At 40.0% G+C, this 72,089-nt stretch overlaps 1 protein-coding gene and 2 long non-coding RNA genes across 14 annotated transcripts in view; 1 reads left to right on the top strand and 2 right to left on the bottom strand.

The window, feature by feature from the left end:
- The window catches only part of NR2F1 (nuclear receptor subfamily 2 group F member 1), a 9,438-nt gene extending 6,106 nt beyond the window's left edge, over positions 1 to 3,332 (bottom strand). Inside the window, exons 1-2 of one of the 4 annotated variants that reach the window (XM_038403029.2) lie at positions 2,637 to 3,332; positions 1 to 347 (exon numbers count right to left, since the gene is read on the bottom strand). The exon at positions 1 to 347 is cut by the window's left edge and continues 181 nt beyond it. In XM_038403029.2, coding sequence (XP_038258957.1) covers positions 1 to 347; positions 2,637 to 3,084 — 795 coding nt within the window. In that variant the 5' untranslated portion in view covers positions 3,085 to 3,332. Of the gene's footprint in view, positions 348 to 533; positions 1,954 to 2,636 lie in introns of those variants that run through there. The other 3 variants (XM_038403030.2, XM_043514579.1, XM_043514578.1) reach the window with 3 other exon arrangements.
- A 28,160-nt stretch (positions 3,333 to 31,492) lies between these two features.
- LOC122460210 lies at positions 31,493 to 65,736 on the bottom strand. The gene is made up of 3 exons (XR_006281357.1): positions 65,639 to 65,736; positions 53,851 to 53,973; positions 31,493 to 31,883 (listed from the first exon to the last, which is right to left on the bottom strand). It is a non-coding gene; the product is annotated as an uncharacterized LOC122460210 (long non-coding RNA).
- LOC119856350 lies at positions 35,199 to 70,334 on the top strand. 9 transcript variants are annotated; one of them, XR_006281353.1, is made up of 6 exons: positions 35,199 to 35,287; positions 39,183 to 39,321; positions 61,987 to 62,039; positions 63,945 to 64,067; positions 64,361 to 64,388; positions 66,932 to 70,334. It is a non-coding gene; the product is annotated as an uncharacterized LOC119856350 (long non-coding RNA). The 9 variants fall into 9 exon arrangements; XR_006281352.1 differs by having other exon boundaries at positions 63,945 to 64,072; XR_006281351.1 differs by having other exon boundaries at positions 63,945 to 64,072; positions 64,361 to 67,148; positions 68,097 to 70,334.
- Positions 70,335 to 72,089: the final 1,755 nt, after the last annotated feature.

Here is a 72,089-nt window from a genome sequence, read left to right as displayed (position 1 = left end):
GGGCATGGAGCACTGCGCCGCGTTGAGCACAAACAGCTCGCTCCAAGTGAGCCGCAGCAGGGCCACCTGGTCGGTGATCTGCAGGTCGGGGAAGAAGGGGATGTTGCGGGCCCACTCGACGGCGCTGAAGAGCAGGCGGGCGGCCAGCTCGCAGATGTTCTCGATGCCCATGATGTTGTTGGGCTGCATGCACTGGCTGCCGTAGCGCGAGGTGGGGTAGGGCTCGGCCCGCAGCAGCAGCGAGATGTATCCCGACAGATAGCAGTGGCCGTTCAGGGGGTCCCCGTTGGTCAGCGCGTACTGGCCTGGGTTCGGCTGGGTTGGAGGCATTCTTCCTCGCTGAACCGCTGACAAAAAGAAAGAGAAAAGGAGAGGAAATGTGCATCCAGGAGGCTTGCAAACATCGCCTAACACGTTACAGCCGATCCGGAGACAATGCAGGGCTTATTCCCACACACACACACACGTACAGAGAGCTATAGACAGCATATACACATGGAGCAGTGTATACATAACAGGCTGCATCTCCTTACCCTCAGCCCCTGTACAGCCATCCCGGCCCATCACCAGCCCAGCCAAAAAAAATAAATAAATAAAATAAAATACAAAGTAAAAATAAAAAAATCCCAGCCACAACAACGAGACAATCCATTCCCTTCCCCCCCCCCCACTTGCAGCAAAAGGAAAGCAACCAGCAAAACACAAATAAAAGAAAGCCTCCGGATTGCAGCGTGCTGTCTGGGGTAAAAATCCCAGCAATCTGGTAAAAATATAGGTACCATAGTTTTTTCTTATTTCCCAGTCCATTGTCCGAGGAGCATGTAGATTTACAAGCAAATTGTTTTTTAAAAAAATAAATGTGTCCATATTCTTCAAAAATACCATCCAATTATCCTTTAAACTGGATCAGGTCACAGCCCCCCAGCTAACCACTTCTAACTTTTTATTACACGGAGCAAGCATCCGATACGTGCCCAGCAAAGTTCTCACTGAGAGAAGGAAGAGAAAGATTAAATATTCGAGGGGGGGGAAGGGTCTGAACTTACAGTAGCCAAACATTAGTGAAAAAATGCGATGGTTTAATTAATATCTTTGCTGCGCTGTTGCAACTGCAAAAGCCTGTAGACAGCTTTGCACCCTGAATGCACAAGCTTGCAACTGCAAAAACACTGGATTCATTAACCATCTCAATAGAAAACGTAAGCATGCTTTGAGTTCCTAAAGCCGACCAAAGTTTTTTTTTAGTGTGTGTATGTTTTACTTCATCAGTGTCAGTGTTCTAAACTGCATGCAATGTAAACAAAGGCAATTCAAGGAGAAGATACGGCTACAGTGGTTTATTACGAACATGCACCTATATATAATTTATCTTTTCCAGTTTAGAGCGTGCAACATATTCGTAACTTTATCCTTTATTATAGAATCGATGAAAACCTAAATTCCAGTTGAGCCCTCAAAATCTAAGTGGCTGGACTCCTTCCCCCCCCCCCCCACACCTAATTATAGTTTTAAACTTGGCAGTTATTTTTCAATTAAATGAAAACACAATTCTAAGTTTGCTTTTTTCCCCAGACGCCTACAAACAGCTCCCTGAAGCTACAAATGAAGTCGTCATATGTGCGAGCTCTTTCATATCTGAAGGAACTCACTTTCTTTTCTAGTGGCGTATAAAATATAATTTTAAAGCTAATTAAAGTAGCAATCCCCACTCCACAAAATTGACTGTTTCGCTTCTTTGCCTATAAGACATCTTTAACGATAGTCACAAGATGAACTTTAACTGTAAACTGTTAAATATATTTAGAAAATATAGTGCAGCAAGTCTTGCTACAGGAAAATGAGACATATTGCAAGCAAACATCAAGAACTACTCTGAAAAAATAGCATTTGAAATGGTGAGGAGCTCATGCCAGAAACAGACTATGTATAATGCTAAAATCAGAAGGATCAGTAAATATGCTGTAAATTGTAATTTGTATGCAGTATTTAAACAGAGGGTGGAGTTTGATGGAGAAATAAAATGAGCAGCATGCTAAAAAATGACAGGACTATAAAAACACACTTCAGTCACAAACTTTCCTTTAAGAGCATGGAGTGAAAAGAAGGCCAGATCTTGCAAGAGACAGACTCTACCATACTGGCAAGCACAAGGAAGCTGAGATACAGTAGCATATTTCTCCCCCTTCCTTTCTCTCCCCCTTCTTCCCCCCACTTACATGTCTTTCATCTTTCTTTCAGGAAAGATGCTGGTGGAAATTGATCTACTGCGAAGTGTTGTGGGGTTTTTAAATGTTATATATGGAGGGAAGGGGAATAGAAGGAAACCCATCTTGTAAAGAATGATGTCCCCCCAGCCTCATGCCAACAATAGACAAAACCACATACACACAGAGAGATTATCCTAGTGATACCGGAGAAATAATAAATATTTAGTGACTGATCATCATAATAAATTCCCATCCCAGTGAGCAGGGAAGGGAAGTGTGTGGTGGTGGTGGTGATGGAGGGGGGAGTAAAGGAAGAGGAGGAGGGCATCAGCGCAACCCCAAAGCCTGGGTGCAAAGCTGTAGATGGATTGCAGACATACACCCCGAGCTACAGAGAGAGGGAGAGTAGAATAGGGAAGAAATATTCACCTTCCCGCCTCATGCCCACTTTGAGGCACTTCTTGAGGCGGCAGTACTGGCACTGGTTGCGGTGGTGCTGGTCGATGGGACAGTTCCTGTTGGCACGACATGTGTAAGTTAAGTTCCTGCGGACGCTCCTCTTGAAGAAACTTTTGCAGCCCTCGCAGGTGAATTGGCCGTAGTGTTTGCCGCTGGATTTGTCCCCGCAAACCACGCACTCGATGTGCTGCTGGCTCTGGCCCGAGCCCTGCTGGCTCTGGCCCTTGTCCCCGGCCGTGCCCGGGGTGGAAGGGGGTCCCGGCTGGCTAGGGGTCTGCGGGGTGTGCGGGGCCGCCGAGGCCGCTTGCTGCTGCTGCTGCTGATCCCGGGCCGGCTGAGCGGCTGGGTTGGGGCCGCTCGGGTTGCCCCCGGCCACGTCTTCCTGCGGATCTCGCCAGCTGCTAACTACCATTGCCATATCTCGGGCCCAAAAAGTGCTGGGGAGCTGAGCTTCTGGCGGAGGGCTGCCGGGGAGCGGAGGGGGGCGGGGGGGAGTGGGTGGCTCGGATCTGGGGGAGAGAGGAGAGAGAAGGACTCTTGCCTGCCTCTGCTTCGGCGGCGGCGGCGGCTGCCCTTGCGTTGCGGCTGCTTCTTGTAGCTGTTTCTGCCGTTTTCTTTCTCTTTATTTTTGCAACCCCCTCCTCTCTCTCTCTCTCTCTCTCTCTCGGGGGGGGGGAAGGGAGGGAAGAAGGCTTTTTTTTTTTTTGGTTGGTCCCCCCCCTCTTTTTTTTTTTTTTTTTAAATATGTGTTTTCCCCTCAAGTTGCGAAATGAGCCGCGGCCGGCCGGGCTGCGGGGAGAGGCATGCAGGAGAGTCGCACGGGGGCAGGCGATCGGCGGACACACACACACACACACCCCCCCCCCACACCCCCACACCCCGCGCGCGCCCGCCACACAGTCCGAGCGCTAGGAGTGCAAAGGATGTGCGGGCATAGAGGACGCTGGAGGAGGAGGTCGGTGCCGCCGCCGCCGCCGCCGCCCGCCGCCGCCGCTCGCTGCCGGGGCCCGGCCGGTGCTGGTGCCGCTGCCGGTCCCCAGTTGCCGCCGCCGGCGCTCTGGGCTCTTTTGGGGGCGCAGGCCTGGGCGAGGATGGTGGAGAGAGAGAGAGAGAAAAAAAGGCTGCCGATGATCAGGGGATAAAAGTGTCCGGGGGCCAGGTCCAGGGCAAAACGCAGTCAGCCATTCAGGAAACCAGTCTTGGGAAACGCGATCGAGGAGGGATTGAAGATTAGACAGTTTGATGTTGTTGTTGCTGTTGGTTGTTGTTTCTCTCTCTCTCTCTCTCTCCCAAAGAAATACCAAAGCAATTGGATGGGACTAATTCGCAGAGGAGACGAATTCACGGCGAAGTGTAAAAAAATAGAATATGAATAATAATGGCACACGCCGAAAACGAGAGATCCAAAGTAGGTCGAATAAATAAATCCTCTTCTTTCCCTCTTTCTTGCCCCTTCCTTCTTCTTCGGTTATAATACACGATGCTGGTTACAAAAAAACCACTGGCGATCGCCTGGAAAAGGTTCTCTCTTTTTGTGCTCAGAAAAAGTATTTCAGCTAAAAACTCGTCAGCCAGGACCAAAAGCCTCCCCCAAAATTAAAAAAAAATAGACAATAATGGAAAAAAATAATGACGGTATTAAGATATGAAAGCGTCCTCTCTCTCCCTCTCTCTCTCTCGCTGGGCTGCTGCTGCTGCTTCTTTTTTCCCTTCCCCCCCCCCTTTTTTTTCCTTTTCTTTCTTTTTTTTTAAGTTTCACCTCTCTCTTCTCCTGCAGGAATGAAGCGAAAGACCCTAGGAGGAAGGGTAGAGAAAAAGAAGAAAAGGAAGGAGAAGAGGGAGCTGAAGGAAAAAAAAAACTAATAGAATATGCAAGAAAGGGGGGAGAGAGAGAGAGAGAAAGGAAGAGAGAGAGAGGGAGAGAGAGAGAGAGAGAGAGAGAGAGAGAGAGAGACCCAAAAATGAATGCGTTTAAACGGGAAGACTAGCAGAGCAATGTTTCCGAAAGGGGGATCTGCGCGAATGTCTGTATATAGTGAACTTTGACACTACTATTGAAACTGACACGTTTCTATGGAGATCGCTGCCTTATATGGAGCTCATGTCAAGGAGCCAAGAGAGGGGCTGCTGGCAACTGATAATCAAAGGCGACTGACTGGTCAGAGCCCTGAATTGGGGGGAGAGAAAATGGGAGGCTAAGGTTAGCCAAGCCTCCTTCACTCCATTGGTTAAGAGGCCCCCCCTCTTGTTTTTTAATTCTCTGCTACCTACTGACTGGGCTGGGGAATGGGGGGGGGGGGAAGGGGATTCTTCTGACAAGCGCAATTTACATTGAGATCGCCCTGCGCTGCAATTTACTTTGAGACCTGATTAGTATGGGTCGTCTATGGTCATACACACTCACACACGCACACACATCAAAAGGACTGGGGGTGGGGGGGGATGCATTGCGATAGGGGGAAAGGGGAATTAAAAGGAAATTATTTTTGCTCACGCTGAAAAGTTTTTTTGGGGGGGGGTTTATTAATTAGATTTCTGTATGTTTCCAATTGAAAAACCTTATTAGGAATTTTAATTACTGAAAGTAAAAAAAAATTGTGCTTTGTGTAACATATATATATATCCACTTACATTGCTTACTATATATATATATATATATATATAAACTTCAACTTTGCTTTTTTTTGCTATACCACCGTTGCTGGCTCCCATTTATTACCTAAAATATTCTCCTTCCTTTGATATTTTTAATTACGATCAATGACACTGGTGGAATTCTCGGTGTCGTAAAATGAGATCAGAACTCAACACTTTCCCCTGGAAGGGTTACTAGTAATTATGATGATGATTTACACTTTCCAATAGTGTCCCTTTCCAAGGCTGTTTAAACAGCCAGCAATGCTTCAATAATTATTAATAAAACAAAAGTAAGCTCTCGTTTTGTTATCTGGGAAGATCAACGCTTGTAAACGAAAGTCCCAGGAAGAGAGAGAAAGAAAGGGAGAGACAGTGAAGGTTGGAGTATGTGCGGGGTGGGGGTATGTGTGTGGGGGGGTGTTCTCTCTCTCTCTCTCTCTCTCTCTCTCTCTCTCTCTCTCTCTCTCTCTCTCTCTCCCAACTGTCTAGTAATGGAATAGCTGGATCCGGCTGCCATCTAGCGGACAGGAAGCGAGCCTAGGCGCTGCAGTCCAGCAAAGTCCCCAGCTCCCGGCTTCCTCCTCAGTGCACAAAGCCCGTGCCTTTTCTAAAGCAGCAGGACGCCACAAAATCTTTTCATTACTTTTTTCAAAATAAAGAAGCAGCTTTGGGGCAATAAACCTTTTTAATTGTATACTTCTTCTCGCCTCCTGTCTCCCATCCCTTCTTCCCTGCAACGTCCCCTAACGTGCTAGGTTTTAAATGCGCTTTGGGTCGAGTGTCTGTGTGTGACAAAGAAGAAAGAAACTGCATGAACTCCCCTTAGCTCATATCAAAGTTTTAAATCAGTTTGGAAACCAAGCAAAACCTCCAAGGAAAAAGGGAATGTAAAATATTGCAGAAGCTTTTTTTAAAAAGGTGTTCCATTTATTTTTTTTAAAACAGCCTTAGATGTGCCTTGATAATGATTTTATTTTTCTGTCAAGTCCACAAATGTAAGATTTTGAGCCAGTTTGAGAGGATGATTTCTAAAATCAGAATAAACGGTTTGTTTTGTCCTGAAATAATGAAGAGATTTTCAATGAGTCCCCTGGCCAAGCCGCCCCTATTGTATATTGCATTGATAAAAAGGATGTTATTGACTAGGCAACAGTGGGCTTCTTTCCTCTCTCTCCCTCTTACCAAATAAACTCTCGCTCCTTGCTCCTGGTCAGTGAAAAGGTGAAACGAATAAGATTAAATCAGACAAAAAAAGCAAGCTCTGTATGTATATCATCTAGATTTTACTCCCCAGACTGTGAAAAGACAGGGCGTAAAAGAGGCAGAGCAAGGCACACACAGAGAGAGAGAGAGAGAGAGAGAGAGAGAGAGAGAGAGAGAAGGTGGACGGACCCAGCAGCTTGTTCCCTGCTCCTTCTTGAAAAGGTTTTCTCGGAACCTGGATCGCTTCAGCTGGCACCCAGAACCCCGGCCAAACCAGGCTTCATCAGGCAAGTACTGCTTTTTCTATTCGGTGTTTCTAATGGGGTTAACATGGGAAGCAGCGTCTACCTACATTTCATTGGAAACCCACTGTGATGGAGTTACAGTATAGCAGCACTTTGCAAGGATAACTTTTGCTTCTAGCATCGAGGCTGCTTTCCCGAGACTTGTCAAGCAACCCAACTTGAGAACATGGCCCGTTATTTGTATATGTCAGGCATATTGTATCTGCTTGTAGGAATTATAGATGGGAGATATTTATAGCCTCCAGTTTTTAGTATTTTCTTATGAGACTTGTTTTTTTCCATTTAACACACAGATACAAAGATATGCGCGTGTATCTATATACGCACTTCCCTCAGTAAGATAACACGCTTGTGTTTCCCTATGTGTATCTCCGCAAATATTATAGACACAACTGATGCAGCGTCCATTCCATATACTTATTGAATAGAACTTTTATTTCCAATAATGTTGCTAGGATGCCCGCTAAAGAAATGTAAGCATACTAATGCTCTTGTTTTTCACCTGCTCTGTTTGTTATTTGATCACCTAATGAAAAGATCGATGGCAGCTTGTTTATCTGGGAGATAATGTCAACAGATTAAAGGAACAGCAGCAATCAGATCCCACTGACCTGAGAAACAGACTACAATAAGAAGAAAGTAAAAACCAAGGCAAATTGTTCTGTTTCAGAGGTGTATTTTTACTCCACTATAGTTGTGCAGATGGTGATGATCATTTTCTGAGAAAGAATCAATTACCTATGTATTCTAAAAGCAGATACTTAAAGGAACTGGGAAACCTGCTTTAGTGCTGGTTTGATTCTCGACGAAAGTCCCATCTCAACAGAACCGTTGTGTGAGTCTTGGGAAGTAGACTGATAGCAGTTGAGCTGGGACAAGTGAATCTATCAATAAAAGTAGTCTGATTCCTCTGATGTCCAAGTCAAAACAAGATTCACTTGACAAGATGCATTTCCACCCCCGACAAATTACAATAAGACTTAAAAATAGGGCCAACTCAAATGTAATTTGGAAATGAGCTTTTACTGTTAACTTGCCCTCTGCCACATACCAAATGGCCAGAATAGATTACGAAAACAATGCAAAGCTAGGACTTTCTCAAACTTAACCTTCTTTTGACACATTAGAACTTATTTTCATTAAATGAGAGCGCAATTTGGAATGTTAGGGGTTGTTGTTTGTTTGTTGTTCCGGTGAAACACAAGAATGGACTCCGTTTTAAGCTCTTCTTTTGCTTCTGTCTACTCTTGTGTCTTCCGGGGAAAAAAAGTTCATTATCTATCTCGGTTGTGAATCTGTAACATATTTTAAAAGCTATTTTTGGGGAAAACGTACAGAACACAATAGAAATGCTATTTTTTTAAAGCCTGGGTACGGGAGAAAATAAGATGTGAGCTGGGAGGTGAGTTCTAGAGACATCTTTATTCTGTATGTACTAAAATAAATGTTAAACACCTGCTTCTCCTGTTAAGCCTCACAAAGATATTTTGATATGTATATATACCCTCCGATCACACACATAGGCAGGATTGGGGACAATACCTATAATATACTGCTTTATAAGTCACAATGAGCAGTTCTCATGTAAAATATCTATTTGCCTTTACCAACTGTTAGTACGTCTAATCAACTCTTGTTCTGATAAGAAAACACATTTTAAACCTATACAAATGCCATTTTGAAAATCCTTTAAAATGCACATAATCCCCCTTTTCATAGATATACTTACAACACATTCAGAGAACCCTATTCAATGCATGCCTTGAATTTTACACTGCATACACATACACGAATAACTACCCAATCCTGCACTGAGCTGTTTTGCCCACGAATCAGTTAGTACATTCTGAAAACTATTAACAAACTGTGTCTGATATCGTCTGGTACACGGTCAGTCAGTTCATATTCATGATGCCGTTCACAGTGCACTATTTCTCTTTCTTGGTTGCTTTGCAAATATAATTATAATGGAAACATTTCCATTTCTTCCTCTCCTGCAGCCACAAGCTGCTTCTCTTTGCCAGGCCAAGTAGCCCATTTGCTATAACCTTAGCCAGACGAGGACTCTGCTCAGACTCCAGCGGGGCTGGGCCTCTTGTGTTAGCTGTGCCAGGCCAGGCCTTTAGAAGGGAGGCGTGCCCAGCAAGACCGCCTCTACCAGTAGCTGTGCTGGGGCCTTTATTCTCAGCCATGCCAGGCATTTTTTTTTCTGGGCTAGTTCTTATGATAGTATAATAAAAGATGATCCACCAGATTTTGTTTTTATAACAGAAAATTGCTCCTTGCTTTGAAAAGTGGTTTTCAGTGGATTATGATGACCTTTGCATGCATCTGGTGGCTTCATAGTCCATTGCTGGTTACTTGTCATTTTTTTTTAAGCCATAGCTCTTCACTTTCAGTCAAACCGCAGCACCTAATTCTCTCCCTCCTTCTCTGTGTGTACTAATCTATGGTTGCAGATACCCAGAATTTATTTACAAAGCCTTTTCCCCATTTCTGAAATATTCAGTGAGGCAAAATATTCTGAGGACAAATTCCCAAATCACACTTAAAATTGATTTCTGAATGCCTCCACCTGTCCCGATCATTCCTTCTTGTACTTTGGTAAATCACATGGAACAAAGATGGCCTTGGGAAAAAGGTAACAAACAAACAAACGCTCAAACCGTTATCTACATCTTGTAGAAGAGTCCAGACCAGCGAGAAATTAAAAAACAAACAAACCACTTTTTGAAGTTAAATAACCCCATCAAACAAAAAACCATGAGCGAGTTTAATGAGAGTGTGCACCGGAAACAGCCCGATTCAGCTGGCTAAAGGAGCACGTTCGAAACCAGGGGAAGACAGGTCAGTAGCTCTAATCTAGTACAGCTTTTCAAAGGGTTCCTTTTAAAGGTGCGTTATCAGTCTCTACTGGCATGTTATTAACTGAAATAAACTTCAGTCCTCCTCCCCCCACCCCCAATAGCCTTAAAATTATTTTAGACATTGTTGGCATAAAGTGGAATGCCAGCAAAACACCTCCCAATCTGCCGTTATTGCAGTCTATCCAGTAGCCAACGCTTGTTTTTGTCATTTGTTAGCTATCAAAAGTTCCGCGGTGGACTGCCAACCTGAAACCAGGGCGCTGAATCACAACTTTGCTCTGTGTCTTTCTCCAGTTGTCCACCCAGACATTAGGTCACAAAGAAATGCTTGAGTAAACCGAAAGTCCGCTTTATAAAAACCCATACCGAGGGCCACTTGTCTCACAGGGTAAGGGATCCTGACAATTTCTGAGCAACCGAGAGGAAAGGAAATTGATGACCTCTTGATGCAAATCAAACTTTTCTATATAAGGGAAATCTGGGAATCATTTCGCGCACAGTAGTGCATCCAGAACCAAATATTTACTTTCTGCCCAAATAAAGCTGCGGTGATCTGAGTGCTTGAAGCCAAACGAAACAAATGTGTACAAAGCCATTAACACGAGACTCTACATTGAAACCCGTCTGACCATATCTTAAACTCTTGACTTCTGTTAAGGATGAATTTGATGTTATTTATTATTCCTACAAGTAAAATGGGATAGGCTTTTGATGAAAAGGTGACGTTTGGAAACGAGTGTGAAAGTTGTTAGATTGTCCTGACAATACAATCAACAGCACTATATAATCATTTGTCTTAAAAGTTACCTGTCAAAGCTATTTCTTTTACTACAGGGATTAGTCCAGCAGAAGTAGATTTGAGAAGGACTTTTTACAGACTAAGGTCTGTTCGAATAATTTGAAGTATTTAATGTCACTTTTCTCCTTGCCTATAAGATAAAACACTATAAAAGTGTTTTGCTCGGGAAATACAGGAGTGCTGCTGGTAACAACGTAGTGATACAATCATATTTACCCCATCATAAGGTTGATCTAAGTAATAAACCTTAGCATTTGCACTTAAACTGTCAGTAGTAAGATATGTTTATTACAGAGTATTCTATCGGTGTTCAGAGGGAGGGTATGTGGTTTAGGCAAAATTTAAATGAAACAGAATAAACATAACAAATCGCTCAAAAAGACCGCATCCAGCTGTAAATAACTGTTAGGTATTTTATCATGCTAAGTATATTTTATTTACACATTTCTGGGGAACTAAGAACACGCATATCCAACGCTGTAGTTAATAAAGTATACAAAATTGCAAGATCCTACCAAACTGGGTTAGAGTTATATGTTTTATTGTTAACCCCTTGCACTGAATCTCTTCTGAAGCTGAAAGGGAAAAGGAAAGGGCTTTTGTCCGAGTTGATCCTTGGCTATTCTGGGGCTCAGGTTGGTGTGAAAGGGACGAGGAGGTCACTTGAAATCTCCTTTTATCTACTCCTATTTTCTCTCTGGATCAGCAACTTTGAATAGACACCATCTAATCGCTCGTAATAGAAGGAAATTGTGAGAGCCACGAAAATGCCTTTACTCTAGAACTGCATATGTGAATGTGGATACACACACACACACAGACACACACATGGATGCGTGTGCTGTGTATATTATATATACATATGGATGTGGATAGGTATTGTACTTGTGTCCATACATTCTGTACACACATACATACCCACAGACACATATACATACATGGACTTTACAGTTTTAAACTGACCAATTCATAGGGCCCTAATTTTATTCTGTCCTTTATGACTGTTTAGAGACAAGGAATGTAGTCATCAGAAGTAGATACAGATACAACATGGGTGTAGACTTATGGTAGGAAATATTCTTTACAATACAGATCCTTCCCAATTTTAAACTCGTAATGACCCTGGCGGTTGAACTGATAGTTCTGGAACTGGACTGTAGCTATATCGTTATGATAATAACATGCAATGACAGTCAACAATTATTTTAAATTTTATCGGCAGATCACAGATTTGTGTGTGAGGCACTGCTTATTAATTTTGTCAGGACACTGGGTCAATCGGAGACAGCCACATAAATGGGAATATGAGACATTTGTGAATGAAGCTTTTCTTCCACAAATACATATAACTTCCTGCCTGAAGTTGGGCAATTAACTACGGGTTATTGAGCTGAGAATTTCTCTAGCAAGCCTTTTGTGCTCGCTGAAACTGAAGTTGTTGGTTTTTGTTTTTCAAACATTGTTAATCGCTCTCAGATTTATTTGTAAAAGACCAACGAAAAATATGAATAAAATGTGTAGTTGTTAGAAAATAGAAATGCTTTACTATGGAGGCGGGGAAGCTTCCAAGTCTAAGCAAAGCACTATGTCTGCTGCTCCTAACCCCTCAGACACTCGCATTTCTTTCTGTGTCCAGGATGCTTTAGCTGTAAATTCCTTTAAGTATATACTTTGTTGCTAAGGCTACAAGTTCCTTCCCAACACGCAAATCTTCTACTTTGCAGATCCAGCTCAGCCCTGGGCAGGAGTCTTGACTTAAGAAACCTACTTCAAACTTCTTGGAGTGCCTCCCTACTAAATACCTGCTAAAGTCTGCTGTTTAAAATGAAGGGCTAAAGAACCCTCCCCCCTCCTCTCAAATGATACATTTTACTGGGAGTTCTGGTGAATAGAAGCCAAGAAGGAGCCCAGTCCAATAAAGATTAAATTAAGTAGAAGAAACCCAGCCGGTGTATATTTTGAAGCTCCGGTGGGGCGTCAAACCGATGTTTAACACATTTTTTCCACTCACTGTGCACAAGTCCTGAACATGCCTTTTAATTTTTTCTACCTTCAGGAGGGAAGCGTTCTGATTACTACAGCGAAAGGGCTTTCCTGTTCCAGATCTGCTTTAAAAAAAACCCTTCTGCTAAAAAGTAAACGCACTCTATTGTTATGTGAATGGGAATTTGATTTCCCTTGATTAATCTTTGCTCATGGTTTGTCACGAATAAACGGGCTGTAGTGTACATCAGAACATCTTATTTATTTGTTTTAGAGCTGTGGGCTAGGGGAAAAAAAAACAACCCTCCACCCAGGTATCCCCAAATGCAGAGCGAAAGTTGAAAGGAAATACAAAGTATTTTAGCAGCATTACAACCTCCCCGCCCCTTCTGGCTAAACTGGCTACATTTCCTGAATGGCTGAGGAAATATTGTTTTAACTAACGGTCTCAGCATAGTGGACAAATGTTTATGAATCTCTGAACCTTCCAGTATTGATGGAAAAGAAGGAACTGGAAGGCGAGATCATGCTTAAAAAAAATCAGCCCCAGAGACTGAAAACATAAGCTAAACGCTGGAAAAGTTAAGCGTTATTTGGTAAACGTTTGTAAATGCAAATAGAAATGAATAAATAAACCTCAAACCAGTTAGTTTGGGTGTAGTAGTTTAGCAGGACTAATTGCAGACAATGAAGCTGAAATGACTTTTCCAATTAGCTGCTGGTTGGAGTTTAGTTGAAGGAACTGTCAGCTCCAGCGATGGGTAATTGCTTTATTGCTCACAAAACTATCATCTATTTAGAACATATGTGCTAATTACTCTGGATGGGCGTTGGAAAAGAGACCATAAATCTATTAGCACTTTAAAAAGTCTACCGTGCTTGTAAGCAACTAAACTCTCTTACATGTAATATTCAGGATAGATTTCTGTGATAAATGAATGTTTCTCAGAAAAATCAGAACAACATATATACATGTTTTCAACTTCAGGTAGTGTGCTGTTGGCTAACAGTTGACATCTCCGATAAAGGGAGGCAACCCTTCTATACAATAAATCAATGCAATAAATCACTGTCATAAAAACGATTTTCCTCTAGCTTTACACTATTTTTTCCCCCAAAAAAGATTAGTTTAGAAATCTTTTAATTGGATTACTCTAGAAAATTAATCTCCTTTAGGCTTGCTAAATTTGTGTACCAAATATTTAGAATTAATTCAGTGTCACTGAAAGTATTTGGGATGTCTTTAGTTATAACTAAGAAAATGGACAGGTAGGAAAGGTAACATTTTAAAATATGCATTCATGTGCTCTCAGAGCTTTCTATGCATATTCATTGCGATGGATGTAGCATTATAGCGCATAAAATTGCTTTTGTAAGAAGATAAACAGAGCTGGCTCCTGGCCTGCCATGGAGCAGGGCTATAGTGCATAAAAAAGTGCTTCTTAGCTCAGGAAAAGAGAGTTTGCAGGCAGTGTGGAAAGTCCTGTTCTAACACAATCATTTATGGCAATGAGTATCAGAATTTCCCATAGGAAATTGACACTTTTTCTGAAACACACCCACACACACCCTCTTGCCCTGGTGCAATTAGGTCCCTCACCTCACCCATAGGAAATTGATACTTTTTCTGAAACACACCACACACCCCTCGTGCTTGGGGGAACCAGACTCCGAGGGTCCTAATCTATTTAAGTTTTGGAGAGAACCAAATGTTATTTCCCCATCCAACACTCCAGGGTTTTCAATTCCGTCGAATCTCGCATGTTAAACCTTTTCTCAGCACAAGAAAACCAACTTTTGGGAACACTAATGTCCCCGATGTAGAGTTTACTTAGTCTCCCCTTTCCCCCCCGAGAGTCGTTTAGGCGTTTGGTCGCTTAAACACAGTCTCTTTTACTTCTGGACTTAAGCGCTTACTGATCTGCTATAGCCGATTGACTCCCCTCCAAAATATCTCTTTCCTCCAGTGTTATCTACACCCTCATTTTAAAGGGTGTAGTGCGTGTGTTAAACCGATTTACAGTCCGTGAGAGGACACATCACCCTTCTTTCCTGCACATCAGGTTATCGGCATCCTGAACCTTTCCTAACGTATTTTCAGAAAATTTTCTTTCTTGCTTGGACTTTTGGGGGAGCCTGCTACAGCAGGGACCTCCAGCATATTTATGGCTATCGGATGTGATTTTCGGAGTTAGATCACTAGCTATATGAAATGGGATACCTTACTTTTAAGATCAATTTAGCTCTTAATAGCAGCCATGTGAGGTGTGGTTAATTGGTGGGGGATAAAGGCATAATGACTTGACAGTGAGATTGCAATGATTCTTTAATGTACTTTTTTTTTTTTGAACAATGACATGTCATCTCTTTGGTAAAAGAGAAATAAAATGGGATTCTCTGAAGGAAACAAATTTGTAACTTCCACTTAATGATTTATACCTAGAATAAAAATCAGATTAGGTTTTGTCTGGCAGAAAGGGGCCTCGAGGAGTCGATGGACATTGCATGGCAATAGGTTTAGCTGGTTCTTTCCGGGTCTATGGAGTCAGATGCATACTGGTGAGTTCCACTTGGCTGGAGAAGAAGGAAGGGGATTTTAGGCTGTGCAGGTCAGCAGTCAGTGTAGGCTGAACGGAGCAGGGATTGCAGTAGCAAAACACCCTTTAATATGCTGAATTGCTTTAGTATGGGATGATTTCAGACACACCTCTCTCCCCAAGAACACAAAGACAGCAAATTGTCTCAAAACAACCAAATCCCATGTCAGCCCAACAGTTCTTGGAGTTCAACCAGAGTTTGCCATTTCAGCGTCAGCATTACATTTTAGTAAAAAGAAAAGGAGTACTTGTGGCACCTTAGAGACTAACAAATTTATTTGAGCATAAGCTTTCGTGAGCTACAGCTCACTTCACTTAGCTCACGAAAGCTTATGCTCAAATAAATTTGTTAGTCTCTAAGGTGCCACAAGTACTCTTTTTCTTTTTGCGAATACAGACTAACACGGCTGCTACTCTGAAACTTGTCATTACATTTTAGTGTTAGCCTTTGGTAAACTGTGAGCTACACAGCTGGGATTGCGTATACTTAATAAAGCTTGTAAAATACACACATATTTATACATTGGCTACATGGAGAGACACCTGTACCTAAGTATACATATGAAAATATATACGAATATATAGTTATATACATATGTACTTTCGTATATATGTATGCACGCAGTTTAAAGTGTGTGTGCGTGTGTGTACACAATTTACATTAATGTGTATATATATACATGTATATATGAAGTGTGTTTGTGTGTGTGTGTGTACGTACGCATGCAGGTGTTTACACGATGCATACACACCTACATCCAGAAATTATATATTTACTAAACAATCCTCTGGGCTATAATACATATAATTTCCATTTTACTAATGGGACATTAAGTCAGTTCAATCATTTTTACCCCCTCCCCCTCCACTTTTTCACCATCTGTCGCTTTTTTATTATGGTCTGGTATCCATACCTAGGAACCCATCCAGGAAAAAGTTGTACTGTCCCCTCTCAAGTTAATGTACGTTGAAAGAAGCTCGCTCTTGTCAAAAATGTAAAACTAATCTTAACACCCCTTCGGAGACAAATCGCTCTGTCTGTGTGTGTATCTTCATGCTTTGCATAGGTACTGTGCGAATTCTTTACAGTTTGGAAGATTCTACCCTTGATTTTTCAGCCTTGAGCTCCCTCTGGAAGCGGAAAGAGCAATCACTCCACATTACTGTACATATTTTATTGCAGTGATAGATCGCAGGTGTTTCAGCTGCTGCTATTGTCTGCTTCGCGCCCAGAGCCCTTAACTAGGGAGAAGCAGCTGCAAGAAAGTCGTTAACCTTCACTGGACCAGAGGCGCCACAGTATCAATAGCTTGGCGATTAGGGGCTTTAGGGGCCAATCCTGCAAGGTGCTGAGCGCCCCCGAGGGATATTGGGCACCTCAGCCAGGTGCTCAGCACCTCCCAGAACCTTGTCCCAGAAGCTACATGTCCGTGTGAATCAGGAGCATCTCTCTGGGCTGAAATGAAATGAGCCAGGTGCAGAGGCCAGCGCAAAGGTCTGCGCCTAGTTTAGGGCCGGCACCGGCCTTGAGCTGGGGAGCCGCTGGCTCGGGTGCTCTCGCTGCGCTCAGCGCTCCCCGCACTCGGGATGCTATAGGAGTGGCGGGCAAGGCAGGAGGCAGCAAGGGAGCGATGGGGATAGGAAGGGTTGTTACTGCTGCCCATAGGCAGGGGCAGGGGCTGCGCCTGCTCTGCTCCAGCATGGGGCAGAATTCACTACCCAAAGCCCCACCACTTTTCTTTCCCTTCGCCGATGCACCTTTTGGCCCTGATCCTGCCCCTCGAAGTCATGGATTGCAACGGGCGCAGGCGCGGGTGGGGGAGAGAAGGGTCTGTCTACTTTGCTATCCACTCCTATGTGCTTCCTTCCCTGCGACTCATAATCAACAAATACAAATTCAGACCGGACTTCGGCCTAGCTCTTATGTGCCAGGTGAAATTTTAACAGTTCGAGGCGAAGATTTTGCTATTTTATCTTGCAAATATAGCCCCTTCAGGGCCACCATGTTTTGCATCAAGCTTCTTCATCAAGCGTTGTGCCGGACACATAAAGCCTTTTGCAAGCCATTGCGCATTGTCAGTTTCCACTGGACCTGTACAGAGGCCACAGCTTCCCGCCACCCCCGGCTTTTAAAAAAGCAGAATGCAACTTCACATTTAAAATCCCAGCAGTCTGTACCCTAGCCATGTCTCTCTCCCCGCCCCGCCCGAGCTCTAGCTGTATTTGTACAAATGAGGTATCTATATTGTGTGTGGGCGAATGACAGCGTGTCTATACTTAGTGTGTAATGCGATTGGTGTATGTGTGTGTCCGGAGGGTATAGCTGAAGGCATAATTTTCATATGTGTGTGCTATATTATAATACTACATGTGTGTAAATATGACAATATGCTTAGATATGGCAGTTGCTCACCTTGGGAATTAAGCAGCGCATAACCCCCCCCCCCCCCCGGTTGTATGCATTACACTCATACATACATAATATATAATGTGTGCAGGAACAGATCTATAACTAAATATGTGTAGAAGACGTCAAAATGTTGTATACAGGAGGTAGAGCTCTTTGTTATATTGATTCCAGGAATGTTTTACATCTCATAACATACAATTGTACTGTATTTTGTAAAACAGCCTGGAAAAAACGAAGAGAAACCAATACTGCATGTTTTCAAGCTAGAAGTAGCTATAGGATAGGAACAATTATTTAGACATGGAAGCATGTACAAAATGAGGGACACTGAATAAATACATGACGCAGGCAAAGCTTGTGACTAGATACAAAATGCCTGTGATGATTGCTTTTAATTTAAGCTACTTAACAGTTCCTTTGAAAGAAAGCCAGGGTGTTGGTTTGCAATGAGTTAGATGCTGGGTCAAGACAGCTTGCTATGCGGTAGCATCGCTGAATAGCATTGCCCTGTGCCATGGATCAGTGTCGTGATGACCTATGATAGTACAGGGGCTCATTACGAGTGAATAGCCTACTAGACAAGGAAAGTGGACTAAAGACTCCTTGACAATTCTTACTCATATGTCTTGGGGGACAGTTTTACATTTGTGGCCCGTTTATTTGGAGTCAATTCTGAGAGAAAGACACGTGAAGCACATGACTGAAGCAGCCTAAGTGGGATGAAGATGGGTTTATATAGGATTGTGGGGAGAGTCTGAAGAGGTCACCAGTTGAGGTGCAAAGCACTTGGCAAAACACCTGCTGTGTCTAATTAAACAGGACGCTCCTTTCTTTCATATCCAGGCTGGAAAAAAGAAAGAGGTGGCTGAGCTGTACAATGCGTAGTGCAGCTTGATGGTACACATGATACACTGCAGTGTTTTTAAGCATTGCACACATTTCATAATCTTTATTAGACCAGCTTCCTGTAAAATCATGCCTTGAAGGATGTAGTTTGTATCCTGTGTCTTACTTATGTGCGTGTTTGGTTCAATATATGGACTGTTAAAGGTTAAGATCTGAGACTGTAAGTGGTAACAAGTCACATTTGGATATTAATTGAGAGACATGGAGCAGTAATAGTAACATGATCTCCTCCAGCAGACACGCAGACCAAGAAAAATATATATATGGTTTGTAAAACCATTACATTAAATGGGATTTCCTTTTAAATTCCTTCCAGTATTTATCAACTGCAAACACTTGTCTTTTAGTACATTCTAGGAAAAATGATGACTCTAGAATTTGTTTTTAAAGCAGCTCGCGTTAAAACTAGAAACATTGGGCTACTTTTCTAATGTATATTCCTTCCTTCTCCCAACTATATTTATCAGCAGGTGTCTTAATTGGATAAATGAGTAAGCGATGTTTAGATGTGTCGTGAACCCCACAGACTATTTCTGGTGGCACTTCGCTGTTTATATTTACACAATGCAAGCTATTCAAGATTAGCCTCTGTAGCCGCTAAATCATTTTCGTTGGGAAATCCAGCTAACCATTTTCTAAAACTGCTTTAAATTCATGGGAATAGGTTCCAGTGAAACCCTTCAGAGACATTTATCATCTCCCCAAAATACAGAGATGTTATTTATTGCGCCAGTCGTGCAATGAAGAGTATTTTCCTTGAGACGAGGATTCACCAAAGGAAAACCACCCTACAGGCAAACTGTTTTGCGTTTTCTGTTTTCCCCCTCCACATTGATAACGCTACACTGCGGATCCAGATGTTATACTAAGGCCACAGAATGTGTGAGCAGGTAATGCAAGGAAGAGTGACATTGTTAACAGAAAACATCTAATTAACAATGACTTCATTTGATTGGAAGGATGAAAAAGCCTTTTAAAATCAATCCAGATTTACTGGCCTAAGCACAGCCAATTTATGAATATGGAGGCTGAATTGAGTCTGCTTTCTTTCAAGATGTCATCTGAGGGGTAATAGTATAGGTGAAGTCATTTAGTTACACTGTGGAAACTTTTATAGAGCCTTTCTTGGGAATTTAATTCAGTGCTTCTTCATTTTATTAGGAACAGACTGAGTCCATCAACTGCGCTCTCCATGTTTAGAGGCATGACTGCTTGAAGCAATTAGGCTCACCAATTAGCATACTTCTCCTGACCCCAGCAGCAGCACCAGATCCCTATATTATCCATCTCTTCGCAGTAAGGGAAAGCTAGACTAAAACATGCATCCCAAGTGTCCAGGGTGGTGAAACTCACACCCAGCCGGACTACCAAAATTACTCCTTAGCCCTTGAAAATAAAGACCCTCATAGCACCTCAGTGTCCCCCCCCGGCGCAGTAATACCACTGCGGTTCCTCAACTGGGATTTTTAAAAGCCCCTTTGCATAGATTTTTAACATTTTACAGACGCGCTCCACTTACAAAGTGACGGTAATTCCCCCCTGCTTTCAGTAGACCCTAGGAACGATGCCATGGAGGACTGGGAGAGAAAACACTGGACTGGGTTGCGCATTGTAGGGACCACACAGAGAAACCAGAGCGTTGTTAAATAATAACAGCGATAACTACAAAAGAACAGAGCAAGAGAATACAAACAATGACCAGGCACTTTTTACTCAAGGTTGTCAACGTCGTTAACAGAGCGGGTGAGGTCTTATCTTTTAGTGGACCAACTTCTGTTGGTGAGAGGGACAAGCTTTGGAGTCACGCAGAGCTCTTCTTCAGGTCTGGGAAGGTCGTTAACACTCCGTTAATTAAGCCTCGCCACACTCTTGTTAGGTAATTGTATTATCCGCATTTTGCAGATGAAGACGCTAAAGCATCCAGAGGTCAAGTGACTTGCTCCAGGTCACACACAGTGAATTGGGAATAAAGCAGGTCTCAGCCACCTACTTCTCTGCTCGAACCGTTAACTAGGGCTCCTTCCGGGCAACAGCGTGGGCTCCGGAAGGTATGGGGTAGTTGCATTTTGCACCGACTTTGACAGGCGAGGTCAGATATTGCGGGAGTCCTTATAGCAGAGGGAACCACTCGCAGCTCTAATGTGGTCACGCATTGCTGGTTCGGGTGCATGGATTCGCTACTCTGAACTCTCGCCTCTTTAAGGAGTCTATAAATTACACCTCCCTTTGTATTCCACCTATTTCTGGAGGCTAAGCGCTATGAGCTAAGGAGGACTTCCTTTGCTTTGTTTGAACAATAAGTGACACAGTTCGTCTTGAAACTTCCACCAGACAAAGTTAGAAATCGCTACATTTGTCGCTCATAAAATTGAAATGGGCTACTTTTTCCATTACAGAAACAAAGGATGTAGGTTAATAGCACGTGCTGGAAAGCAATGTATATAGTCTGACTCACCCAAATACATGCCCTTAAACAACATCTTCACTGAGTCGTATTGCTGAAAGTTTATCATCTGCAGCACCAGACAGGATTAAATCCGGACAATCTCGTATGGTCGTGCAAATGTCCATGCACTTTCTCTCGCCCACCTTTGACACTCTCAGCCTTATTTGACCCCACTCGCTCTCTTTTACAGTCCGTCCTTTGCAAACAAGTGTTTTTTGTTAAGTTACTGTATTTCATTCACGATTTGGTTCAAATCTATGTGCTCTCCTTTGCCCCCGGTCTGCTACTTTGGTTTACATGCCACCAAACGTGTTGATTTATACGTGTAATGTTAAGACAGCTGTGGCTCTCACTACATGACACTGGCTTAGACTTTTGAAAAATTCGCTGGGTCAGTGGGGGGTCCTGTCCTGTTAGGTTCCGAAAACGCCCTCAGTCGGATCTGCTTGTTCTCAGCACCTGTCAGTGTGGGGCCCTGCGCGCAGCAGGCTGCAGGTTCCCCTAAATTTCAGACCTCCCATCTTCCTTAGCAGTGCACAATCCCTTCTTGCTTGTTAAGCCATACACACGGGATAACAAGCCGCAAAGGAGCCCATGCTCCCCTCGCAGATAAGGGTGCGACTCCCGCTGAAATGGAAGGGGTTGCAGCTGCGGGGAGAGAAGAGAGGAGACCCTCTTTTAAGAGTTAGATCTTAAATCCGCCAGCAGCCAACTTGAGTTCGAAAGGTGGATCCCATGTAGCCTGGCACATTCCTGCTGGGAGCAACAAATACAGTAGGGGCCTGATCCTGCATTCCCTGATCTCAGTGAGGTACCGATTACAGGGGGAACAGATTGGAGCTGCAAACGGCTGGAAATCGAACCGAATATGTAACTTTTCCAGCTACCTGCCCAACGTGGTTAAAGTACTAATTATTCAAACCCTATTCACAGTCAATTGCTGGAAGCCAACCTCCAGAGAGCCGAGTGTTCAGAAGATATAGCCATTCAGGGTTCACAACAGGATGGAAGAAAAATCTTTATAGGATGAAATAGGCAATCAACTGAAATCTATCCTCTTTAAATAAACTGATTCCTTAGTATTTTCCCACTGTTGGTGTAAGTTGTTGTCTGGTGATGTCCCCCAGGGCTCTTTCCTCTGCTCTTTGATTTGGTGTATAAAAGCAGCTCTGAATGATGGATTACTGTGTCATTGCAGCCTACGAAGGATTAATTTGTTTCATTGATTTCTCTTTAGGCAGATAGCCAGAATTCGCCGCTTCCCACCTTTCCTCGAGACTTCCAGCAGTAATAGACAGTAATAGCCTAAGACAAATCAGCCCATTCCTGTAAAAATAGAAACACAAAATCCTGTAGTCCCACGAAAGCCATAAAGAAGTTCCCCACCCCTCACTTTGTGGTGCTGTGAAAGTAAGTTTGTGTTTAAATTAAAGGCTTTTCTTATGAAAAAAATATTGACTTGTTTAGTTTTAACAGCAGCTTCACGAAGCACTGGCATGTAAATCATCAGCAGACATTTGAAAGTGGTCAATGAGTATTTTATTCAGGTTTAGCGATAGGCTTAGGTTTTATATAAGAAGTATAACCAAGAGCTCATTCTTTTGTATATGAAGGGTCGTTGTATAGCTAATCTATTATCGATCTGTCTGTGATATTGCAAAGAAATGTGGTTTATGTCAGGCCGCAGAGTCACTGGCCTGATGTGTGGCGGAGGGAGTTAACTATTTCAGATCAATTTGTCTATAAGTATTACGGGGGACAGTTTGATTGAAAAAAGGCCTTGAAACATTTGGATAGGGCACAGAAGTAATGAAGAGTCAGCTAGATATCCTCTTAAATGCCCATTACAAGGGACGAGAATGAGGAGCCCTATGAGCTCTGTAGAATGGAGCACTGTGCTCGAGAACCAGCAGCGGGGCTAGTTCCTTACCTTTCCAGGAGTGCTTTTATCATCTGCAAACATCGGCTGGCTGTGCAACTCTATTTGTTTGCACAGTGCGGTGCTGAAAATCGTATTGATTTAGTGGTCTGAAGTTATACTTTATAGGAATTAGTCGTGTAGTAAAAACGAATATTGTCATGTGCTAATGTGCTAATCGTGGGATTGTGTAAAGCTATACCATGCAGTCATAGCAACTTAAGACCTCACTGGGTGCACAGAGACTTTCCGCCCCTAGTTCTGCATCCTAGTGATAGCTTTTCAATAGCTACTTTAAAGTATACTGCAGCTATCTTGCGCCGAATGGCTTATATCTCAGTCGCATGGAAGACCTAGGAGATATCAGAATTACAACACCTATTTTTTGTATCCTTGCAGGGGGGTTTTAAAGTGCTAGCTTCCTATTTTACATGGTCCATACTATATTTCCATGGGTCATGTGAAAGTAAGAACATTGGGATGAGAGGACAGCCCGATTTCCTCAATTTGACTGTAGAAAATGTCCCTTTTCATGCCTTAGTAGCATTTTTTGTTTTGATTTGTACACTGAGACCTTCCAGGGTATACAATAGCCATTTCTAACTTGTCTCCTTTATCACTCCTCGATCCGAGGTAGCTTTTGAAAAATTAGACATATCGCTATGTAATTAAATTTGCCTAAAGTGTGAACAAGGAACGGCAGCGTCTAACTACAGCGGCCTGGGAATTGCTAGTGTTCTGGGAATAACTCGGGGGGCTCTCCAGTTAAAGGAATGTCCCTTCTCCCCCACTTTTTTTTTTGAATGTAAGGAGCCTGGCACTGCCTAGCTATCAAATTTCTGATGGTTTTCACTGTGAAGGAACTTAGACGGTCAAGGCACAAAATGGTTAGACATGTAACAGCTCCCCAAGAATCTCCACTCTGAAAGGGGCTTTTTGCTTGTTTCTGTTTAGCAGCAAACTCTTATCAAGCAAGAATATTATTTTAAAATATTATCTGAGAACCGGGAGCAATGTGTAGTGGGAAAAACCCCAAGTTATATATACAACCCCCTTTGCCTTAGACTCTTACATACCCCTTCTGATCATTTGCTATTCACCAAGCAATTTTTATTCTTGGTACGGTAAAATTGAGTCAGAAGAATAAATCTAGTTTCCCTGCCCCTGGCTTCCCCACCATTTACAATAAAACAATAAGATAAATTCCAATAGCATCCAAACTTAAAAGAAAGCTACATCCTTTCATCCCGACAGGACTAGTGCGAAACAGAGCGTGATAGATTAGCAAACATTAACCTTTTGCATACTTCTGGACATGGGCTTTATGTCTATTGAAGGGACAAGTGTATGACAAGACATATATTAACTATACATTATGTCACTATGGCTTGTTAAAAGTTTGTGTGAAAAGGCATGGCACATAACAATGTGATAGTCAAAAATAATATACTGCGATCTACTTTCCTAAATATATGTTATCGTTTACTTGAGTGTCATTTACTTCATTTAAAGTACAGATTAGATTAAACGTCAGCACAGAATTCTAATGGTCTACTGAGTGAGACCACACACACAAGTTCCAGCTGTGAGCGTGGGATCAGTCTGTCTTTGGGCAAAACGGAGAGTTTTCCTATGCCAACGGCGGATTTACACATAGTAAAAGCTTACTTAGAATCTGCCCACATGGTATTTTGAATCCACCTAGGTTTTTCAGTAGCTCTACATTATTAACACATCTGTTCCCATAGAGATGATCTGTGGAAGATTTATGTGTCACCTGAATAAGCCTCTCTCAAAGAATCTGGGGTAAAAATTACAATTTTTGAAGCTAGTTTGTTAAAGTCTTTACTTTTAAAGCAGTAAAGAAGTATGTAATTAAAATACAGACTGCTTATTTGGCTCATTGCAGAAGATAAGAAGATGGGGTCTGATTCTGTCTCATATCAGTTTCATGCAACTTTAACTCATCAGTGCAGTCATTCCCGATTTATATCAAAGTAAGAGCAGAATCAGTGCTGGATGGAAAGTGTACTTTTTTAAAAATCATAACTATTTTTATTTATATAAATTAATTCAAATGTTGCTTTACCTGTGTAAGAACATTAGTAATTTAAAGCACTGCTATGTACCAGGCCACAAATAAAGATGTGTGTGATGTGCAGTCAAACTGGCTGAAGCTTTGAATAATAACCAATTGAACCAAACTGAGCAACCTTATGCTGGGCAGAACAGACACAGACTAGTGACTAGCATGCACTTGAAACCTGCACTGTTGTGGGAAACACTGTTATGGCCAGCACAGCTCACAAGACTCACCCAGAGGTTGAAACTTTAGACTCTGCAATGGCTCAGCCTGGTGTGCTCGGCCCATAAGGCACAATCTCCTTCCAATGTAAATGGTGAGGCCTTACCTTGTACCTTTTAGAAGTGCTCTAAGGGAGCTGTTTACTTGATCCAACTGCTCTCTTAGATCATGCTTTGAGAGCAGGTATTATCTTCTTAGGAACAAATCAGTAAGTAAATGCCAAAACAATGCACAACTGGCATCACAAACGGTCAGGAAAGGGTCTCTAAGGGAAGATAAGTATTCACTGTGGGAAAAAGAGGTGCCTCTGTAAAGCTAAATTAGTAGATAAAATCCTAGCAGGAATATTCCTTCTGGACTCCAGCAACACTTGGATCTAGCGACAGCGGGCTTCATGGTGAACCTGCAGTGTAATGTGACATGGCAGACAACCTTCCCCTTAGGTGAAAGAGATGCCTTTACTGGGAAAGCACAAAGAGCCAACAGGAGAGCTGAACAACTTTCTTTCAGAAAATGCGGATTCAACAAAATTGGACCATTTCACAGGAATGTATCCATTTGGTTGAAAATTTGATGGGAAATCATCAAAACATTTTGTTTCTATCATGGATGGTTTAGACCCAACAAATTCTGCATCTTGGCAGGGGGTTAGACTAGATGACCCTTGCGGTCCCTTCTAAACCTATGATTCTATAGCTAAACATTTAATTTAGACTGCTGATCATGATAAAAGTTGAAACTAAATAAAATAGTGAAGTCAAAATGAAATATTTCGATAAGGTCAAAATAAAGTGTTTCACAAAAATATCCAAGATGAACTTTTCTTCTCAGTTTGGGATGAAATCAAATATCAAAATATGGCAATTTCCAATGGAATGAAAATTCCATATTTTAACCATCTCTATTCAACACGTATAGGTAAAATATATTATATGGGATGGGAGAAGCAAAGTAGTTTTTTCAGATGGGCATGGCAGAGAGTAATGTTTTGCTAAAGCTGTCTTCACCACTTTGTAGACTATAGGTGCCAGGATGGCAGGGTTGGTGTCCCTTGCCTAGTTTGCCAGAAGCTGGGAATGGGTGACAGGGGATGGATCAGTTGATGATTACCTGTTCATCCCCTCCTGGGCACCTGGCATTGGTCACCATCAGAAGACAGGATAATTGGACTTTTGGTCTGACCCAATATGGCTGTTTTTATGTTCTTATTTTCTAGTATTAATGAGCAGCCACCAGAGTGAAGGGCTAAAGTCAGTATTTTGAACATCTGATGTGCATCTGCAGCATCCCAGCACAAAGTTCTTCTCTTCTTTCCTCAGGAGAGAGAAAGTGTGTGTGTGTGTGTGTGTGTGTGTGTGTGTGTCCGTCCGTCTACACCAATGTGAACAGGCAGACACTAGGCAGTGAGGGCTGGAGATCCTGCTTGGTGCAGTTGAAGAACTTGGGGAAACAAGCCTGGCTTTCCCGATAGCACAGTCACCCTGCTACCAGTCCACCACCAAGGAATGAGCCAAAACAGCCTGGGCTATAGTGAGGAGGAGCTGGCTGACCAAGGCCTGCCTACAGGTTGACTTGCTGGGAGAGTGGTGTACAGCATTAGTTCTATGGAACATTAGTTTTTCCATTTAAGCACACTAATTTCATTTTTAATTGAAACAAAGAATGATTAGTGTATTGTGAATATCTAAGCCCTGCATGCCCCCAAAACTTGTCCAGGACTTTTTTATAATTCAACTAGATGTTTAACTGACTTCGGTTAATGGATGAAATGGCACCAAAGTGGTTAATACTCAAACACTTTTGAACAGCATTTAGAAAGGAAGTTTGGTCTCTTGCCTATCCGCTGACCTCTGTTATTGGTAGTAAAATTCACCTTCCTGTTATATGAGGTATTATATCAAAGATCAATATGTTTTAGTTTGCTAAAGCATAGCATAATTAAATCTATAAATTTAGTTTAACACATGTTGAATAAATGACAATTTTCTACTCATCTACAAGGGGCACATACATACATGACAAAGATGAATGAACAGGAACCTGTTAGTTTAAAAAAAAGCCATCTTTGTTACTACTGCATTTTGTCTGAGTGCAAAACATTAAAAAGTACATGGTGTACTATACTTGTACTTCATTATGTATAGTCACAGATACTATTAGAATAGAGGGGTGCTACAAAGGTGTAGTTCTAAAGCCTTATGTAGCTAACAAACTTAGTTATACCAATCATTTCTGTAACTTTACGCTATGTTAAACAGAGTTAAAGGAATATAGTTTTGGCTCCAAGCAGCTTTTTAGTTTTACTACATTTCAGGGTATTGAGAAAATTGCTAACATTAATGGAACACGTTCTGAAGGCCCTGCAGGACTCAGGAATTGGTAATGGGGTATAATGCCTTTTGAACACTACTTCAGATCTGGCTCAAATTGTAGAAAATGAAACCAACTGATGGCAATTTGGTTGCCTAGGTGTAATCAGCTCATGGGATCTGTTTAGTTTTTAGCTGGACTTCAATGGGACTATTTGCATGAGCAAAGTGTCAGGTTTTGACCCTCTGTGGTTAAATAGACCTCTGTCTCCAAGGGCTTGTTTATAGGGTGACACTCCAGAAAGTTAAGGTGAATCAACTAAAGATATTAAGTCAATGTGCTTATATTTAGAGCTTGTTAAACTCTGCACAGATGCTCTTACCTCAGGAGTAAAATGGTCTCAGTTCTCTGTAACTTAATCCTCCAGGCCACTTTACTTCTGAATGAAAGCATCCACATGGGGTTTAATGTGCTTTGTTTTATGCCTTCGCACCTATAGATGATTTGCCTTAACTTTCCTGAGTGTCCCATGTAATCAAACCCTAGGGCTTCCAGTATGGAACTACTGACAGGCATTAAAGGCCCCAACAAAGCACTTAAGCTCATTGATGGCAATGGGACTTAAGCACATGCTTAAATGATTTGCTGAACCGGGGCCTAACTTACTAAAAAGAGTTGAAAACAAACAAATACTAGAACTGATCATGATGTTTCAGAGTGGCTGCTGCTGACATAAAATTGTGAAATACTTCTAGATGCTTTTTCCATTACATGTGTAACCATTTTTTTAGTAACACTGCCAAGTTAAAAATATTTAACCCCCCCCCCAAATCTCCATAACTATGTTACTTCCCTTTGAAGTCAATAGATTTTGAAATCTTTGAAATCATGAGCAAAGACTGCAGTATTTGGCCTAGTGCTTTAGAGTATTAAATAATCAAGTAAATTTTTCAATATTTCTGCTACTTTTCTCTCAGTTTGGATAATGAACATACAAACAGACAAAATCAATTTCATCTTGTCAGGTTTTAGTCAAATTTCACTTTCTGGTTCTCATACACTAGCATACTGCTTCCACGATGGGGCTGCAAACATAGCTGTGGGATGTATGTATGTTTAGAAATGCTGCTTTCATTGGTATTTTTCAAATGATTTCTTTTGGACGTGGGTTTAGTAAAAGTTTATTTTTACAAAACTTAAAAAAAATCACACAGTGATCTGTCAGTGTCCCTTAAAAAACCCTACAACTTTCAGATGAGATGGAAAACCTCAGCTCTGTTCACTTGTGATAATTAAAAAGATACCAAAAATTTCTGTAGTAGTAGAGAGGGCTAACACTAGTCTCTTGGCTATGTTCCAGTGTAGGGAATTACATCCTGCCTTCCTAAATCTGAGTTGATTTGGGGCCTGAGCCAAAGCCCATTGAAATCAATAGGAGGCTTTCTATTACCTTCAATGGGCTTTGGATCAGACCTTGTAGAAGATATTCTTCACTCTGAAATTGGTGTTTAAGTAGTGTCAGTGTGTGTTTGACAGTCGCCACCCATTTCAGTCTTGGGACTGGTTGAATTTCATTGGTGGGGGAAGTCATGCTGTGTCATGCATAAATTTTATGAAGAACTAACCTTTGTTTTTAAAGGGGAGTTGGAATCCCACATATGGATTGTAGACAGAGAGCCTGTAAAGTCCATAGAATCCCTCTGTCTAAAACATCACCAGCAATTGTGAAAATATATGTTGAAGCTAATTATTTAAAAATAATCTACATTTATTTGAAGCAATAAAATGACATGTAGATATACACACTCACAAAAGAACAAAGTAGCAGGAGCCTAGAACAGACACACTCCATCCACTAGGAGGATGCCATTAATAAAATATTTTATATTGTGTGTGTTCTGATCACTCTGAGATCACAATTTTGTTCAGTTCAAACATTAGCATATCTTAAAAAATTATTATAAGAATATCAAAGGATAAATGCTAATGAAAATGAGTCAGGGCACCAAACTACAGGGTAAAATTTCTGTTTGCCAAAGTAATATATAATAAACAGGGCACAGACCAGGTATACCTGTGTAATGTCAGCTGTCTGGTTTAAACATCTTGTTCTTAAAGGAAAATCTATGAAGAAAAACCCAGTGAACTTAAATTCTATATTTTTACATTAGAACACCACAAATGTATCAAACTATAACTTCTGCACAAATAGATTCAGAGTGGTTTTATGTTTCCTTGTTTATATTTATATCTGATTACTATTAAAAATCTGCATTTAGAAGTTACATGTTATTTGTCTATCAGATTATAGTGTAATATGATTTTTAGCTAGGAAAAGAGGGTGAAGATGTGCTGTTAAACAGATACTATGTTATGTGAATTATGTCGTTTCTATAGTTATAAAACAACTCGAGAAAATGTACTGTAACAATATGATCTATGCTAAGATTGATTACCCCAAAAATGCTTTCAGGAGGAAAAACAGAGGGAAAGAGAGAAAGAGATTGTTTCAACCCAAGCTTTACATCATAAAAGGTTTGGCACATTGGAGAAAATCTAGCGTTTGGTTGTTACATACAATGGTCACTCCATTTGTATATTCATTATTCACATTAAACAGTCAAACATAAGTAAATATGCGTATCTTAATTTGTTCTGCTGAAAGAGAGACAACTATCAGAAATGGCAATAAAAGTCATATAATGAAATAAGAATACTAGAAAATCCAAGGATTTTAGTATGGTCCATTATTCATTCAATTCCTGGCAGCCTTTATGATTACAAATCACTTGATTGACTAACTAGACATTCACAAAGTGAATTATGAACCAGGTTCATTTTTCCTGGTTGATAGTTGGTACATGTTGTAACTCTTCCACTTTGTGATATATCAAGTTCTTGTAACAGTAATAAGAGATATAATCAACTCTTTATTTCAGGACAAATAAATTGCCTTTTCAAAAATGAAATGTGGTTGCTAACGTTTTAACATCGTGCAATGTAATTCCTTTCTGCTATTCTCTGAGCAGAATCTGCTATGATGACATAGCTTTTAAGTAGTTGACTCTGCTAAAATTATTTTAGGAGTCATATACCTTCAGTCCAAGCACACTGACCTCAATGTCAATGGACATTCTGCACTTGGACTGTAGTCGCCCTTTTACTTGTGACAAGGGAGTCTAAAACATCTAATCAGTGGGCCACATTTTGCTTATTTTGACTCCATGTAAGGTAAAGATTGGGACTCAAAGAATTTGAAAGGAATAAACTTCCCTCTCTTTCTCTCTCATACACAATATAATTTTTTGAGGAAATGTTTTTTGTCAATTTCCTTTACAGAAAATCAACTGTAGTATCTTGTTTTAAAAAATGATGATTACAATACTTCAAATTTACCCCTTGCCCGCTAGTTTCTAATCCTCTAACAACCTTAATTAAAGTGCTCAGTAGTTTAAATTGTTATTAAACAGCTTTTATGGGATTATTTTTTATTCCTGATTATGTCATGAGTACAGATCATCAACCATTCTATTTATTTTAAAATTGTGATTTAGAGCACAATCCTAAAGAAGATGTTTATAACAATTTTAACTACTCCACTTTAATTAACGGAGTAATGGGCTTAGAAATAAGATTTAAGGGGTTAGCAAGAGGGTAAAAATCAAAGCTCTTTGAATTTTAACATTAAGTGGATTAAGTGACTGGCCAGAATAGAAGGGGGACAGATCAAAAGTCAAGATAATGGCTTCAAATATAAAATTCACTTTCCTTTGGTCCATCCTTTTCTCTCCCATGGCAATTGGTGTGGAGTATGGTGAGATGTAGCAAATATATTGGTTAAAGAAGGAAAAGAAAAAATCGATCCTAACATTTCAGTGGTCATAAGTAGGAAAAGGTATGGTACATGAAGAAATAAGGAAAAAAACCTACCAAAATGCAGTGCAACTATGCCCAACGTCATTGCATCTAATGCTGTGATTGCGTACAGCAGAATGAATCTTATAGAACGAATGAGATTTCTTTGATCACCACTCTGTTGAACCCTATAATGAGCCACCTGCTTAGCGATTTTCAATGATTACTGCTATGTTTGTGATGTGCTGGGTATCCAACACTGTGTGTATGTTTTTCTATTGTCCACTGTGTGTGACCTCTTAATTTGTGTACTTTGAAGGTGTATAAATTACTCCTTGGACATGTATCTCCACAATTTCCCATTCTTCTCACCCTCTTTTCCTATTGTGCAGCGTCATGAGAATGTACACCAAACAGCAAAAATTAAATTTAAACAAAATGACTCAGGACGAACACTTGCTCACTTAAATATCCGAAAACACACCAAATTCTGCTCCCATTTGCAACTGTGTAAATCTGAAGCAACTCGATGACTTTTACTGAGTTATTTTGGATTTACACTGGCATAAAAGAATAGAACTGGTTCCACATACCTGGTGCAGAAGATGCATCAAAGAGCAAAATTTTTTTTCCCAGTCTTCACACAAAGTGCTCCTAGTGACATCACTGGAGAATTCTGCATAGGGAATGAATGCAGAATATGAAATAGAAATTTACACTGCAGATACAAGAGAATTTTGTCTTAAATTTTTAATTTCTCTTACAATATATTCAGAGTCAAGTTTATATAATTATATAACTGATATGAAAAAGTGATGGAACTAGGCCATCTCAATACAGATTTAGTAATAGCTGTGTTTTAAAATGCTGTACATATAGGGGTGGGTAACATTCCAGATATGTGGTGCCAGATCATTAGTGCTCATTCTCTGCACTAGTAGCTCAGAGGTGTCCTAAGCCATGAAAATCCCCAGAGCTGTTATTAGTTATGCTAGTTAGATCAGCCTTTAGGCTACTCTAATTTAGGCCAGGATGAACTGGCACCTGGAAGATTGAGATTGCAGAGGGGGAAGACACAAATGTGTGGTAAAGTTTAGGTCCTGTACTAAACACCGCTCAGCCAAACCCAATGGTCAAGCCATGGGAAGGGGACAAGGACTGCAAGGTACCTACAATTAGATGATAGACAAATGTAGCCCAGGACGGAGAATAAAGTACAAGACCGACAGTCCCAAGAAAGAAAATTACATGCATTATCCTTGCCATTTTTGTTTCTTAAAATGTTCCAACTTTGGTTTGCAAGTTGGAACAACCTACATTAAGGCACTACGCAGAGTAGTCTAGATCACCCTAGGACTCATCGGTAGGTCTGGGACATAGCTTTCTTAATGACGCTTTTTTAGTTACCAGAATATTTTATCTCGGCTCTGAGAATTTTCCAGGTTGCACTACATAATGATTCCAAGGGTCTGAAACACCATAGACTTCAAAGGGAGACAGAGAGAACAAAAGAGATGACATGGAACTCAGCAACTCTTGGGGTCCGAACAGAAGAACATAAAAATGCACTTTACTTTGATCAAAGAGACTAATAGTTCATATAAACATGAATTTTATGTCTGTTATTTAGTAGGTGAGAGCTTAATTTGTTTCTCTCTCTTTCCTCAAAGTTTAATAATTTTAATTATTTTTTAATGAACAAAACAACCCCCACCCCCGCAACCTAAGAAATTCTTATAGAGCATGAATAGAAATCAAAGTGTCATAACTTGGAATTGCCACAAAGTGTATACAAAGCAGAAAGCTAACTACATTAAGCTTTGTCAGAGATTTTCCAGAAACATCACCATATGTTTTTTGGAACTTTCATATTTGTCATTTAACTGACATGTGGTCTTTGCTGAGTGTGCCAAATCAGTGAGTCCTGAATATCATTCAGTAATGTTAATATCGTTTTCTGATTTCCAGTTCTTAAACAATTATTTTCCTGGCAATCATTCTAGCCCTGACTATAAATAATACTTCAAGTGCTTTGTTGATATCCAGAAAATGTTGTATATCTACAGTGGGAGATTCTGGGATCGAATGGGAAAACCCTGCATATTATGAAGTTGAGATGCTGATTTATTTCCTCCCACACTGGAAGAAGCACAGGATAGTACCATGGCATATCCATTCACTGGATTCCTTCTGCAAAATTTTAGCACATTATTTCTGAACATTTGGAACCTGTGCATTCTACCAAGCATCTGGCAGATTTAAAATGGGATTTTCTGCAAAATAAATCTCAGTCTCAACACTTAGGGTACTGGATAATCCTCAAGTGGTTTTAGGAGTCAGGAGATGGGCAGGGAGATGGAAGGGATCTTGTCTGAGAAAAGGATGGACCAGGAATGGAGAGGTTTTCTAATGGGGATAGGCAGGGGAGAAGAATGAGAGAGACTCTTTTCTCCTGCCTCTGGATTCTAAAGACGGAGTATACTTGTACAGAAGTTTCTAACAATAAATAAAAGGACGCATTTTAAATTGTGAGCGTTGGTGGCACATTGGAAAGTGTAGCCTGTTATAAAACCCCCACATCTGCATGCATCCCTGTCTGTTGGAATAATTATCTCATTAACACTAACAAATACTCCTATATTTAAGTTAGTCTGCAGGAGACTTTCTGCTAAGCTTGTAGATTTACTGCAAGTTCCACTCCTAATTTTCTTGTTTGTAGTACAATTCCAGTTCTGATTCCAGCCTTTTTTTGATTCAAACAAACTATTTTTTCCTTCTCCAGCCCTGAACAAGAGGAAGGATACACCATATTGCAAATGATACTGTTTACAAAGGAGTGAACTATGTTAGTGCATTTCTTCCAATATTTTATGCACACAAAAAAGGTCCAAATTCAAAGTCATAACCCTTTACAGCTACTTACAGATGTATAAAGGAACTTAAGCTGCAGTCACTGACTCTTTCAGGAGCCACAAGATACAGTAGTGTAAAGCTGGAGACGGTATCTGCACATTCTCACACCTTTCTGTTAGTTGCTTTTGTTTTCTACTTGTCTCCCTGGAGTGTGAGTTTCACCAGAGGCCCTAGGCTTTCCTACACTCAGGTGCTGTGGGCCAAATTCATAGGTGGTGGTGTAAGTTACACATTGATAAAAAAGAAAAGGAGTACTTGTGGCACCTTAGAGACTAACAAATTTATTTGAGCATAAGCTTTCGTGAGCTACAGCTCACTTCATTGGAAGCGGGTGCGAGCCTAAGGGCCCCATTCTGCAGTCAATACTCACTCTAACAAATATCCCCATTGACATTAAGGGTTAAGAATATGGTTGAAGAATCAAGCCTTAAGGGACCACGTGCGCCTAGCTCTTATTCAGCCACAGAGTGGATTAATCCTGTTCCCCATTTAGTCAAATAAAGGCTGCTCAGACTCCAACTCCAACTGCAGAATGAGAGCAGGGCTGCTAACCCCTGAGCAAGGGCAGTGGGGCAAGAATGAGGTATGGAAGAAGACTGGACTGTGTTCCCCCCTACTTGCCAACCAGAATAGTTGGTGGGCAAACAGGGCACTTAGGTGCATCCGGAAAAGGGGTGAGGTAGTTTACTCCCTGCCAGAGCAAAGGGAGGAATGTGCCTCTCCTTCCTGTAGCTCCTGTTGGGATGGGCTTGCAGTTCTAAGCACCCAAGTGTAAGTTGAAGTAATATACATGTTGATGGGGCTGGAGGAAAGTGCAAGTCAAGAGGAATTGAATCCCCTCTCAACATGCCTTCAGCAGCAGCTATGAACTGCAATATCCATTGTTAAAAGAGGAGACCCAAAGGCCAAACACAAAAATGCATGCCCAATTGCACACTTCCATTCAGTGTGTAAGCTGGCCTCTCAGACATTGGTCCTATAAGCCTTATTTCAGCAATTACTGTTTCTTCAAGACACGTAGTCTCTGGAGGGATAACTTCTGTCATGTCTGAATTCCACTGTCCTTTTCCTAGCATTTCATGGATGTAACGCAATACAGGACATTACCACACTCCTTTCTTCTTTGGAGGATTCTCCTCTCAAGACATCAGTGCCACAGAAAGAAGGGTAATGTTTACTGATCATCTACTATTAACACATTTGTTAAAAAGGGATCAGAATTGATTATTTTCATCTTGACATGCAAAGAGCCACACTGTGCCCTGGGCTTGATCTCAGGGTATGAACTGACAGTATCAGCAGAAGATGCAGAGGTAGTAGCTTTTTGTATATCATACATGACAGGCACATAGTATTCTAACACAAAGAAGCTGCTCTAGCAAGGTGTATACACTATAGTCCCTATAGGAATAATAAAAAGAGTTTCTCATGCATTTGACATTTTATTCACATACCACGTTCAACTCTGCACAGAATCAGCTGAACATTATGTGCAACTATGATTTTACTACTATTCAGTGATCTACCCTCCACCATGCCAAAGTTCTGGTGTGGAGGAAAGATACAAAAAGGAATAATTTTAGCAAGTCAGATTACAAACCTAAATGTGAGACAAGGTGGGTGAGGCAATATCTTTTATTGCACCAACTTCTGCTGGTGAGAGAGACAAGCTTTTGAGCTACATAATGTAGTCTTGCCCATATGCTCAGGGTTAAGCTGATCGCCATATTTGGGGTCGGGAAGGAATTTTCCTCCAGGGCAGATTGGAAGAGGCCCTGGAGGTTTTTCGCCTTCCTCTGTAGCACGGGGCACTTGATGGAGGATTCTCTGCTCCTTGAAGTCTTTAAGCCACAATTTGAGGACTTCAGTAGCTCAGACATAGGTTAGGGGTTTGTTACAGGAATGGGTGGGTGAGATTCTGTGGCCTGCATTGTGCAGGAGGTCAGACTAGATGATCAGAATGGTCCCTTCTGATCTTAATATCTATGAAAGGTTCTCTCTCTCACCAGCAGAAGTTGGACCAATAAAAGATATTACCTCACCTACCTTGTCTCTGTAATATTCTGGGACAGACACAGCTACAGCATGCATACAAGCCTAAATGTAAACATTTCCTAAATTAGGTCACTAGATCAGAAGCAGGAAGGATTTTAAAGAATCATCTTTAAATGTTTATGGAGCTATAAATATTGTAGAGTTAAAAGTTCTTCCCTCATTTTTACTCCATGCAACCCCACTGAAGTCAATAAAATGGCATGTAATGCACTACTGGATGTAACTCAGCAGAACTGGCCAATACAAGACATTGTGTTGTTTACTGTTAACAAGAAAGAAAGGATTCAAGGGTCCATTGTGAACCAGAAGAGCACCAGCATTGACTCATTGTTTCTAATTATTATTATATTACTTTTCTCAAACAAACAACAAAACATCAAGCAATTGGCTCCTGGCTAGTGTCTCAGCAAAGCCTTAGGACTCAAATGAGCAACCCAACAAGTAAATGGTTAGTTCAAATGAAAATTATAACAGAGACAAAAATGTCAGCCTGGAAACTGAACTAATAAGGGAAAGAATTTGCATGAAGCTGCTGGCACAATTTTAAACTTTAGTAAGAATAAAGGAGAGCAGAGCTGCAGAAATCAGCTTTTGAAACTGAGGTAAACACAAATCTACATTCATCTTTTCTTCATGCAAAGCAAATAAATGAAGATTACTGAACAGTGATGGCTTCCAGTATGACCCTGCATGTTAAAACTTAGGCAGGGTTTACAGCCCAAAGTGAATTCGGTGAAAAATGACAGTTTAGCAATCCAGCACCAGTTCCAACCAGTCAGATGTTGCTGCTTTTTGGCTTAACTACAGGAAGAGTCAGAAGCTCATGGTTTCTGTGACAACACAGGATCAGGTGACCTGGATATGTCCTTCTAAGCTGATCTGGAGAAATAAGTAGGCTGTTTGTAAATAGGACAGCTAAGTATTCTCTCACAAGATTTCAAGTTCACAAAGCATGAGGCAGCAGGGTGAGGAGTCAGAAGTGAAAGGTGATAAGCCATCTTGGGCCTGTTCTTCTGTAGAGCACTGGCTGCTGTTCAGACTGAGATCTTGGAAACAGTCCACTGACAGGCTTCGTGCCAGGGGATTTGTTACAGAGAGAGCATGGCTTAGTCAGGATTTTACTACAAAATTGTCTTGATTCTTTTGCTCTCTTATTAAAGACACTCTCCCTTCCCCCACCTCCCCAGTTATTTAAAATATATCTGGATGAAACACACACATTCATTTCCCACAGACAACACATTCAGAGTGATTTGTTTTTTAGAGACAGAGGCTCAAAAACTATGAATTTATTGTGCAAAGTAATAATTGCAAAATATAGTGACAAACTGCATTCCAGAAAAAGAATTAGGATATTCAAATAATTGAAAAGATTGAAAAAAAATACTGGCTGCTATCTTGGGTCTACTGTGGATATTTTAGGAGGTTATATATCTCTGTTCCACCTAAACCATCAGAGGCAACATAAGATATTGTAATTAATGGACCCACCTACTGTCATTCCTGTACTGGATGGTAAGACCTGGTGTGTATTGAAGTGCAGGAAGAGCTTTGCGTAGCAAAAGTTGATATGTCCTTTTAGAGTTGTTTTTTGGCTTAGAAGTACATCAACAAGTTCATTGACCCTGATCTCTGGGCCTGGCCCAGGCCCGATGAGGTGAGTGTGGGAGGTATAAAGGTGTACGTCACCTTTGTTCTCCTGTGATCCCTCGGGCTGCTTTAATTCACGTCAGCAGTAACAACCTCAAGGGGTGGATAGGTGGTGAAGCATTCCAGCCACACCTCCAGCATACCTCCTAATCCCCTTCACTGGCAAGACTGGGAGCTACACCATCTTGAATGTAACTCAGTGATTCCCCTACTGGTTTGGCTGTTTAAAGGGAGATACATGGCCTCAATCCTGAAAAGGTGAAAGATCCCAGAGCTCGGGCTCCAACCTGAACCCAAATGTCTACTCAGCGATTTTTAGCCCTGCAGCTCAAGCCTTGTGAGCCCAAGTCAGCTGATCTGGGCCAGCTGCAGGTCTTTTATCCCTGTGTAGACTTTTGTGATGCCAAAACAGCAGAAAGGGGCCATAGCAGGTCTCAGGATAGAGCCCTCTGAACACAGCCTTATTTGCTTTGCTGGTATGTCAGGAATGCAATCAGTGTCTTCATAAATATATAGCTCTTGGCTGCTGTGTAATAATTTGCATCACTGACACATGTGCCCCATTAGGAAGTACTCTAGTAGATTAAAGTCTCCAGGATAGTTGAGATTGTGGTTAATTATGGGAAAAATAAAGGTATGTGCTTGTACACCTTGTAAGTAACACTCCTAGTAGTAATGCTCTAATTCATAGGCATAGCACCATTAGAAAGGGGTAGAGCTTATTAAATTGAAGTTATTCAGTGATGTTTTCTACACATCTACCATGGAAGAATTGTGGACTGAGCAGAAAATTAGAATTCAGGTGCTCCCAAGATCCATTTCTGGCTCGAACAGAGACTCTGAAGCTTTGGCAAGTCCTCATGGCTCCATCTCCACTAGGGCAAATTTCCTAAGAATTTCCCTCCATTGCTAACACCAATATTAGCAATTTTGAGAGCCTTGATGTAGCTAGGATGTCAGCTGCTGCATGCACTTAAAACACAATGAATCTAACCTGGCTTTGGAACAGGCTTAATCTTATGCAGATAGGGGCTTACACCTGTTTTACTAAGACACAGAGTTTAATAATACTTCCCTCCCTCCGAGGAGTGAAGTGATTTAATATTCGTAAGATGCTTTGAAGATTAAAGTGCTACATGTTATTACAAGTGCAAAGAATGTATTTTTTTCCCCTACCACCCATCTTTTCCATTCAAGTTATTTCTTTCAAAGGAACTCAGTTTCACCATGGGAGGGAAAATAAAAATCACAGAGAAAGGGATGGGCAGCCTTGGTTCAGATATGTAAAACATTACTATTAAGCCAATAAATATATTTTCCTTATGGAACAATGAATTTTATTTTGATTTTTAAACAGAGCTGTGCAGAGACCATCCAGTTCACTGACTACTCCATGGAACTCAAGAACAACTTTCATTAGAAAGGATAAAGGGAAGCAATCTGTAGCCTCCTCTCTCCCCCACCCCCTGCAGTTTCTCATCTCAACAGGCACACAGGTAAACATACTCTTTTTGTATGACAACATATCTCCAAAATAAATCACAAACTGTATTTCTTAGTTGCTGTTTAACCTTGCTTTATTCTTAGTCTTTCCAATTGGGACAGGAAAAATACCAGTCTTCTCATTTAAAAAACTAAAACAAAACTGGAAGCAGAAATTAGGATACTGCAAGATTAGATCAGTCTACATAGATACTATGTCATATATAGAGCTGTGCCACTCATTAGGTGCTTAATGGGAATGGTAATCACCAGGGTAATCCTTAGGAGGGTGCGGGGCCCGGGGAGGAAGTGACGGATCCATCACGTCTGGAACTGACCGCACCTGCTGCCGCTCAATTGTACTGGCGGCCACGGGGCATCCCCAAAGTGCAGGGCCTGGAGAGGTTGCCCCAATTTGCCATACCCAAGAGACAGCTCTGGTAATCACTATCTTCTGAAGCATTGGGTATTAGCCACTGCTGGAATTGTGCTACCATTCTTGATGGACCAATGTTTTGATTTGGTATGGAAAATTCTAAGTACCTATTATCTTTAAAGGAGAACAGAAGATCAAAGGATTATAGGACCAGCAGTGAGGCTAAAATTCTAGGAGAATGCAAAGATTTTTGGGATATGTTTTTATATGACCCCCTACCACTGTTGCCTGGGAGTGCTTCACAAACCTTAGGGAATGTTCACTGCCCAGCACAGTGCATGTGTGTGATGTACATTGCACCATGTTAATTCCTACAGTCTACCAGCATGCATGGTTTTCTTTTTTGCCTCTCAGTGTGGCTGTGGTTTACAAAAATGATTAGAGGTTCAGAGACTTCTATATGAGGAAACACAGAGAAGATTGGCTGATCTCCTCTCTAAATTGAGCAGTCCCAAAGAGGAAATGGTAGAAGTATACAAGATAGTGAATAGTATTGAGAAGGCAAGTCTGGCTCTCATATTTAGCCACACAAGATGTCATTTAATGAAACAGAAAGGTAACAAATTTAAAACAGATAATAGGAAATATACACATACAGCACAATTAACCTGTTGAACTCATTGCCACGAGATATAACCGATACCAAGAGATTAGTAGGATTCAAAAAAAGGATTAGACATTTATATGGGAAATTAAAACCACCCACAGTTACATAGATAGGACATGACTTCTCAAACTCTGATAGAATAGACTACATTTTAACGAAGAGTGTCATGGACCAACTTACCTCCCATTTAGATCACACAAAGCATCTCCTGCCCCAATATGTGACCTGTACATATTGTCCCTGTGGCAAGCTAAAAAGATAGCTAAAACGTAGTGTAATGTAAAATGTGTAATGTAAATGTAAAATACTTTTGTATTGCCACTGTTACATGCAAGACATTTTAAAATTGTATAAATGTACAAAAGTATATTCAGTATTTTAATTGTCTTTTAATTAACATGAGTGGCTATAAGTGAGAAGGAGCAGCACCATGTGACCAGCTGACTCTCTAAGGTCCTCAGACCACTTTTTGGGAGCCCTTTAGATAAAGTGTAATATACATCAGTTAGTAATTGGCCTACTCCCTGAAATATGTTCGTATTTGGAGAGAGACTCTCCAAACTAACCAAATTTTTTAGAAATGGCCTCTATTTCTATGGACCTAGTTTTGCACCAACAATTAATTTTGGGGGTAGATGGTAGCAAGTAGAGATCTAACAACCTCTCTGTTGTAGCAAGCCAGGTAGGTAGCTGTCTAATAGTTGCTACCATTTCCATCCCCAATTAATTACATGGTTCAAAATTGTGCCCACAAAATTAGAGGGCACTTCTGGGAATTAAGCCTAGTAAGGACAGTCTTTAGCAACTGTGTTCCTGGTGCTGTACAGCCAAAGAAGAAGTGTGTGTAGTATGCATTCCTATTTAGAAAACATTTGGGACTCTAGGACAAAAGATGCCTTAATAATGCAAAATATCTAATATGATCTGGAGCAAGTTACACTTAGGAAAAATTTGTTTCCTGGTCCACTTCTTTTAGACACTAATGTGTGAATATCTAGTGTGTAGAACTAAAAACCTCCCAAATAGGGTGAAACAACACCCTGGGTTGGCGATCTGCAAAGACAGGCATGCCTTTCCCTCACGCTTTTTGGACAGTTAGTTTAACTTAATAGAGTAACTACTTTGTATGAAGATTTGTTAGTCCACTTTTTCCTCTGTATGTCTCAAATCAGAGAGCAAAACTAAGGCCATCAGTAGAGCATGGAGGATAAGAAAATACCATGCTTCAAGTTTGCTGGTGAAGTCTATTTCTCTTGCAAAAGAAATAGAGAACCCTGAACTCTAGTAAATAAGGAGGGACTGATTTTCAAATATTTTGTTTTTCATTGTGTTTTTTGTGTTGTTTTTGGTCTACATGGACCATAAAAGTTAAAAATGGAATAGATCTGTTAAATCATGTAAATGTATGCGTTAGTCCCTGGCTGTGATGTATAACTCATAAGACTGAAATTAGATTAAAACTTAAATTGCTTCTTGTCCTGTGGTCGCCTCTTCCTGACCTCTACCAAATAAAAATCACAGTCTCTTCTATTTCCCAAGAAATGGTGTGAACTCTATTCTGCCTCCCAAGAAACGGAGAACTCCTTCTCTCCCCTGAATATGACCCCATTTCTCACCCACCTGCTCTCTGTAGTTTGTGCTAGTTTTCTATCTGCACCTCAACCATTTTTCCCCCCCAAGAGAAGGAGATGTGAATGCTTTCTGTTTCCTCCTGTTTGTCCTATGGGATGGAGGCATCATGTGCATCCACTCAGAAGGAAGTTGTTTGAACAGCTCCTATTGTCCCCTGGGAGAGGGGACTCCAATCTCAACAACCCCTTTAACTGCAAACTTTGTCCCCAGTGGGTCCCTCTGCAATTTTATCCTTCAACCACTTTACCCTGTCTCTTCTCTATCCCTGAGGATGTTCATTCTGTGACTCCCACCCAAACTCCAGCCTTGTATCTCTTCTATGTCTGTCCCTAGGAGTCCATCTGTATAAGTGTCTGTTAGTTGAAATCCTTTTTCTTGGGGATATAATAGGGTAACTTACCCCCATTCCTCTCACTCAGATACCCAAAGCTATTCACCAATTGAATCTTTCTTCCCCAGGGAAGTCTTTCCCCAGATACCTCTCTGCCTATCCCATCTTTGCTTTCCTCCTTCTGGATCTCTCTGGATTCATATTGTGCTGCTCCATGTACCCCTCTAGACTGAGAACTCATCTGAACCTTCTTGGGTGATGGGAAGCTACCTCCAGCTCTTACTTGGAATAAAAGACCCTGTGCTCCATGCTACTCAACCCAAATGCTTCTCCTGTCCCTGCTGTTACCAAGAAGGGATGATGTTGAGTCAGTGCAAGGAGACCAAACACAATAATAGGCCTGCAATATATCTATTCTATTATTGGTTTGGGAACTTAAACAGATTTTTAATTACAGTGTTGCTATGTCTTTCAAAAAAAATTTCAAGTTTACTTTTGGAGTCAGAAAACCACTAAACCTTGTCCCCACGTGCCGAGTAAATACCACATGATCTTTACCTGAGGACTGCATGGTCCTTTAAGGCTCCAAGTGCCCTCAATGCTCACTGAAGCAAATGGGAGCTGAGGATGCTCAGCACTTCATGTGATCAAGACTGTAGAAAGGCTCTCAGTTAAATCCTGATTTTACTAGTACAAATACATCAACTGTATCTAGTTCTCAATGATGACTAATAATTCCAGAACCATTTTCTTTGCTCTTGGTTTATAATTTGTAAATGTTACTTTGTTACTGTTTTACAAAAGTAATAAGCAGTTTTGTAAGAAGGCTTCGTTTTGGCAAATTAAACTTGCAGTGGGATTTCTAATGCAGGCATTCATCCTGTGGGATTACACATCATCGTTTTGTGGAATTATTTCTGACATTTCATCCGTCATCCAGTCAGAATAACTAAACAAACTAGTACTGTTCTCCTCTACTCAAACAGCAACTTTTCAAGAGCCTTCCCACAGAAAAAATATAATGATTATTGCTATCAAATTATGCTTGCAGAAGCAGAAAGGAAAAAAAATTCTACATCAGTAAAGGCAAAAGAGCTATTGCACACCAATAATATTTCTTGGGAATCATTTAAATAAATATAGCAGGCCAGATCTTTAGCCAGCGAAAACTGGCAATGGAGATATGCCAGTTTACACCAGCTAAAGATTAGGTCAATGGCACCTAGGATTTGGACCCACTCATTGAAATCAATGGCAAAATTCCCATTGAATTAAATAGGGGCAGGATGGGACCCCAAATTACTACTTTTTCTCTTTTGTTTAAACAAATTCTATTTTTAAACCATGAAAGAGATAAATAGGTTATCAACAGAGCTTCTCATACTCTGTATTTACCAGGCCTTTCTTAAAATTTAGAATACATGTCTTGGAGACCAACTTGTTTATTTCAACCATGTCACTCCAGGAAATATATAATCTAAACTACATTAGCTGTGATGTTTAAATACCATAGCATCAGTGAATGAAAAGCGCAGTGTAGCTCATTATTAGTGTATAATGCCTTCTTAATCTATATTAAAAAACAAACATCTAATAAGCCTCAGATTGGTTTCCCCACTCTGTGGAGATCTCCAAGGATATATATTGCAATTACAGGAGTTATTTTTTGCCCTTTAATAACTAATATAATGTGCTTTGAAGTAATGTGGTCTCACACTGAAATATACAATCAGACACCTAAACTAACAGAAAAGGTAAAATCGTCACAAAAGGGAATTTGGAGATGGAAATATATTATCAGATAAATGAGAAGAAAGTTTTGAAAAGGATTGCAGAGGAGTAACAGGAGATATTACTAGGGTGTTTCTTACCTCATTGTTGTTTTCTTTTAGTAAAAGTTCTATCAGCTGGGGAGAGTTGCTCTCTGCTTTGAAGTTAGCTCTTGTTTCTCTGAAATCAGATTCCTTATTCCCAGGGCTCCACTCTGCAATGCCAGCACAAACATACACCAGCAGCTGCACAGAACTTTAAAGAGTTAGCAAGAAGCTATCAAAAATTACTTATTCCATTTTAGATCCATGTTCATGATTTTTACTTAGTAGGTTTGAAGTTTGGGGAATGGGTAGAAAAAAAAGTCAGACAGTAAATAAGTAGTTTGAAAACGTATGCACATGTAGAATAAAAAGTGAAATGCATCTACATTTAATTAGAAAGATAATATCTATAGGTGAGAAGAACAAGATAAATCCCATCCCTCCACTACCAACACACATTATGAATAAAGCTGTGTAGAATGTTCCAGATTAGATCTTAATCATAACGGATATACGGTTTTTGCATACAGAGCCAGTGCCACCCTTCTTTCTATAGCTAATCAGGCAAGCAGGTGCAAGTCCAGCTATTTCTGCATTTTGACAGCAATGTGTATAGTTAGGGACCAGATTCATCCATGGTGAATCTTTAAAGTCAATAGAGCTATACTGTAAATGAATTTGGTCTATAGGATTGGATGAATGAAGAAGCTAAATTTGAAATTCTTGGATTGCTCCCAAAATCTTTTTTAATTGAACCAGAATGGACTCAGACTTTATGGTCAGAAGGAATCATCATAATCATCTAGTCCGACCTCCTGCACATTGCAGGCCACAGAATCTCATCCACCCATTTCTGAAATTGACCCCTAATCTCTGGCTGAGTTACTGAAGTCCTCAAAATGGTTTAAAGACTTCAAGTTACTGAAAATTCACCATTTACATTAGTTTAAACCTGCAAGTGACCCATGCCCCATACTGCAGAGGAAGGCAACCTCCGTCCAGGGTCTCTGTCAGTCATACTTGGGGGAAAATTCCTTCCCAACCGCAAATATGATGATCAGTTAGACTCTGAGCATGTGGGCAAGACCCACCAAGCAGATATCTGGGAAAGAATTCTCTGTAGTAACTCAGAGCTCTCCCCAGTTAGTGTCCCATATCCAGTTGTTGGGGATTTTTGCTACTGGCAGTTGCCTATGGGCCAAATGCCATTGTTGTCAGTCCCATCATACCATCCCTTCCATACATTTATCAAACTCAGTCTTGAAGCCAGTTAGGTTTTTTGCCCTCACTTGGAAGGCTGTTCCAGAACTTCACTGCTCTGATGGTTAGAAACCTTTACCTAATTTTGAGCCTAAACTTGTAGATGGCCAGTTTATATCCATTTGATCCATTATGTCCATTTGTCCACATGGGCGCTTAAATAACTCTTCTACCTCCCTGGTATTTATCCCTCTTATGTATTTATAGAGAGCAATCATTCTCCCTTGAGCCTTCTTTTGGTTAGGCTAACCAAGCCAAGCTCTTTGAGTCTCCTCTTATAAGGTAGGTTTTCCATTCCTCAGACCATTTTAGTGGCCCTTCTCTGTGCCTGATCCAGTTTGAATTCATCTTTCTTAAACATGGGAGACCAGAAATGCATACTGTATTCCAGATGAGGTCTCACCAGTGCCTTATATAATGGTACTAACGCTTCCCTGTGTCTACTGGATATATCTGACCTGAGGCCAGTGGAGCTGGAACAATGTTTATAATCGGGGTGCTGAATGCAGAAACTATATTACTTCAAGCCGGGGGTGCATCAGCACCACCACCGTCCCTAGTTTCAGCACCTATGCCTGATGCATCCTAGAACTGCATTAGCCTTTTTCATGACTGTATCACATTGAGGGCTCATAGTCATCCTGTGATCAACCAGTACACCCAGGTTTTTCTCCTCCTCTGTCACTTTCAACTGATAAGCTCCCAGCATATAGCAAAAATTCTTATTGTTAGTCCCTAAATGCATGACCTTGCACTATTAAATTTCATCCCATTTCTATTGCTGCAGTTTACAAGGTCATCCAGGATCTTCTTGTGTGATATTCTGGTTCTCCTCAGTATTGGCAATACCTCCCAAAATTGTACTGATTTCTGACATTTTGTGTGTGAAAATGTGTTTGGATTTTAAATGTGTATATATCCGTTTGGCTTAGGTATATGTACATGAAAAACCATTAAAAAATCACAAAAAATAAACCAGCAGGATCTGAACGGTCTTCACCCAGGATGTCTCTCCATGTCCACATTAATAAATAATGCTCCACATTGCCCCAAACATACCTTCCATAACTCATCACTTAGCAAAAGCCATGAAGAACAGATCAGCCTTGCTATTTTCCCTGAATGTGTCCTAAAGACCAATAGCTCTCTTGAACTATGCATGCTCTTCATGTAACATTAAGATATCACAGGAGAACAAAGACACAGATGTGATTTCTGTGGCAAGTAATTTAGAAGTCTCAGGTATCAGCTTTAAGACATCTTTTATTTCCACACCTTAACCCCACTAAATGGAATTTAAGAGTATTTTGTGAGTTTTTCATAGACAAAAACTATCCAGTCCCCCTCTTCAGTGGAGGCAGGACTTTTCACATGTACATTATAGATGCTTGAGTGTCACTGAACACAGAACTTTATGATATGTCCATATGTGGCAAGTGTGAAACTGTAGGCTGGCTAACTGCCCCACAGTTTTGGTCTGGGGGAATTCAGTAAAGAACCCCTCCCCCCATCAAACAAACAAACAAACAAAACAAAGAGATGCCTTGAGTGTTATTTCCAGGTGACCATTGGGAGTGCCTAAATTTCATTACCACAAAGTCCAATATCCTTGTGAGAAAGATCACTTGAACTATTCAATTGATTTATAACCCAACACCTCATCTATCCTCCTTTATTAGCCAACATATACTTGCATGCAATTGATTAAATGTGTCTATTGCTAGGATGTCAGAAAATTATGCTGTAGAAGAAAGAGAATTTTAGGCCACCACACCATGAGCTCGATCCTGCAATCCTTTCACAAGTGACCAGTCCTATGGGTTGAGTCTGCAATGAAAACTTTTAGCAATTCTCCCACTAATGGCCTAACCAATGGCACCCAAATGTTACTGGTTCAACCACCTACTTAAAAATGGTTATGAAATGAATGGATGGAACATCAAGGTCACGTACCACAGTTGGACACATACCACAGTCTGGGAATCTTTAGGTTCCAGACCAACGCAACTCTACCGGTGGAAAACATAGAATATTAGGGTTAGAAGAGACCTCAGGAGGTTATGTAGTCCAATTCCTTGCTCAAAGCAGGACCAGCACCAACTAAATCATCTCATCCAGGGCTTTGTCAAACCAGGCCTTAAAAACCTCTAAGGATGGAGATTCCACCTCCCTAGGTAACCCATTCCAGTGCATCACCACCCTCCTAGTGAAATACTATTTCCTAATATCCAACCTAGACCGCCCCGCCCCCCAGTCCAACCTAGACTGCAACTTGAGACCATTGCTTTTTGTTCTGTCATTTGCCACCACCGAGAACAGCCTAGCTCCATCCTCCTTTGAACCCCCCTTCAGGTAGTTGAAGGCTGCTATGAAATCTCCCCTCACTCTTCTCTTCTTTAGACTAAATAACCCCAGTTTCCTCAGCCTCTCCTCATAAGTCATGTGCCCAGCCCCCTAATCATTTTTGTTGCCATCTGCTGGACTCTCTCCAATTTGTCCACATCCCTTCTGTAGTGAGGGGACCAAAACTGTACACAATACTCCAGGTATAGCTCACCAGTGCTGAATAAAGGGGAATAATCACTTTCCTCGATCTGCTGGCAATGCTCCTATTAATACAGCCCAATATGCCATTGGCCTTCTTGGCAACAAGGGCACATTGTTGACTCATATTCAGCTTCTCATCCACTGTAATCCCCAGGACCTTTTCTACAGAACTGCTGCTTAGCCAGTTGGTCCCCAACCTGTACTGGTGGATGGGATTCTTCCTTCCTAAGTGCAGGACTCTGCACTTGTTCTTGTTGAACCTCAAGTTTCTTTTGGCCCAATCCTTCAATTTGTCTAGATCTCTCTGGATCCTATCCCTACCCTCCAGCATATTTACATCACCCCTCATTTTAGTGTTATCTGCAAACTTGCTGAGGGTGCAATTCATCCCATCATCCCACATTAGTACAGATTAGGTGCAGGTGTCTTTACCATGATTGTTTCTAGTCCTGTTCGGAGCAGATTTGGAATTGCATATCTAGCCAATCAGAGTGTTAATTTCAAAATGTGAATTTTAAAACACACACACAAACGCACTCCCCTTAAAATTCACCTTGATGTTGGCTTGTTGCACAAATCATCCAACCTGGGAACAAAAATTATAACACCTGAAGCTAAGTGAAAATTTTGAATAATTATCAACCCTTTTTCATGTGAGGTTGTACTGCAGTCAAAGGCTTTCATTACACAGAACTTTTAGCAGTTCTCCTGCCATTGGTCTAGCACAGACTGGATGCAGGCATGCCATCTTAGGCTGTGCAGAGCTATTGCTAGCATTGGTGGAGCTACTAGATCAGCAGTGGAAAAATTGCTAAACATTCTTAGCATAGACAAAACAATGGTCTTCACTGGTATTATGCACATCATGATCACAGTAAGGGCTTTCAGGATTAGGCCTCTTATTTGTACAGTAAAGAAATGATAGAAATAGGAAATAAGTATCAATATAAAACTAAAATGTCCAGACATTTTTCACTGCAGACAGTGTGATACAGTTTAAACTAACACCATCAAATTTTAGTATGGCAGTTAAATTGTATAACTCCTAGCCTTTTCAGTTTTAGTTATTGGGGGCCAGATTGTCAAAGGCATGTAGGCATCTAAAGATGCAGATAGGTACCTAGTAGGATCTTCAAAAACACCCAAGCAGATTAGAACATGGTTCTGACCCTAGCTGATATACTCTGTCCCCTTCCTTATGAAAAAGATGAAGGTCCAGATGAAGGATGCTTTAACCTGCAAGAGACAATGATGCTCACAATCCTTTCTGCTGCACCAACCAGTACTGAAAGCCAGGACCAATGCCATCTGCCGTAGATCAGCCTCCAACTCTGCAAACTGGCCCCTGCTCCAAAAACTGCAAACATTATTATATAGCTCCAAATGGTACCCTCCCCACAGCCAGACCTCCTGGGTGCTGAGAGAAGGCAATAAACACAGAATGTACTACGGGTTGTGAGAAAGTGCTTCAGATGCCAAACAGGAATTAGTTGAGACCCACTACTCACCACCCTACAGCCATCCATTTCCTGAAGGGGAAGATGGGGGAATGGAAAGGGGGCCAAACACTGGGCTCTTTTGCCTGGGAGGAGGAATAAATACCTCCAGGAGTGGGGGGGGAGAGGGAACTGGGAGCCAATAAGAACCCCCTAATGCGGATTAACCAGCCATTAGGTGTGGCAGTGTCAGAGCATCTTACCTTCTCCTGAGGCCAGATTGTTGAGGGACCCTCTGCCCTTTGTGGTATCTATTTCCCTGCTTGGCATAACCAAAACTCTCCCAATAATGGAGGTGAGGCAATAAATTATTTGTGGGGTGGGGTTGCGCAAATTTATTCAGTGAACAATTCTTGGTCTGCAGATTGTTCTGAGCAGTTCACTGAAGTTGTTAAAAGTTAGCTCTCCATTGGTTAGTTATACAAGCTTTGTGATATTGTTTGTGTACCCTGATTGGGTGGCATATATCTAACCAAAGCTACCAACGTTTTGTGTAGATGAACATTAAAGTAAAAGCCATAATTTTAAATATACAATAAAGTTGGCTAGTTTTGCAAACAGATTCACTTTTGATAACTATCTGAGCATTCAAACTTGAAAATGAGCTTTTTGTATGGACTGGTACTTGGGAAGGAGGTTTGCTAGTGTATTTGGGGAAGTTAACAGATGAAGTGAATTAGTTTTACACATTAAAATAAATATTTGGGGAAAGCTCTACTGATAAAACATAAAATTTCAGTGATGTGAAAACAGAAGTGGATGGTTATACAGCTGTACTAAATAAGAAATAAAAGATGCTGACTACAAAATAAAAAATAAAAAATGCACAGGGCATTTATACCACTCAAAGCTACTTAAAATGGACAATGTCAAGGTAAAAAAAACACATTTAAAACAATCTTTGCCAGCGTTACTAACCCTACAGTTGATTAACACCGAAATAATTTAAAATTTGTAGTTCACCGTCTTCATTATTTATTTATTTTGCATGTCACTCAACTTGGAAAGAGAAACTAGATTAGATTAGTCAGTTTCATTTTCTGGTGCTCATACATTCACACAATGTATGCTGTCATGCTTAGTTTTCTAAGGCTATGGGGAAAATGTGTAAATTAAGAAATTTGTTTTCAATGCTAAACAGACCCTGGTCATCTGCGGGTGGGATCAAACCTAGGACCTCTGGAGCTTAGTGCATGAGCCTCTACCGCATGAGGTAAAAGCAAAGTGCCTGTTAGCTAAGACTGTAGAGCAAACTCATTTTCTCTCTCTCTAAGGGTCTTGGTGCCACTAGATGGGACAGAACAACACACTCAGAAGGTGTGTGGATTACATTTCACTTAGATTTCTTAATTATTTCTGTTCATTTTTTATAGCTCCTCCTTTCCCCTTATTAGTATAAAATTTAAGTCTAAGTGACTCCACAGTGTCCTTCAGAAATAAGTTTTTGATACTGCAACAGAACACAGGACTGAATTTCCAGCTGTGCATGTCTCTTTGTGCAAATGCAAAAAATTGTGAGGGCACATTCATTCACCTATATGTTATAGGTGCAACTCAAATGCACACTTTTGAAGATGCTCCTACCTGCATGTATGCAGTGTTAGAAAGGTTTAAGTTCATGCACAGGTATTTGTATCCATAAAATGTGAGTCCATGTATGTGTAATGACAATTTTGTAGATGCACAAATGGAGGCCACAGGTTGAAAACTTATCCCATGGTGCCATATTTTGTGTAGTTAGGTACTTTCCATGATATTTCTTGTGAGCCAGAAAAGTCTTTGTAACATAATCCATCTATGACAGGTTTCAGAGTAGCAGCCGTGTTAGTCTGTATTCACAAAAAGAAAAGGAGTACTTGTGGCACCTTAGAGACTAACAAATTTATTTGAGCATAAGCTTTCATGAGCTACTGCTCAATCCATCTACTTAGATTCTTATAATGACACTTGTCGTTGTAGTATCTAAGTGTCTCTGTAGAGACAATACTGAAAATTCTCAAGAGATTGTAATGGCACTACATTGATGATAACACCGGAGAAGCCTTTATAGGCTGCAGGTAACAGCTTGATCCTGTATTCCTTAAAGCCCTCTGAAATCCTTTTGAAGAATTTTGGGCATGCTAGGAAAGCTGGATTGGCCCAAAAAGCAGTACCAATGCATAACAATACTTACTAGTATCTTTGGAGTCACTAGGATGTTATCAAAGATCAATATACTTTAAAAAGAAGTAACAGAGCGACTTTCTACAACATATACATGGGTTTTGGGGGGAATCTTGTGTCCTTGGTTAACCCTTTCCCACTCTTTAAGAAGATACCATGGTGCAGTGGAAGAATCCACAAAAAGTCAAGCAACCAAAGGTGAAATCCTGGCCCTGTTAAAGTCAATGGCAAAACTCCTTTTAACTTGAACAGGGCCAAGATTTCACCCCCAATGTGAAAAATGAATTTACCTCAGGAGGAATTTGTTAATTTGGTCTTGGTGTCCTTTGTGCAAGGCAGCAAAGGTCATGAATGTCTCAAATCAATATGGTCACAAAAGGCATATGAAAAGGTAAGTACTCAACTACATTTGCTATCAAGCAAGGTTGGTCTTGACTAGAAAGTCTATCACATTACAAAGACTAATCAATCATTTCAACAGGCAATGCTACAAAATTTAGGGTAAAATGCTCATCTCTGAGTTGTATTGTGGATCATTTGCCTTTCTGCATTCATTCCACATGTAAAATCCTTAACAACATCAACAAGCCTGGTGGAAAAAGCAAATGCCAAGGTGACCCTAATGAGGAAGTGACTTTATAATGTATAGCTTTGAAAAAATTAGTTACATTCTTGATTGAATTAATGATTCTTTTAAGTTAAATTACCATTACATCTTCTGGGTGAGGATAGCAAGTATTCTCATAGAGCAAGCCATAAGGCAGCACCAGAAAAATATAAGATATTTAAACCAGTAACCCTGATAAAAAAGGTGATTGTGTATGGAGCCTTCTGGAGAGTTTTTTTGTATTTTGCAACTATTATATTTAGGGTCAAAGTACAGTGGTAGAGTTCTGGAAGGAGAATTATTTTCACTTTCTCCTTAAAATAACTCTTCTGCTACGGTAAACATAGGAAGACTGCAAAGATGTATAAACATCAGAATAAGCACACATCTTATTCTTATTATACAACCATCTTGTTCAGTCACAGCAACAATTAAAATTCCTCAGAATCATGAGAGTAAGGGCGACACCATTCATGTTTGACTAGCCAGATGTGATGGTGAATTCCAGTACTATTTGACATAGCAGTGACTGTCCATTTCCTGCTGGTTATCTCTCTCTCTTCCTCTTATGGTTGTGAAAAGAAACCCAGAGGAGACTCAAAGGAACTCACTGTAATAACAATTCTACAGTCATCTTCTAGAGTTAAAACTGAAACCTTCCTACTTGCTCCCCCATCTTATGTGGTATAATTCAAGAACCTTTATTTTTTGAGGCTTTCCAGTGCCCCTTACTTTTTCTCTTTTTAACACCATCCCTGTTCAGGACAAACTTTGACTGTTTGGCAATTCAGTGTATTTAAAATAGCATACAAATAAAATAGCAGAAGGTACAGAATTCTGGACAACACAGTACTGGTAAATTAAAAATGCTGATTTTTATTAGTTCCTGGATATTTTCTTAATCAGTATAATTCAGACTATACTAATTCATACGTTTGCTTTATGGGTTCTTTACCTACAAGACCATCATTTATTTGATAACTCCCCTATCCACCTGTGGCTGCTGCTTCTTCAGGACCTTTTTAAAGATTTTGCATCTACCCCTGCTTGCAGTGCAGGAGATTACTTAAAACTGCAGATGTTTTCTGTGTAGCTTTCATATCTCGTGAATCACAGGTGAAAATAAGTTGTCTCTTTTTGGTGTGTGTGCTACGTTCATTTGTGCATGATTCAAATATATAAGTAATGCTTTGCAGTAGGTCTTTTTCTTTTCTTAAACACACACAAGTGTGTGCAAGCAAAGTAGTAGAAAAAGATCTTGTTGTCACTTGTACAGTATGAACAGATGTATAGAGGAAGCTATAGCATAAACAGATAAAAGGCTCAATTTTCTATACAGTTTAGTTCGCTAGAACACGATCTTTTGCCCATGTGCTGAAAACAGGAACGTGTCTTCTCTCACAACCTGCAACCAGCTAACTGAAAGACTGGCAGCTGGTTGAATGGAATGCACACCTTACACTTAGTTCCAGGCCGGCAATGTTTTAATCACAGTCAGGGTGATGAAAGGGCTGGGAGGGCTCACCTTTCACACACAAACTTAAACACAACATAGTGTCTCAGCTGCAATCCAAGCCATTTCCTGCTTCAGCATTCCTGACACACACACTGCGCGCAGCATACTTTAAAATATAACCAGCCTATATTTACCTGTGTCATTTGACATCACTGATTCTTAAAACACAGCCTTTTAGAATTCTCCTTCTAACCATGGAGGCATCTTGGAAGACTTTTTGTCCCAGTGAATTGTAAGAATTCCATTGAATACATTTACTGGAAAAAAAAATGAACTGAAATGAATTTTAAATAGCCCACTTATTCAATTAGTGCTATATTTCAAAGTCAGGCTCCTCCTACATTTCAGAAAATGGTGTAAGATATTTTACAAAGTAATTTTTCCTTTTAGAGATTTATTCTCAGAAAATTGGCACCATTTATTGCATACATATACAAACGAGATATCTCTCTCTCTCACTCTCTCTCTACACACACACACGCGCGTTAGGCTGAAAAGAACATTTTGCTTTTTGAACAAGTACATAAGAACTCTGCATAAATTGTGCCTATTTTCTATTAATCAGACTCTGCATTTGAGTATGGATATATACATTCCACACAACACACTATAGGCCAGATGACAAATCCTTTATTCTCATTAATGAGAGGGTACTCACACCAGTAGTCCCACTGATTTCAACACCAGTGAGAATAAGGTCCTTTGTTAAGAGAACACTAAGGCCCAGTCTTGCGATCTATCTGGTGCACCTATGAATGGGCACAGACGTCCAACTGACTTCAGTGGGACACAGGGATGGTACAAAAGTCCTCGTGTGGATCATTTGCAAGGCCATAGTTGCAAGGTTAAGCAACAAAAGGTAGTAACTGACAAGCTTAAAGTTAAACGTACAACCTTATATCTGCCCTCCTTGGGGATATATTAGTTTTTAGTTGCATGGCTACATAGTATTCATAGATACTAAGGTCAGAAGGTACCATTCTGACCATCTAGTCCGACCTCCTGCACAACGCAGGCCACAGAATCTCACTCACCCACTCCTACGAAAAACCTCACCTATGTCTGAGCTATTGAAGTCCTCAAATCATGGTTTAAAGACTTCAAGGAGCAGAGAATCCTCCCTCAAGTGACCCATGCCCCATGCTACAGAGGAAGGTGAAAAACCTCCAGGGCCTCTCCAATCTGCCCTGCAGGAAAATTCCTTCCCGACCCCAAATATGGTGATCAGCTAAACCCAGCGTCCTTCCCCTTTGCGCAAATGTGGACCCATATTAGTCTCTTACTCTATTTTTGTTCTGGGGGATGTAAGGAAGGGAAAAAAACCACACTTATCTAAGCTTGTTCTAACTCATTTCTCTTCAAGCCCTCAGTAATAATGGTCCACTCTCCAATGGAGGAATGCTGAATGCAGCTCTCACTGGAGCCAGTCAATGCCAGTACTTGTTTCATTAGGTGAGAGGAGAGGAGATCCTTCCAGCTATGTCCTGTTGGCAAGCTTCCATTTAATAATGCTATATCCTGTGTGTGTATTTCTGTAGCCTGCTTGCCTCAAATATCTACAGGCAATGGGTATAAGAGCATAAGAATGGCTATACTGGGTCAGACCAAAGGTCCATCCAGCCCAGTATCCTGTCTGCCAACAGTGGCCAATGCCAGGTGCCCCAAAGGGAATGAATCTAACAGGTAATGATCAAGTGATCTCTCTCCTGCCATCCATCTCCACCCTCTGACAAACAGAGGCTAGGGACACCATTCCTTGCCCATTTTGGCTAATAGCCATTAATGGACTAAACCTCCATGAATTTATCCAGTTCTCTTTTAAGCCCTGTTATAGTCCTAGCCTTCACAACCTCCTCAGGCAAGGAGTTCCACAGGTTAACTGGGCACTGAGTGAAGAAGAACTTCCTTTTATTTGTTTTAAACCTGCTACCCATTAATTTCATTTGGTGGCCTCTAGTTCTTATATTATGGGAACAAGTAAATAGCTTTTCTTTATTCACTTTTTCCACACCACTCATGATTTTATATACCTCTATCATATCCCCCCCTTAGTCTCCTCTTTTCCAAGATGAGAAGTCCTAGCCTCTTTAATCTCTCCTTATATGGGACCTGTTCCAAACCCCAAATAATTTTAGTTGCCCTTTTCTGAACCTTTTCTAATGCCAGTATATCTTTTTTGAGATGAGGGGGACCACATCTGTACGCTGTATTCAAGATGTGAGTGTACCATGAATTTATATAAGGGCAATAAGATATTCTCAGTCTTATCTCTCTATCCCTTTTTTAATGATTCCTAACATCCTGTTTGCTTTTTTGACTGCCGCTGCACACTGCATGGACGTCTTCAGAGAACTATCCATGATGACTCCAAGATCTTTCTCCTGATTAGTTGTAGCTAAATTAGCCCTCATCATATTGTATGTATTGTTGGGGTTATTTTTTTCCAATGTGCATTACTTTACATTTATCCACATTAAATTTGCCATTTTGTTGCCCAATCAATCACTTAGTTTTGTGAGATCTTTTTGAAGTTCTTCACAGTCTGCTTTAGTCTTACCTATCTTGAGCAGTTTAGTATCATCTGCAAGCTATGCCACCTCACTGTTTACCCCTTTCTCCAGATCATTTATGAACAAGTTGAATAGGACTCGTCCCAGGACTGACCCTTGGGGAACACCACTAGTTACCCCTTTCCATTCTGAAAATTTACCATTTATTCCTACCCTTTGTTCCTTTTCTTTTAACCAGTTCTCAGTCCATGAAAGGATCTTCCCTCTGATCCACGACAAATTAATTTACGTAAGAGCCTTTGGTGAAGGACCTTGTCAAAGGCTTTGTGGAAATCTAAGTACACTATGTCCACTGGATCCCCCTTGTCCACATGTTTGTTGACCCCCCTCAAAGAACTCTAATAGATTAGTAAGACATGATCTCCCTTTACAGAAACCATGTTGACTTTTGCACAATAATTTATGTTCTTCTTTGTGTCTGACAATTTTATTCTTTACTATCATTTCAACTAATTTGCCCGGTACTGAGGTTAGACTTACCTGTCTGTAATTGCCATGATCACCTCTAGAGCCCTTCTTAAATATTGGCGTTATATTAGCTATTTTCCAGTCATTGGGTACGGTAGCTGATTTAAGGACAGGTTACAAACCATAGTTAACAGTTCCGCATTTTCACATTTGAGTTCTTTCAGAACTCTTGGGTGAATGTCATCTGGTCCCGGTGACTTGTTACTGTTAAGTTTCTCAATTAATTCCAAAACCTCCTCTAGTGACACTTCAATCTAGTGACAATTCCTCAGATCTGTCACCTACAAAAGATGGCTCAGGTTTGGGAATCTCCCCAACATCCTCAGCCATGAAGACCGAAGCAAAGAATTCATTTAGTTTCTCTGTGATGACTTTATCGACTTTAAGTGCTCCTTTTGTATCTCGATCGTCCAGGGGTCCCACTGGTTGTTTAGCAGGCTTCCTTTTTCTGATGTACTTAAAAAACACTTTGTTATTACCTTTTGAGTTTTGGGCTATCTGTTCTTCAAACTCCTTTTTGGCTTATTACATTTTTACACTTAATTTGGCAGCGTTTATGTTCCTTTCTATTTACCTCACTAGGATTTTACTTCCACTTTTTAAAAGATGCCTTTTTATCTCTCACTGCTTCTTTTACATATTTGTTAAGCAATATTCAGATTCACCCCAAACACATTGCCAAAAACTCATCCATTTCATCCTCACCCATAACAACATTACATTTAACAGCAAACACTGTGTTCAAGCCCTGGCTATTAGGATGGCTCCCCCATATGCCAACCTCTTCATGGGTCACTATGAGGAAGAATTTATGGAAAAATGCACCACAAAACCAATGATACATCTGGGATACATCAATGATATTTTCATGCCTTAGACAGCCAACTTAAATTCCCCCATAGATTTCCACTACAACTTCAACCACCACCACCCACCCATAAAACTGTCTCTAGAACATTCCCACAGCAGCATCAATTTTTTTGGACACCACTATCAGCTTCAGCAATGAAACTCTGCAGATAGCTATCTGCAAGAAACACACAGATCACCACACTTACCTCCATAGATCCAGTAACCACCCCAGACACACCAAGAAATCTGTTTTCTATTGCCAGGCAATCAGATACCACAGAATACTCTGAGGAGAAAGTCTGGATACACACATTAAGACATTTAAAACCATCTTCAGCAGACATGGACACTTCACCAGAGAAATAGATCACATAATGGAAAAGGCCACCCAGATACTCAAAGAGAACTTGCTTCAATACACAAAACCCCCCAAAAACAAGCACAAAATCCCCAAACACCCAAGCCCCCGCCACCCGTTGACTGAACAGCCCATATGTCACCTACCACGGGAACTCATACAGAAGATCAGCAAACAACATACTTAATGGAGCCATGTCCTGAAAGAAACTTTCCCATCCCTCCTTCTGGCCTTCAAACAGCCCAACATCCTTCCAAGCTCATCATTAGAGACAAACTCCCCACAGACCACAACTCAAAGTGGCATCAGACCCTGCCATAACAAGAGATGCGAAACCTGCAGACATAGTTCCACTACTATAATGATCAATAGCACAACACCACACTTTTCATGATCCATGGGTCCTACACATGCCAATCACAACATGTGGTGTACCTCATCCAGTGCATCAAATGCCCGAACAATCGCTATGCTTTTGAATGAGCTCACACAGACAAACAATAGAAGACAAAGACAGCCTACCACCCGTGGGCAAACACTTTTCACAAATCATAACTCACTCCAAATCAGATTTCTCAGAACACATCTTCAAAGGAAACCTGCACAACACCTTCAAAAGACAAACATGGGAAAATTAAATTCGTAACTCTGCTAGACAACAAAAATCCTGGGCTCGGAGATGTTGGTTTTATGCCTCATTACAAGAGTTTTTAATCTACTAACCCTCTTTGTCCTATGACTGCAGAAGTATTAATTGTTCACCTCACATTAACTGGTCTCCTGCAACATGTCTGAATCCCTTGTTCTTAACAGTCCCACCTTGTATTTAGCTGTGATCTTTACTTTTTCCAAATGTGAAAAAGTTTATTCATTTTCTCCAGCTTGAATCATCCACCAACAGAAGTTGGTCCATTAAAAGATATTACCTCACCTACCTTGTCTCTCTAATGTAGTATCACTCAGTATTTCTCCTACTGTCCTAAGTGCATACAGTAGTTGCACTTTAGAGACATTACTGGTCGCAGCAGTATTCACTATACTTGAAATGGGGAATACATGAGAATCAATAATGCCTACAGAAATGGAATGAACTTTTTAAGTGCACCCATTCTGGGTGGGAATCTTCCTTTGCATTCCTGTGTACATTGTCAGGACATCTTTATTGATGTGCGTGTCAAAATTTTTGAACTTGGTTGTCTAAATTTAAGCACATTAAAAGTAGTCTTATTTTCAGAAATGCTGAGCATCCACAGTTACAGTTGATTCATTAGGATTCGTGAGAGCTCAACACCCCTGAAAATCTGGTCACTTATTTATGTGCCTAAGTTTAGGTGTAAAGTTAGACACCAATAGTTGAAAAATTTGGCCGTAGACATTGGATGATTTGTTCTCTTCTTTCCAAGTTATGTGTTTCAATAATCTGGGGCCTGATCAGTGCTTAATTTGTGCCAGGAATTGCCAGGTCTTGGCAGTTCATAGCCCCAGCACCTCTGGGATTGCTGCAGCAGTTAAGAAAGTAAAAAAAATTTGCTTGAGCCCTGGCACCTCTTTCATTACAAATTAAGCACTGGGTCTGATCCATGCCTTACTGAAATCAAATGGAAAGATGCCCTTAGACTCCTTTGGGGATTGGATCGAGCCCTAAGTCAGCAGTCACATGCTCTATGTGTTCCTTTTCAACCAGCAGCATAGCCTTCCTTAGGTGTAATTCAGGGATAAGGAAGTTGACTAAGGCTATGGCTACACTACAGAGTTTACTCTGATGCAGCTGTGGCACCATAGCACTGCTAGTGCAGACAATCTCTAAGCCAATGGGAGAGAGCTTTCCGGTCAATTTAAATACTTCAATCTCCGTGAGTGGCGGTAGCTATATCGGCGGGAGAAGCTCTCCTGCTGACATAGCGCTGTCCACACTGGTGCTTGGGTCAGTGTAACTTACGTTGCTTGGGGGTGGCTTATTCCCACCCCTGAGTGATATATTTATACTCACTTAAGATGTAGTGTGTATATAGTCTAAGAAGCTAATTTAGCTGCACAATCATGCACAGCTGAACATTAATTAGCTGCAGCTCTGTAGATCAGGCATTTAACTATGAAGCTAAGTTACCTACAAACTTTAGGTAGCTTATACATGTTAACATCTTTTCACTGTTACTATATACTTTTATACTACTATCTGTGGTATGAAATATAAGCACTGTTTAATGTGTACTTTTCTTATAAGTTTGAGAGGTACAGGGTAATACAAAGAACAAGATATTATACATGTGCATCAAAGGCCTTGATCCTGAAATTTACAACAAGCAAAAGGATTGTTATGCCTTTTCATAACCCCATTGCCGTCAGCAGGGCTCCATGCAGGTGCCAAAGCCAGGCACTGTAATTTGTAGGGTTGGGGCTTAGACTGATAAAACTATATCATATATTGATATAGTATGTGCTCATGTAATTAAAGAGTATATTACAAAACAGAAGCCAATAAGGGCCCGAGTTAAAGCTGCATGTTCAATCTTAACTTTTTAATTTCTGATGTTTAACAATGTAAACACATACAATCTCACAGGCTCATTAACAGTCTGTTGCATGAAGTATTTCTTTTTACATGGAAAAGAGAAACAAAGAAGGACATGAATGCTCCAAGACTTGAAAACTCTGTAGCTTTGATAACAAGTTGGCAGTAGGTCATGTAAATTCTGTAATTCAGAACCAATTCTCTAGCTATTACTGGAATGATTGGTCTCATAAAACTAGGTGGGCCCATAGGAAAAATGCTTTCCTTGTGAATCTGAGTAGCTGTTGAACTCCTGAAGTTCACCATTCCAGAACTTCCTCTTTCTTGTTTAAGTCCACCTGGACTAATCAAGAGAACCTCCACCTGCCTCACTCCAGGTACAACTTCAGAACACTTTTCACTAGGCAGCTAGGTTAGTCGGCATATATACATCCACAGCACAGCCTTCCTTAACACGCACTTTGTGAGCTAAACACTGTTCTTCAAACTTAAAACAACATCCAACCAATAAACACCATCACAACTCTCTCTCTCTCTCTCTTGGCAAGAGAACAGAGATCAAGCCTGGAAAAGTATAGCTGAAGATGTGAAAGTTTCAGAAAGGTCTGAACTTTCGAATACAAGAGGTTAGAATGGAAATGTTACATAGCTATAGTTATTTCTTCTCTTGCCCAATGATACAAGATTGACATAGAAATACAAAGATTAGTCAGTGTAAAAGTGCATTTACTTTCTTTTCCTTGACAAGGGGAGGACTTTAATGAAATAATACTTCTATTTAATAATTAAAAAATTAATACCACCACTCACCAAGGAATGTACAAAAAAAACAAACAGTGGTCATAATCAGGTGATCTGAGATATAAAGTAAATATATTCAGCTCACAACAGTTGAAAAGACATGGGGCCTGGCATGTAAATTAAGGTTGCCTGGAGTCAAATAATATCTTGTTGGTTTTGTCAACTAGCATAAGAATAACCCATATTACTTTGTCAGTTCATAAACATATTTTCAACATTTGTTTATCTGTTCTGTTTTAAGCAGTGAAAACAAAGTTTCCATAATGTATGTATTAATAGAGGATGCATTGCTATTTCACAGCATTCAAGCCTAGGAGAATTCGAGTATGTACAGTTAGTGGTATGGGGGGCAGGAGGGAGGGAAAAGCTGGATAGATACTCGACCAGAAACTGGACTTACTCGGAGGGGGTCTTGCATGGACCTGGGCATACTATGTCCCACATGCTGATTTTTTGAACAGACCTGTTGCCAAGTTAAATTTTCCTTGGACTGTAGAATTTATAGGATGTGCTTGGCTTTCGTCAAGAACACAGCAGTTTCTTCCCCACACAAACAACTCTGCTTTAACTAGGCAGGACATAAACAGAAAGAGTGCTTCACTAATTATTTATATAAAAAGACAAAGATAGCTGAAATCTGGAAGTTTCATAGGATCTGGAAGTTGTGTTTTATTTCTTTTGGTCTCACTTTATTTTTACTAACTTTCAGGGCTGCCTTGTCAGAAATCATTGAAAAGCAACTGGCTATTCACGCATAGAAAGGTAATTAAAAATTTTATTACTTTCCCCAATACTCAGATCTTTAATCACTTAGTTATATATAGCTTCACGATTTTGCATATGTTGGTATAATGGTAAGATAATGATATAAAGCGCAATCCTGCAAATCTTACATATGTGAACAGCCCTTACTCACTCAAATAGTCCCATTGATTATATAGGATTACTTGCATGAGTAAGGATTACACAAGTGTTTGTAAGACTGAATCCAGGTTAAATTTTTACATGAGGAAAATAGGATTCCATATGTAGGGAATGTGTTATCCTGGCTCCAGTCCTGCAAACATGCACACAATAGTTTTATTGAAGTTACTTCTGTACTTCTAGTTAAATGCATTCATAAGTGTTTGCAGAATCAGAGCTTCAGTTATTTTGTTTCATAAATGATTCCCCCCTTTTTTAAAAACATGAAATAATCTGACCAAATGTAGGAGGGGGAAAGACATTTCCCAAGAGTAGCAGTGAAGAGTTAGTCTCACACACAAAAAAATTACATTTGTATAGTTCCTTTTATCCCAGAGAATCCCATAGCATTCTAAAAATTATACACTAAAGATGTAGATTTGGTTATGCGTATTCCCATTTCTCGCTGCTGCCACTTGGAAAAAAAGGGGGGGTTGGACAGAAATAATAATAATAAAAGAACTAGAAAAAGGTGTGTGGGAACACAACACATATGTTTAGGACAAGAAGTGAAGAATAAGACATCCAATTGAATCAACAAGATGTATTTTAGGTAGGCAGAAGGTAACAGGCCTGATCCTGCAAACACTAATCACATTCTTGAATATTGCATGTAGTCCCATTTCAAATCAAGTCTGTGGATAAATGTCCACAGGATTGGGGCCTCTCTTTGGACTTTGATATTAGTATTTCTCTTGTTAGAAGTACCATGTAATTTTTAATGGGCACAAGCAGTCAGGAGTTGGACCTGTGTCTCATCCCAGAGATTTTATTGATTGAGTTAGATTTATAGTTTGTGCATTAAACACGTCTATGAGTCAATAATGTAATACTGTTGCAAAAAAACAAAAAAAACCCATAAATAATTCTGGGATGTATTAGCAGGAATGGTGTAAACAAGACATGAGATATAATCCTTCCACTCTGTTCAGCACTGATAATGCCTTCACTGGAATACTGTGTCCAGGTCTGGGCACCACACTTTAGGAAAGGTGTGGACAAATTGGAGAAAGTCCAGAGGAGAGCAACAAAAATGATTAAAGGTCTAGAAAACATGACTTATGAGGGAAGATTGAAATAAAGTTGGGTTTGTTTAGTCTGGAGAAGAGAAGACTGAGGGGAAACATGATAACAGTCTTCAAATTACATAAATGGTTGTTATAAAGAGGAGGGTGATAATTTTTTTCCTTATCCAGGACAGGACAAGAAGTAATGGTTTTAAATTGCAGGCAAGGGAGATTTAGTTTAGAGATTAGGAAAACTTCCTAACTAGAAGGGTAGTTAAGTACTGTAACAAATTACCTAGGGAGGTTGTGGAATATCCGTCAGTGGAGGTTTTTTAAGAACAAGTTAGACAAACACTTGTCAGGGATGGTATAGATCAGTGGTTCTCAAACTAGGGGCACCGCTTGTTCAGGGAAAGCCCCTGGTGGGCCGAGCCAGTTTGTTTACCTGCCGTGTCCACAGGTTCGGCCGATCGCAGCTCCCACTGGCCGCGGTTCGCCGTAGTTTGAGAACCACTGGTCTTGATAATACTTAGTCCTGCCTCAGTGCAGGGGACTAGACTAGATGATCTACTGCGGTCCCTTTCAGTTATACATTTCTATGATTACTCTAACTATGCTGGGGTCATGGCTAGAAAAGAATGCAGATGGGAAAATGCTATATGTATTGGTTCACTAACACAACTTCATGCTCATGTAGGTGTTCCTTAAAAGCATTCCATCAAATGTACTGGCCCTCTGCTGGAATGTGAGGTTTGATGGGATCAAATACAGAGAAATTTTGTTTCAAGGAAGCAAGCATCTTGTGCAAAGCTTTCAAAATGTAAGGTAAGAGTTTATGTTGTAATTTTATTATTAGATTAGCAATAGAACCTGGTTGTGCCACTATTTGGTTGAATAATATTTAATCACAGAAGCAATCCCACTGAACTCCTTGGAAGAGTGGCACAATAAAATCAGGTCCAGATTTTCAAAGGATTTAGGCACCTAACTTCTATTGATTTCAATTAATTAGGCACCTCAATACCTTTTAGGATCTAGGCATTAGTAATTAAATTTTCTTTATTTTAACTTGGAGAAATACTCAATTTCCTTCCCCTTTAACCTTCCCTTTAGAATCCTGACTGAACTATAAGCAATCTAGGTAAGAAGAGTTGGATAATAATATCTCTGAAGTTCATTAATTAAACTCATAACTGGCCAGAAAGTTTGGAGTCTGGGCCAACCCCACCACAAAGGCTGAAAGTGTTGACAAGATAGAATTTCTAGTCTCTGATGGCCTGAGAAGCAAGATGCCAAGTCTTCTACATAGCAGTGAGTGGCATACAGATGCTGGGCCATCCCAACTTTGCAACTTTAATATTCATAAAGAGGAGCTGTTCTAGCTAACGATTTGATCATATTAGAGGTTTTGGAACAAAATTTTAAAATTTTCATACACAGATCAAGTAACTGCATGTCTAACTGATCTTTATTTGTAGACAAAAATTACAAGTTTTGCCCATTGCATTTTGTAGATACAAGTTTAGAGACCAGTTTTGAAAATTTTGCCCTGTACTAGGACTGGGTGAATAATATGCAATTTGGCAATTTCTGTTTATTTCTGTTGTATGAAATATTTAAAACTTTTAATTGTTACTTGCTTAAATTTAGATTTAATCAACAGATTGTAAGGAATAAATCTCTCAAAGAGCACTTTGAAGAGTTTCTGAAGCTATTTTACAAAATCAAAATTTCTGCTATTTAATATGTTTTCAAAATACCACAGGTGACTGTACATGACTTATCAGATGTTTTTTTCTTTTTAAGGATTCAAGTTATGTCTGAGTTATAAATACTTTTTAAAAAAGCCACAGCCAACTCAAGTTTTGGGTGAAATATGGCTAGATAGTAGTTCCTTATACGATAAATTTAACAGAGTAAATGTTCATGGTTGAATTATAATTTTGTTAAGATCAGAGATGTATAACAGAACTAAGATCATGTTCTTAACAGTGTATATGAGAGAGTTGTTAACCAGTATCTAGGCATCTTTTAACACTCCCCCCCATTAATCCTCCAAAAGTATTTAATATCTTCCCAATAACAAAAATATTTTCAACATCATGGTCCACTTGAGCAAATGTTAATCTTCCCCATAGTTCAGCATATGTTGTAGATGCTCTGCACATCACTATTGGTGCCTGAGATTATTAATATTGCTTTTTCAGTCAGTAAAGTTAGTAACAGTAAACCCTTAGCATTAGTAGGAATAAAGCTAAATGTATATTTCAATAATTAATTTTGTGGCTATAAACAGCTACATTGTATTCCCGCTGACAATAACAGGGAAGCCCTAGGCTATCCAGCAATCACACTTTCCTCTTGTATCTATACAATGAAAAGCATTCCCACTTGAGAACTCCACCATAGGTTCCCTTGTAAAACAGAGCTAGATGAGAAAGATGTGTTCTGCTGTATATTTCTCAGATCAAGCTCTTGCCTTTACTTGGACCAAATGATGAAAAACACAGTCCAGCTTCTTTTCTCCCCAGCAGTATTCAATTACCTCTAAGGCCTGTAGTAAAAGCTTTGGCTCATTGACTAATTGAGAACACTTGCCCTAGTTTGCAATTAGTAAGAATATCCCCTTTTAAAATATGTCCATATACTCTTCCATGGAAAGGTGGGTTTACTCTTAATCAGTCAAGAGCTTAGGGAATGCACAAATTAAAGTATATGCAGGTTATCTTCTTGCTTTAGGGGATATTCACCACTGTCTGTGTTCTTGTGGAGTAATAATAAGATACCATAACCAAACAGTAGAAGATGCATGTCAGATGGTTTTCCAATAACATTAAAGGAGAAAAAAGCAACTGATGTATGGGATATTGAAGGCAGATTAAGTTGTTAATGTATATTAGTATATTCTTAATTTCCTTTTAATTGAAAAAGACATATTGACTTTAATTAGAACCATTTCACAGGAACTGTCAATTAGCACATGTCAAAGTAGTTAATTCAGAACAGAATTGTTTTAATTAGGGTCTGCTTTTCTTTAACTGTGGGGCCAATGAAATCAGCCTTTCCTTATCAAGGTTTTAAATGTCTCTAAGACATACAATACAAGTGTAGTCTCTTATCTGTTATTAGAAGCCCATATGGATAACATTAAAATGATGATGCTGGCATTGTTCATGAAGCACAAATCACAGTTTCCTTTATTACTGTTTGAAAAAAAGATGGCTTTGAACAAAGACCATTTTAAATACACAGATTTATTCTACTTTTAAGAGACTACAAAATTTATGACATACATGTTCTCATGTAAAGTATTATTTAATATGTCTGCTCATATAAATGGGTCTAGTCAAATGTTTTGTGTGTTCTATCAGCCAAAACACATAAAACATTGTCAAAGCATGTGGTAACATTTTCCCCTTAAATGAACTATAATCAAAAAGAGAAAACCATCTCAGTGATTATTTTGGACAATATAAAACAAGCATTGTTAACTTTCATTGCATGCAAAGATGTAACACCGACTGCTAATAGAGTGGCTGAAAACACTAGTGAGCTAATGTGTTCTCAGTAATCAGATAATCTGAGTCTTGACTTTCACAGTATAGTTTCTAAGTATGCCTGAGGTGACTGATGTACCTTGATTCCTAGCTGGCACAAGTAAAGCCCTTTATCTTTGTCTACCAGCAGGTGCTGTGAACTGTAGTATTGGTATACCATCAAGTAAAAGAACAGCAGAGGAAAATATATCAAAAATGTAAAAAGTATTAATTTGAAATCTAGACTTTGCTTTATCATATGAGGGTTAGCCACTGTTTTACTGACCTACATCAATTGAGGATTACAAAGATTAGTGGAAGGAATACTTAATAGCTGAACTGTGGATTCCAAAGAGGATTATATGGTAAGATATTTTATGTATCCTGATGCTTTATTGAACTTATTAAGGGCCCGATTAACTCAACAATAACAGTAACATCATTTTCCAAAATGGAGTACGATATGAGTATACTAAAATTAAAAGTATACTAGAAGTATATTTCATCTAGTATGTTAATCATACTGTGTTCTTGTACTGGAACTATTTTGGTATATGAACTGTAATACAAATGGCAGGAAGCCTTGTGATTAAAAACACTCATGTAAGATTTTTCAAATCCTGGAGAAATGGGTGAACTTTCACTTAACAATCTCTTGGATTGAATAACTGGAATTCTACTGAAGCCTGGGTTTTCTGGAGATCACTACAAACATCAAAAAAAGCCTCTTCAAACACTGTAGTTTACTGCTTACCATTCTATAGGAGGTGTAGTTTGAGCACAACTTAACAATTGTATCATTACTTTTTATGTTACCTATTTACAATTATATGTTAGAATAAGACCCTTATATTCATTCATTAATCCTATTGTGGCCCATTTTAAATCTCTACTTATCAGTTTAAATACTTACCATAATTTAGAATTCTTCTTTAAGCAAATCTAAGGCACATTGGCACTGAAATGCATAATCCATCTTCTTTTATACCACAGCAGAAACAATGCTTTGGATTCTGAACATATACATTTGTTTGCACTATATTATGTTTTTCAAAAATTAACAATAGCCATATTTCTATCACCCATGTTTTAATATCACTCTAATACCTGTTGTGGATATGAAGTTTTGGCATACTTACAATATAGCTATGCAGTGTAAAGCAATTGTCATTGTCATTGCCATTACCATATTCAGATCATTATGACTTTAGGAAACTATATTTTATAGTCTGGACAAATTAGGCTTAAAAACTAATCAATCACCACAACACCCTTGAGAGGTAAGCAGTAACATATTCTTATCCCTATTTTAGAGATGGGACAACTGAGAGAGTTAAAGAGAGAAATGACCTACCCAAGTCACAAAACAAGTCAATCCAGGAGTAGAACTCAAGAGCTTTTGGCTCCTAGCTCCACATGCATTACTTTGGATCATGCCGCCTTGCTGGCAATATACTAATAACAATTTACTGTACATCTCAATACAGTGCACTAAGTTCTGTGTACTTAAGCAGGACAATGCATTTTTTTCCTCATTAATACTAAGTCTATTTGTTGCTCAGCAGGACTAATATTTATACATTCTGGATCGTATGATGAAGTAGCAAGCTCTGATTTCAGTTAAATCTGACAGGTTCTGATAGCAAAATGTCATTATAGAACTTCAAAAGCACTTGCTCCATAGCAAGATCTTTACAATTATCTATATAATATCTTTTCAGCTCCTGTTGGCTCCTTGATTTTCTGTGGAAATCCTCTGCCAGTTTTGGTTTATGAAAAGTTGACCCTTAAGGCATAACTTTTAAAAAAGATATGCCCAAACGTTACAAGATATAGTGGATTTCACCCAGTTTGATATCTTTTCTGGAATACACACTTAATAAAAATTGCATTTTTACTAAGTAATTGGCCATATGAGTCATGCGCTATTCATGTATTGTTCATGAATCAAACCAAGAGCCATTTAAAAATGACTAGTATCAGGGAAACTTAATAGCTTTTCAACAGATTATTTAAATGACTGTAGCTATGATTTCCAATAATTTTTATCCCAAACAGCAAGGCTTTAGTAAGCTGTTGCAGGACTCTCTCTGAAAAGAGTAACTTTCTGATTAAAACCTTTTTGTTACTGGATTTAAGAAATTAAAGAAAAAAGGGGAACTTCTGAGTTATGTATGCATCTGTCAAATGCTGGATCTTTATAGTGTAACAATTTGACCAATCACAGGTAAAAGCACTGGTGGTTTGAAGGGATATTTCACTTTATGAATCATAGCTAATAATCTAGTTAAGTACTTTCTGAACAGGCACTTCCTGAAGACTGACCAACCTGTAGATCGTGTTCCTAGTAGTTTCTGGTGCAATCGTTTGGCATGAACAATGCATTTGGAGAGTGATTTGCCAGTATTCCAGCAACAATTTATTTGGGATTTCTTATTATAGATTAGCACCATTTCGAATTCCTTGATTGGTTGATTGTCTATACTATAAAGCCAGATGTATTTCACAGCATCATCTATATTCCTGTTTCTTTTCTTGTTGTTGTGGCTTGCATCCTTGACCTGATTTTGCCAATGGCTACCTGGCCTCTCAACACACTGTTGTTTTTCAGGAATATTTTCTAATAATGACAACTATAGTTATTGTTTATATTTATACTGTAAAATTATACTTAACTATTTACAATTTCAAAAAGCTGCAAAACATTCATTAATTTGCCAAATAAATCACTATGGGGTAGACAAATAGGATCATTATCCCCATGTTATAGATGAGGAAATTGAGGCTGAAAGATTAAATGTCTTGCTCAGTGTCACATGGCAAGTCTAGTGGCAGAAGGGGGGTTAAACTAAAAGTTATCCATTCTGGGTGCATTCCTCTAGACCAGGGTCTCTCATATTTGTTTAATAGTGTAGACCACATCTTAAAGAGGGATTCACTTGTGGACTCCATCCTTCTCACTCAGAATCCCATGTGATCTCAACTACAGAAATTGTTTACATAGAAAAGTAATATTAGGAAAGTGTCAGCCTCATGTGACCAGCCAGCAACTCCCTGGTCACCAGCAAGTACTCTGTAGACCACTAGCAGTTCACTGATCACAGTCTGAGAATCACTACTTTAGCACTATATTTTCAGGTTTGTTCCTCTAGGTCAAATTGCCTCATGGTACAGCAATGTTAACTAATCCTTTATTAAACAATTCTCCAAGCACAAATAAAGCAGTTGGGTTGTTAACATACATAAGTTATATTAAAGAAGGTTTCAGATCAGCACATTGTATTTTGTAACAAAGTCATAAAATATGCTAACATGATAACATCTAATGAGGGAAATGTTGCATGCAGATGTCTGTTTGCCTATTATCCCATAAAATGACTGTATATTTTTATTTATATGAGTAACATCAGACACAAATGTGTTACCATAAATGTATTCATTTAGGAAAATGTATAAACACAATATGAATCTAATATATATGTAAAACTGTTTTAAAACCTGATATTTAATGTTTATAAAAAGAATAAAGATGAAAAAATTGTCCATAATTACATTTTTTGTTACTCTTGATGAGACAAGAAATATAGGTTCTCAGCTGGCACATTATTTCTGATGTGGCAGTGAAGTGAAATTTGTGCCTAACATCATGTATCCTTTACATGATGCAAAGGAGTATAATTTTATTTTTGTTGTATTTAAAGGCTCTGTCTAGGCACATTGGCCACCAATTTCATTTTTACTGCAGTGCATGGATAGCAAAGTCACATATCCTTAAGTTAATGCAAAGGGCATAAGAAAGAAAAGAGAAAGTATAATTTTTGTTGTTGCTCTTGTCATTTGAAATTTCCACAGTGTCTGTGCACATTGGGCACCATTTCATTTTTATTGCACTGCACTGATAGCAATGTCACATATCATTAAGTTACATCAAGTAAGTAAAAAAGAAAAACAGAATTTTTTATTGCTACTACTGTTGTTTGAAATATCCATATTCTGTGTATGTAATTTTTGTGGGGAGGAGGAAGTACCAGAAACTTTAATATACAACATAAAAAGTTTGTTTATTTATTTTGTACTGCTTCATGGTACAGTGGCTAGAATGTACCATGCTACCTATATGTCCTATCCATGGGATAAGGATTTGGAAAACTGAGCCCTACATCAAGAAAATAAAAACAATTGTATGCCCCTACTCCCTGACGCAGGCATGTATTGCTAAAGGCCTACCCTACTCCTTTTAATTTATACATCTCCTGTTTTCCTCTCCTAGCTAGTCCTGTGTACCCCAGGGGGGCCTGCCCCACACTTTGGGCAACACTGAGTTAATAAGTGGTTATGTGGATCCAATTCTGAACCCAGGTACAACAGCCACTAAGACAGCATTAGCAGATAAGTTTTTCAGTACAGTGAATCCATTACCAACACTTGTCTCTGTATATGAGTGCAAAATTGGGTCCTTTATCTAATCTTTTAATCATTTATGTACTGTGTCTAACAATGGCTCTTCAGGATTGTACAAAATGTAAAACTTCTGACTTTGGCAGTACTCTGCAGTGCTGATGTAACCTAGTGTAATTTAGATGAGTCACCTCAAGAAAGGTTAAGAATACCAGAAGCACACCTCTTGTAAATAAAACTGTACGTTTATGCCTGTAAGAAACAGTTATTAAAAATAGACACTAGGCCAGATTCTCTAGTGTATTCTGGACCCTTTGTACTGCTTTTGTGGTGCAAAACCAGCTGGATCTGGACAGCTGAGAATTTGTCCAGCATGGGGATGGCCAGGGACCAGGATAGGGGTGGTTGTGCCTAGGAATTAAAGCATCAGTCAGTGGCCGGAAACCAGAGCCAAGGGTCAGAGTTGAAGTAATGAATCACCTGGCTTGGGGGTGGAAACAATCAGGCACAGGAGCTAATAGAGCCATGGGCAAATGCTTTGAGCAATCACCACCTGGCTGCTGCTGCTCATCGTAAGAGGTGGTCTACTGATCCCCTCAGCCAATCAGGTGGTTTGGCCAATCAGGTGGCTCAGCTGGGGCTCAACTGCACTTGTTAGACTGCCTGGGGGTTAAGCTAGCAGGTAAACAGGCTACCTGTGTATCCTTATTCCTAACAGGGGGATGCTATCAGCTGGTGCAGACCTGACATACTCAGCTTCTGTGACATCTTCTCCCTTCTGGCATGTTGGGGGTAGGCTGTGTTTAGAGGGCTGGCTAGATCATATTGTGCCCTGGCAATCCCCAGCTGGTATATGTTCCCTTGGAGACTAGTGCTAACTGGGGTAGGTTAGAGAAGCCCTCAGCAAG

This window comes from Dermochelys coriacea, chromosome 5 (assembly GCF_009764565.3).
Source record: "Dermochelys coriacea isolate rDerCor1 chromosome 5, rDerCor1.pri.v4, whole genome shotgun sequence".
Lineage (NCBI taxonomy): Eukaryota > Metazoa > Chordata > Testudines > Dermochelyidae > Dermochelys > Dermochelys coriacea.
This window is presented reverse-complemented; position numbering and strand designations above follow the sequence as displayed.